Below are 69,124 nucleotides of genomic sequence, written 5' to 3' on the forward strand. Positions count from 1 at the left end.
CCCATTGGTCGACTCATATTTCCCGCCCATCCGTTTTTTTCAAGCTAGCTCAACACGCCCACTGACTCTGACATCATCAGCCAGATGAGCCATACTCTGAGTGGCTGCAGAGGAATTTCTCATGCTTTGGATTGGGCTATATTATTTTTGGAATGAAACTCAGAAATATTAAAAAAACAACCTACGCCCCTCAGAAAGTTAGTTCTCCAGTCCTCTAAGATTCTCAGATTCTATGTTTCCAGTTTTAAGTCTACAGCAAGAAAAGGCTGCTTCATCAAAAGCTGCCTGGAATATTTTCTGTCTTGTTTTTGCAACTTTTATCAGGGTTAGGATTCCATTCACCTAGGAGAATCTAGGTTGTTACCCCAATTCCCAAGTAAGTGTGTGTTTTTGCTGTAGTTTGCATATCATTGTGTGAGTGCCTTTTCTTGTGAATAAATGTACAATTAATTTCATTAACTTGTTTTGCTCAATGCATGATCCTGGTAAAAAAGGTGTAAATTGCCTGGTCTCCCGTGACATTCAGTAGTGCTGTCAGTGAGCAGCTCACTGAGACTCAGATGGATCAGCTGAACAGTATTCTGAAACCCTTTGAGACCATATTTACAGGGAGACCAGGGAGAACTCACTTAGCTACACATGTAGCTAAGCACCCTCTCTATCCAGCTTTAAGACCCACCTTAAGACACATTTGCTAAAGAAGCATATGAATAGCACTTAGGATAATCCTGGACACATGATACATAAAGCTTGGCCCCCTGCAGATGCACTTACCAAAATTCCCTCCTACTGTCTCTGTACGTTCTTCCTACCTACCAATTAGATTGTAAGATCCTCGGAGCAGGGACTCCTCTTCCTTAATGTTTCTTTATGTCTGAAGCACTTATTCCCATGACATGTTATTTATATTATTTGTTATTTATATGATTACCACGTGTATTACTACTGTGAAGCGCTATGTACATTTATGGCGCTATATAAATAAAGACATACAATAAATACATGTGGTAGATACAGGGAGCCAAACCCCCCTAAGACAGACAGCCTACAGAGTCTCCCTGGAAGTGCAGCAGGACATAAAGAGGGAGATAGACGACATGCTGGAGCTGGAGGTAATTTAAAAAGTCCCAAGCCCTTGGGTTGCCCCAGTAGTCCCAGTACTCAAAAAGGATGAGACCAACCAGATTCTGAGTTGACTATAGGAGACTAAACCTAATGACTGTGCATGACACGTACCCCATGCCCAGGATAGATGAGCTGTTAGACTAGCTGGCAGGTGCCAGCTACTTGACGATTATGGACTTGAGCAGAGGTACTGGCAAATCCCCCTAACCCAAGAGGCTCGAGAATGGTCTGCATTTATCACCCCCTCTTGATTTATATGTGTAACGGATTTTCTGGCCTAGCCTGACCCACCCAATCTCACATTGGCCCATGTGGTCTAACCAGTCCCCATTACAGTGTAGTGTCTGGTGGTGCACCTGTTGGCAACAGGACTCCTGAGTCTCCCGCATGATGTTGTGTGGGGATTGCCAACCCAGACAGACAGCTGAGGTGGTGTGCTGAGTCCTACCTATATCCAGTGCAGCGCCTCCACCTCATCAGGATCCCAGCTTGAGCTTGTGGATGGTCCTAGTGAGGAACTCCTCTGTGGTGCTCCTCTCTGTGCAATGATTCCACACTTACACACAAGAGTGTCTTTAATCAGGAACATCTTTATTGAATACGGTGGGCCAGCTGCCCGTCACAATGGGTATCCTTAGCCCTCCATTGTTCACCGTACTTCCCTTTAAAAGGTATATCTTCCCTTAATAGGTGGGTTCCCTATCCCCGTAGGGATATCTTTACTGTGACCAGGTCCCTGGTCACAGTTCCATACACTGTCCTCCACAGCTTACTCTTTTATAACTCAGCAACCTCAGGACTAACTTTTTGCACCGTGCTGTGCCTTATGTATCCTCTGGGGGCTGGCACAACTCTGACATCATTAACCATGGATTCAGAGCATGTGACCACTCCCATCCATACATAGGGCACTTCACCAGGGTGTGAGGGCAAACCTCCATAATTACTGCTGGCATGCCCATAACTTACCAGGCCTTACTGTCAGCAGGAGAGATGACTGCAGCCATTTTACAGCATGGTTACATTCTCCCCATGGTGAATCCCACCGTCCCCAGCTGGGACCTAAATTTGAAGTACCTTTCTTCAGGAAGCACTGTAAAATGAAAAACACACACATAATTATTCAAACATTACAGTTGCATGACATAACATCTTGCGCCAAGACCACCCCGACCAGCAGCCACGAACTCGCGCAATAACTACCCTGTTCTTCCTAATAGTAGTGCCTAGGGTCAGGTTTCTTAACCTCCCGACCCCCCATATCCAGGACAGTTATACTGTAGTTACGCGGCAACCCCCTCTCAGGCTGGTATACTACTTTGTGTTTGTACACATTCTGCCCAATGCTCCATACTCTCATTAGGTGGTCTATTCTTTTTTCCGCCCGGCTACCTGTAATATCACCCCTTTGTTGACCATGTATTCTTCAATGGTCTCCCTTAACCACCTAGCCCTATTCTCCTCAATTTCCACCATAATAGGTTCAGGGATGTATGGGTACTCTAGGCCGTGAGACAGTTTGTACTTGGCTGCAATAACCCTCTCGGCCCGGCTGATCCGGATCAACTCAGCGTTCCCTGCCCTTCCTGGCTACACCCATGATAGGGGTTCGTCTGGATCCACAGGGTCAGACAATATCTCTGGCCCCATAGGTTCTATCTCATTCTGGCATATTAGTCTCCACCTTTCCAGCATCTCCTCTTTCCTCTGAGCAGGTGTAAACTCCCCTACCGCCCACCAATAGTCCACCACGTCCTCTCTTTGCAGCAGGAACCGCGTGCGGTCCATCCACCCTACATATCCCTCAAATAAGGGGGCCCACCATCGGTTCTCCTGAAGTCCTTCGGGTCCCCACTCTAGCGAATCCCCTTTTTCAGTATCCCCCCATGAAGATACCCCCGAGGTTCCTATAGAATGGGCAGGATTTGACCACCTCTCCTGTTTGGAGCTCTCCTTCAGCTGAACTATGGCCACTTTAGGCACCCACCTGGATTCCGAGACCTTCCCCAATTGCCCTCCACCCCTTGACCCGCCATCAGATGCATAGCTGCCTAGTCTCTCCCCAGTCCGTTCCTCACTAATTCCCTGGGACCCTTCTGACACCCCCAAACTGGACGCGGACCCACAGGAAAAGGTGATTGGGACAGGGGCATTAGCTAGGGCATGGGGTTGGGCATAGGGACGGGCAACGGGTATACACGGGGTTCCGACCCGCTCTCTACCCTCGGATAGTCCTGAACCACTGTGTGGCCGATCCGCTGGGGAAGTCTCACCCTTCTCCGCTTTCCTCGCCGCCTGCCAGCTCTTGACCTTCACAGGTGATCGGGCACCGCCACGCGATCGCCGAAGCGTAGAGGATCTCCTTCCAGTCGCTCCGCTATCCCCACCGGAAGTGTCGTCAGCACCGGAACCGGATACGCCGCCATCTTGTGATGGATCCCCATGCGGGATCTCTTCCTCCACGATGACGTCCGGAAGTTCCGCCGCCTGCACGTGCGCCGCCTGGCATGGCCTTTCCTCCACAACAGCCTTTATTGGAGCTAGGTAAGCATTTGGACTTGCCTTACCACTCTGCTGGTTGGGCGTGGACCGCCCGTCGCCGCTGGACCCGCCGGCCCCCGAGTGGGAAGGGCTCCGCCTCTCCACCTTCCGCTCTACGGGCGACATCCGACTTCTCTCACCGCTGGTCTCGGTAAGTGGCGTCTTCCTTCCGTTCCCTCCACAGGTTATCGCCACGGGCCAGATCACAGCCCCATACCGCTCTCCTGGATCCTCACGGAAGGGATCCGCCAGCTCTTTGTTCGGGGTCACCAATCGTGGTGATCGCCGTTTGGCCTCCCGGTCGATACACTGACCGACCGATGTCTCCTGCTTGTCCTCAGACAGAACAACACGTCCCGATCCCCATTCTCCGGGATCTGGGCCCTCCCGCCATAGAGCACCGGGAAGTTCGGCGGTCGGCACAGCCGTCTTCACCGCAGGTTCCATAGCTTGAATCGGCACAAATGTGGGCATAGGCCATAGATACTGCGTACCACACTGTGGACAGTGCCCCGCTGTATTTACAGTGCCGCCTGGTATTCTGCATTGAAGGCAGAGGCCTACCACAGTCTCAGTCCCAGCCACCCGAATTACCAGCACGCCTCCTGGTATCGAGTATGGCTGGGTGGTCATCATGCCCATCACCTCTTGGGGTTGATCCATTCTTTTTGTGGGAGTCACCCGCTGCAACGGTCTGCTCGCTAAGCTGGCTCCTCGTGACTGATCAGCATGGGCTGAGTTGGCAACCACTCCTTGTCCCAGCTCCACCCTCATCTGACATAGTTGGAAACCGCCCCCAATTGTAGCAATTATGGGCGGGTTCCACAACGGGATAGGATGTCCTTTAATTAAGGCCGCACCTCTTTCAGTCCTAGAGGGCGCGGCCACAGCTTTCGCGCCCTTAGCCCCAACAGGGTGGGGTTCTTCCTTTGGCGCCAATTCCAGCCGTTTCCTTGCAGCTGCCTTGCTTGCAAAGTATCCTTCCTTTCTGCTTACTGCACCAGCCACAGGAACTACTTTTGGTAACATCACCGCCGGTTCACCAGCTCCTTGCTCCGCTGTATTCATACTCACGGGGCATAGTTGGAAACCACTCCCCCTGGTTGAGATCAGGGGAGGGTCCCACAGGCTAATCGGTTGGCTCAGCACTGGGGCTGAGTGAGTCACTGTCCATGAGGGCGCAGCCGCAGCTTTCGCGTCATACCCCCCATCAGGGCGGGGTGTTCCTGTTGCCGCCACTCCTGGCCAACTTTCTGCAAGTTTTGCAATTGCAGAATTCTCTTCAGCAAACCCACGCGGTCTCCCAGGGAAGCGGAAGCCGCCATCTTGCGTTGCACTGTCAGTCTTTTCAATGATTGAGGTAGCGTTCATCTGTTTGTATGCCGACTGACAGTCACTCTCATAATATTCTCCACAAGTCACTGCAATGTCCTCCTCATTGTCCTCAGGGGCCATACCCCTAGGTTCTAGGCAGGACCAAAATGGCGCGGCTACAGCCTTAGCACCACTCCACAGCAGGCTCGTGAAAGTCATTTCTGTAGCTTGCTCTCCCACATCACATGCGCTCCCTCCGTCTGCCTCCGTCCGCCATTTTGGACACTACGCACCGCGCGGATTCTCCATTCTTGCGGTCGCCATAGATGTATTATTTTCGTTATTATTGTACATGGCGCTCCTCTCTGCGGGGCAGCTACCCACTGGCACAATAAAGATTTCTCTGATGCACCACCTTGTGTACCTAATGTAGGCTGGGCTCGTGTTGCACTACCTCAGGCTAGGCTCACTCTCTCTGTGTCTGCTGTGTCTCCTTCCTCCCAGTCTGTGCTCCCTTCGGTAAGTGGTCTGGAATGGGCTAGAGTACTCTGGAGCTTCCATGCAGTACTTGACGTCTACCTACTGTTGGCTAGCCTAGCGTAGACCCTCTCCGGTACCCCTGACTCGTTACCAGGCTGTCCTTCCACGCTTCTTACCACTAGCACTGCCTCAAGGAGACCTGTTAAGCTATAGCCCCTCTCCAAACCTCCAACTCCTTTCAGGCCCCTAGGTCGTCCCTGCGAGCTGACTATTCTCCATCAGCCCCTGACTACTCCTAGGTCCGTCCCAACGCAGCACAAAGTGGCAGAAGACACTCTCCCTGTTTCCAAGTGACCTAGCAAAAGCCTGTCCTGTTGACAGGTCATCTCAGCAGTGCCTCCAAATGTAACGGATTTTCTGGCCTAGCCTGACCCACCCAATCTCACATTGGCCCATGTGGTCTAACCAGTCCCCATTACAGTGTAGTGTCTGGTGGTGCACCTGTTGGCAACAGGACTCCTGAGTCTCCCGCATGATGTTGTGTGGGGATTGCCAACCCAGACAGGCAGCTGAGGTAGTGTGCTGAGTCCTACCTATATCCAGTGCAGCGCCTCCACCTCATCAGGATCCCAGCTTGAGCTTGTGGATGGTCCTAGTGAGGAACTCCTCTGTGGTGCTCCTCTCTGTGCAATGATTCCACACTTACACACAAGAGTGTCTTTAATCAGGAACATCTTTATTGAATACGGTGGGCCAGCTGCCCGTCACAATGGGTATCCTTAGCCCTCCATTGTTCACCGTACTTCCCTTTAAAAGGTATATCTTCCCTTAGTAGGTGGGTTCCCTATCCCCGTAGGGATATCTTTACTGTGACCAGGTCCCTGGTCACAGTTCCATACACTGTCCTTCCACAGCTTACTCTTTTATAACTCAGCAACCTCAGGACTAACTTTTTGCACTGTGCTGTGCCTTATGTATCCTCTGGGGGCTGGCACAACTCTGACATCACTAAACATGGATTCAGAGCATGTGACCACTCCCATCCATACATAGGGCACTTCACCAGGGTGTGAGGGCAAACCTCCATAATTACTGCTGGCATGCCCATAACTTACCAGGCCTTACTGTCAGCAGGAGAGATGACTGCAGCCATTTTACAGCATGGTTACATATGAATTTCAGGTCACACCCGTTGGGATGAAAAATGCCCCTGCCACCTTGCAGCCACTCGTGAATCACCTGTTGGAGGGTCTAGAAGGAAGTGCTGTAGCTTATCTTGATGATATTGCAGTATTTAGTCATTCCTGGGAGTAGCATCTCACACACTTGGCAGAGGTAATCAAGCACATAAAAGATGTAGGGCTGACCATAAAACCAGCAAAGTGCCAGATGGGTATGATTAACGTACAGTTCCTAGGGCAACAGGTATGGGGTGGAACCATGCGTCCAGAGCCTGGCAAGATAGACTCCATAACTGCTTGGCCCACCTCTAAGAAATAGGTGATGCATAAAGTTTGTTCCTCACTCTAGTACCCAGGCAAAACCTCTGACTGACCTAACCAAAGGGAAACTACCCCTAATGGTGACATGGACTCCTGACTGTGAGGAAGCTTCACTGCCCTGAAAACCTCCATTGCTAACTCCCCTGTGCTACAGGCCCCTGACTTCACTAGGAGATTTGTAGTCCTTAACCACATTGATAGCTAGGGAGAGGGGCACCCAGTTGTGTACCTGAGCAGGAAACTACTGCCTTAGGAAGTAGCCTATGCCACAGTAGAAAAGGAATGTCTTGCCATAGTGTGGGCCCTGCAGAATCTGCAATCCTACCTGTACGGACATAGTTTAACAGTAATCACCGACCACAACCCCCTGAGTTTGTTAACAGAGTGCCTGAGGAGAATGTGAAGTTACTGAGATGGAGCCTTGCTCTCCAACACGACACTTTCACGGTCCAGCACAGTAGAGATAAAGAACATGGTAATGCTGATGGCATGTCATGCCAAGGTGAAGGTGATAGTCATGTCAGTGTGGAGAATGGCTTGTAGGTCACCCCCCTTCCCTCATTTTGAGGAGGTGTCATGATAATATCATGAGATATTATGTATTTTAATCAATCTGGTGCTTCAGGGGTTAATGTAGCTACAGTTTTATTTTAAAAAAATTTGATTTTAAAAATGCTATACTGTATGTTGGGTTTACGACGGTCAAGACTTTTCCAGGGTCTGTGCTGATATATATATATATATGACCAGCAATGCACAACACCGTCCAAATCTTCAAAATAGATGCTCATCCCATATAGTTACCATATTCTACATTCACCAGATTGGCAGCTGGCAAAAAGAGACAGCACACTAGGTAGTCTAAACATAATATGTATTAAAACATAAGCACCACAGTCATATATATATATATATATATATATATATATATATATATATATATATATAAATGTAACGGGTATTCCACCCCACCCAATCTCATATGTAGTGTGGGTGAGTAGAACATGCGGTGTTACCGGTGTGGTGCGTATACCTGTCAGGCTCACAGGAGGTCTGAGCCTCCGCTAATGAGAGCCTGGGGTGACTCCTCTGGATCGGATCTTCTTCACATTGCAGCGCCTCCACCTATGTAGGATTCTATGGAAATGTAGAATGACCCTACATAGGTACCCAATCAGAAACCACACACACAGTGATTATAATAACTAAGGGTTTTACTATGAACATAGAGAATATCATAATCATTTACATAACCTCATAACCTGTGTCCCTCTCACGAGGAGACACTACCCGTGACGTCTCGCAGGACGTTTCCCAACACTAGGTGATCCCACCCAGTGTCCCGTGAAACCCCCACACCCAAGGTCCCGTACTCCTACGGAGATAGTCAATGGGTGACTGCGCAGTCACTAAAACCTTTAGGCCTGTTGGTGCACATATAATACAGAGGTACCTTCCGAGCACTCCGATGCTCGGGACTGCAACTGTCTTCTAAAAGGGTCAGACGTCCGTCTGATCCTATCCAGGTACTTCTGCCGTGGACCCCAACGAGGGTCCCACCGCTTCACGGGAACACAACAGTCTCTTGGTACAGCAACCGAACCACAGGAACAGCCACGCCGCTATCCCTGTCTATCCTTCACTAATCCTAGCGTGACAGGAACCCTAACCTAGGGCCTGTCCCTGATGAACCGCAACCTGGGATGGCTTGGGGAAAACTCCTAGGGCCTGTGGAACATTAACCTGCCCCCCTTCCCCTAGCTACCCAGTCTCAACTGTAACTGCTAATCCTAACAGCCTAACGCACCTGCAGCCAACACTCAGCTCACACTGTCAGCCTGCAGGGATCCACACACACTTCACACACACTGCACGCACTGCGCCCAGCACATGCAGCGACACACACACAGACAGCTGCAATCACACACAGCCACCTGGATCCCGTAGCAATCCACTACTAGCACACTGTGCCTATTTGCCAGTGCCCACAGCCCTCTCCGCTGTGGCACTGCCAAACCTGCACCTTACACACACTAAGGGTGACCTCCCTATCTAGGGCCGTCCCTTATCAGTTACCCACTAACCTGGTGGGGAGTTGGGGCCTACCTGGAGGGTGTGGGTACCTATCAGGATGCAGGAGCTGCACTCACTCCCCGCATCCTTCCTTCCCCTTCAGCTCCTCTGCTCCAACTGACGTGACTCATGCAAAGCCCGGGAAAATGTATCTCTTTCCTCCAGGGCAGTCCTGCAGCCCTATTGGCTCCTATAAAGCACCTGGTGCCTGCCTCGCTATGCCTCATGGGAATTGTAGTCCCGAGGCCCCTACAATAACATTGAGGCCGCGTGCGTGCCTTCCCTCTGCCTACACAAACCTGTAATGGCCGCCGCAACCTCTCACTAACTTCCCCTACTCTCGCGCGACTCTCCTGCGCCTTCCCTGCCCTCACGCAACTGCTCCCTGGCGCTAGGGTTCTCCCTGCGCATGCGCGAGCTAACTGGACCTCTCCTGCCCTCGCGCGATCACTGCGCATGCGCGAGTCTCTCCGTAATGGCGGCGCCCTATCCGCCCGGCTCCGGGAGCGCCGGGAGCCCTGAGATGCGCGTGCGGCCTTGGCAACCGGCCGCACGCGTCCCCGGCAACCCCCGGGCCGGGACCTGACCGCCCTCTCCCCTGACACTGCCGAACGGAGCCGCCATTGGACGCGGCGGCCCCCGCTATCGGCAGTCAGGTGAGGGGGGTGCGGTAGCGCTGGGGAGACCTGGCTACACATATATATATATATATATATATATATATATATTCCTAATATCTACATGAGAAGGAAAGTGCTAGGATTTGATTATTGCTACGTGAGGGGATGGTGTGAGGCTCGTCTCTCTGGGAAGGGAGGTATTGTAAGTATACTGTAGTTGTTGTTGTTTCTGTAGTATTTGTCTTTTGTTGTTTGATTTCTCTTGGTGCTGTCAAGACATTGATGTCACTCACAGAATAAATGCAGTTCCGAATGTGCAAAGCTGCCCTAGTTAAGTACATGAATGTTTGCACAAAGACAAGCTAGTTTTGTGTTTATTGTTTGTAAAATAAGAATCTTTTGCAGCTCTTTTATGTTCAGCAATGGCTTTGTGAAAAGCACCAATCTTTACAAATGTTACTGTGAAATTCCATGAAAACACGACATTAAGGGCAAATATTAATTGCCAAGTAGGATAGTGGCACTTTGCAATTTGTTGTGATTTTTTCCATGACGTGGGTTGTAATTGTGCCATTGTTAGCCACATTTGCTATTGTTTCACATATATATATTCCGAACTACAGACAAAAGTGTTATTTAGTTTGATATGCTTTAATGTTTTTAATAAAAAATATGTCACAACAGCAGTTAATCACACGTATTCAAAGGACAAAATTAGTTATGGTTGCTTAATTAATGTATTCATTTAACAATAAACTGAGAAAAGTACATTTATCCATGTAAAAATCAATGTGACAAAAAACAGATGCCAATGTGAACAAAATAACATATATTGTTGAATCTAATTCTAATAATTTCTATTAGGGGTATGAATTAGTACAATACCAAAAGTAGAAAACGTAAGCAAGATGAACCACCCTACTGATGTTATTAATGAAATATCTTAACATCATTTTGAGTGAGATCATTTTAAGAATGGTATATTCTTTTCGATGTTGCCAACCATGTACAAAGAGAGCACCTTACAGTAGAAGCAAGTAGTCTAAGGCTAAGGCCCCGCTCCCAGAGTCAGCGCACCCGCACTGCAGACAGGCGGTGCGCTGACATACACAGACCGCGATATGCGGTCTGTAGGGAGCGGGAGCCGGAGCGGGAGGTGGGCGGGAGTGGGAGGCTTGACAGGGAGGGGGGGCGTGGCTTGAGCGGAGGGACCCGCTACTCTCCCCCCCCCCTCCCTCCACGGACTCGGGCTGGAGCTGCTGAGGGTAAGTTTAAACACACACACGCAGGCACTCATACATACACACACACACACACACACAGGCAGGCACTCACGCACTCATACACACACACGCGCGCACACACAGGCAGGCACTCACGCACTCATACACACACCCACACAGACAGAGGCAGGCACTCACGCACTCAGGCACACACATACACACACAGACAGGCACGCACGCACTCAGACACACAGACAGGCACTCACCTGCTTTCACTCCACACTCCTCCCCGCTCCCCGAAGCCTCTCCTCCTCCCGAAGCCTCCCCTCCCCATTGGCTCACAGCCACACCACGTGACGCGTCAACGCTAGGAAACACCATTCTCTTGTGTCTCCTAGCGGCTGACACGCCACAGCGTGTAGTCAGCTGTGCCGCCAGGGGGTACCGGGACCGGCTCGCAAGGATTCCCCTGCTGGTGGGGAACTCGCGACATGGCAGCCCGCGCCAACGAGCGCAGCGGGACCGAGGCCTAAGGGTGAGTCACCAGTCAGCACTGTGGCACGTGCGCCCGACGGGGGGCGGCGCGTGCACAGCACTGCACCGCGATCTGCGGTCTGTGGGAGAAGGGAGCGTTTGCGATGGGTGGGGGAGTGGCAATGGGTTTGCAGGGGCATGGCCATGAACTCACTCGGCTGGTTCGCCCTCATTGGCAGAACCGCCGGCGGGGGCGTGGTCACGCCTCCGTCGCAAACGATGAGTTTAAATTTCCCTGCCTGCCTGAAAACCTGTCGCACACCGCTGGGGAAAGGTGTTCGACAGGGTACTAACTGGGACCGGCCTGACTGTGGGGGCGGACCTTGAATGCACAGCACACGCCTGGGACTGGGGCCGCCCCCTAAGGCTGCGGCCACGCTGCCGCTGATAGCACTCATGCTTGAGAGTGGTAATGTCACCAACTCTCCAAACATGAGCGCAGGGTGTCCTGCATAATTTTGCAAGCACGAGTGGGGGGTGGGGGGGTTTTGGGGGCATGGATCAGGGCTATATTTCTGTGTGTAATGTGTGTGTTTGTGTGTGTGGCTCTGTGTGTGGCTGTGTTCTGTGTGCATTGACTGCTGAGCGTGCTTCAAAGTCAATTTTGTTTGTCTCCCCAAGCACCAAGCGTGGCCGTACCAAATGATTTTAATTGCAGTGAGCGCACCAAGTGCGCTCAGCGGCAGCGGGGACATGGAACTGAAAAAAGAGCAGCAGGCGCTCAAGTAAACTAGAGGAAAGGAAAGTCTGTGCCTGTAACGCGAAGCTCACCACAAACGAGGCACGACCGCGGGGCTGAGGTAGGGAGGACTTTAAAATACACCTTGTATTATATGTTCACACTTTACTGTTTATTTATTGTTTATTATTAAAATGTTATTATTTTGACTTTCTATGTATGTATATTATATGTGTCAATTTCTAGCCTTGGTCTATTTGACCATTATGTGGAGATATTGAGAATCTCAGGACTATTAGTCCATCAATTTAGCGAGTGCTATATATAGGACCTTTTCAGGTTCCTTCTTGGAACCTACCTTGTTAAAATGATACAGTAGTATCCTATTGCACCCTGTAATATAATTAGATATTATATCACCCATCTTGTATTAGGCTGAGCGGTAAAGTCACTTTTATTGTCAACTACAGTACCTGGTAGTAATGAAATTGTTATTTACAGTAAGTTGATTACAATTGTATCATGCACTCCTTATGAAGACAGTGAAAAGGTATTTTTATAGTGCACACATGATGGAGAGATGGGTGCAGTCAATGCATCGTTATCATGTATTCATGTAATCCTCAAGGACTGACAGCTCTTGCCTTAAGTAATGTGTCCAAATCATTCTGCTGTGTTACTGAACCACATTGGTGGTTCTTGTCTCCTCATAGATTAGTATTTCTTTTTTTCACCCTTTAATCCACTGCTATTAAAATATTCAAGAATAAAGGATATATGTTACAGTAAAACAAACTAGCACTTCTTTATTTGAGGCAGAACCCCACTTATTGCACAGACATAGGAATTTGGAACAAACTAATTATTATATATTTTGAAATACTCTGCAGACCCCATGCCTGGCTTTAGAAGGAGAATATAACACTTAGGGGCAAAATACCCCAACATTATGCCAAAGGAACTGACCAGGGCGGTGGCCATTTGCAATAAGGATTGATTCCCATGAGTGATCTCCACATAGACAGGGACAAATACAATCCAAATTAGCAAATATGCCAACATGGAAAATGTGATATCTCTGGCTAGATTGTACTGACCTGGGGGTGCCTGGGCCACACAGTTTAACATAAAAGACATAAGGGCAAGTATTCCATTGTACCCAAACATGAGAACAAAGCTAAGAATATCGGATATTTCACACTGTAGATATTTATGAAGGTAAGTGACCTCCTCATTTGAGGACAGTGGTGTGGTGCTATGTATGTACCAAATACAAAATGAACACTGAATTAGAATGCTGAAAATGACAGAGGCCCAAGTACCTTTGGTTTTAAGCCACTGGATATATTTTGCGGGCATTCCTTTAAAATCTGTGACCAACATAACTTGAATGGCCTTTACTGAGAATGTAGACAGGCAGCAGGTGAAACCAATAGCCAGGAATGGCTGCTGCATTTGGCACACAATATTATTGGGTTTTCCAATGAAGAGGGCCATGCTGAAACTAATTGCCAGCAATGAAAGAAGAGCAAAGAAACTCATGTTGCCGCCAGAGGCCTGGACAATGGGAGTGTTCCTGTTCTTCAAAAAGAGAATGCAAGTACCCAGGATAAGGCAGAAGAGGCCAAATGTGAATGAAAGCAGGAATATTACTGGGGTATCACTCCACTGCAGGTACAGGAAGGTGGGGTTGCTACAGATGGTGCTCCTAGGATTGGACCATTGACCTTCTGGGCATGGATAACACTGGAAGTCATCTGAAAGAGAGGATGTGAAGAAATATTTGGGGGGCCTATTCAGATAGATTCAATAGGTGACTTAACGCGTGTTAAGTGCACTTTACAACCCATTGTGCATGTGTACAGTAGTTATTCACAAAGCTATGATAACATGTCAAAACCGCTCGTAAACACCTTTTTAACAAGAGTTATCAGTATTCCACTGACAAGCTGTGCTGTAGTTCAAAAAATGCCCAAACTCTCATTTGTTGTCAGTGACTGCTATTCAGGTGGCTCCGAGATGCAAATCGTGGGATAAACATGCATTTGAGGGCGTGAGATATTTGCATCTGAGTATGGTTTATTTTTACTACATAGGATTGAAGTCGGGGGTCTCCGGAACTGACCCGCATTAATATCAGCTCCGGAGACCCCCTGCTTCAATCCTATGTAATACAAATAAAATTACCGGCAACCTTCATTATCTTAGTTGCTAACCGCTAAGGTAATGAAGGGGTTAAATAGCAGTACCCGGGTTGTTGGTGGTAGAAGGGGTGGGTGAAGGCTGTTGTTGCCCCAGGGTGAGTGGTTAGGCCTCCCGGGAGAGTTGCGGGAGGGGTTAACCCCTTCATTACCTAAGCGGTTAGCCACTAAAGGTAATGATGCTCTGTTTTTATTTTAATTTTAATAACATAGGATTGAAGCAGGGGGTCTCCGGACCTTAATCACATTAACTTCAGGTCCGGGAGCCTCCTGTTTCTCGAAATACAGGCCCCAGTGCCGGTATCTCCTGCAAGTTTAAATGTCCCGGTCACATGGGCCGTGACGCGGGACATTTAAACTTGCAGGAGATACGGGCGTCTGATACAGAGGCCTGTACCTTGGGAAGCAGGAGGCTCCAGGACCTGGAATTAATACGGTTTAGGTCCAGAGACCCCCTGCTTCAATCCTTTGTCATTAAAATTCAAATAAAAACAGCCTGATCGCCCGTGAGTGGTGTGCAGGGAGGTGCGGTTTCCCTCTGCACAGCTCTTCCAGACTGATGAAGAGAAATCACATGGGCAAATTACCTGAAAAGCAACTAGAAACTCTTGTGGTAATGTAATTTTTGAAACAAATGGTATTTAACAAGCAATATATCTTACTGAATACCGTTTTTACACAAGTTTCATACCGTACGGTAGGAACATACAGTACCAACACATACAAAACAGCAAAAACAAGAAGATTGGCACAAGAAAAGGGACGCAGAATGTAATCCTACAATTACTATACATAAGCTAAGTCAGTCCTCCATAACTCTTCTTGCTTCATATAACATGACAAAAATTGCATGTAAAAATCAGAACCAGCTACATTGATACATAAACTATTTTATTAGTGATTGTAAAATTGAAGATTTGTAAAATTTGCATCTAAACTCCCTTAGGCCATGCGCATAGAGCCAGCGACGTCGCCCAAAAACAAATGCATTGCCACGTGTGCTTATAGTAAGCACGATGGCGACAATGCGACGGAGCGACGTCGCATTGCGAATTTTGGAAGCTGGCAATATTTGATTTTTCAAGGGCTGTCGCCTCATATGACAGCCCCTGAACCAATCAAATGCCAGTAAGCCCGCGCCGCCGCAAAGTGAAATATAACTTTCGCTAGCGGCGACAGCGACGGGTGACAATCTGTAGTATATTTTCTTCTTCTTTATCCCCGTGGCACTTTGACTGGCACATACAGTATACAGCTTTTGAGTCTTATTAGTTTAGTTAAAAAAAAATATTTGTTTTAGTTAAAATATGTTATAGTTATTTTCGAAGATGTAACTTTGCTGTGGCATACTGTAAATATATATTCTTTCAAAATACTTCCATGGCGATTCATGTTTGCTGTTAAGTAATTCGTTCTCCCCAACAACCAACCCACACCAGGTTTTAGCAATAACCAATGCATTTACTTGTGTGTGAATCTACTTAATTTGTATATCAATATGATAAGCATTGGTAATCTCAACAAACTATTTGGCTCTTGGCCTGAAATGAGTGTGAGAATTACTGCTGCAAAACTATGACTCTGATGTTGGAGTTCTGAGTTAGGCCAAGTCCATAGTACAGGTGTGCGTACGCAACACAACGCTTGGCCTTGCACGTGCCTGTCGCCCGAGCGATCGGTGGACTTCAGATCGCTCGCGATGGGAGGCATGGCCATGACATCATGAGGATGGTTCTCCCTCTCAGCCACATGACGTGGCTGTCGCTCGGCAACCGTGCCAAAACGCCAAATCTTGTCTTCTGGAAATGCTACCGCACCATTGCGATTGATCTCGTGCGCACTATGGGTGCCTCATAGGAGAGCCGTCTCTTGTTCGCACCACGCGCGGTCGCGATCACTATGGATGAGGCCTTACATGCTCAAAGACCTTATTAAATTCTTTACCTGTAAGAGAATGAAACATTCCTTCTTGACAGTCAATACAATCAAAGCAGCACGAATGAGTTCCTTTCACTCTCTTAATTTGTCCTGGCAAACAGTCTTTGGAGCATTGGGACTCAGGCACCTTGGGAAGATATAAAACACTGCCAAAAATACTGTTCTGTATTACAGACGTTAGATATACCTGTGATACATATTATTAATACTCATGTAACACAATTCGATGTAATGTACTCTTCTGAAAAAATTAGCTTGCTCACAAATGTCAGACAGACAAGTTTTACTCTGTCATAGAGAATATTACAGAATATCTCACCTATCTTTATGACAGTTTCTTGTTTGTAATATATATATGAGTTCAGTGGAGTTGCGTTCATGGTCACAGATTCAGCCTTTTTTATGATTTTAACCGTTGTATTGTTAACAGAGACTGGACAAAAGGCTGAGCTATTTGTCTTGCATTTTCCACCCAGCTAAGGAGATCAATCAGCAAAAATGCAGTCCATGCAAAATAGGCAAAATAAATGACTCCTCCAGAGCAGGTCAAACAAAGTGAGCAATATTAATATCGTTCTATGATCTAACAGCTGTAATATTCAGAAAAGGCTCTTGATCTTTTTCTTGCATATTGTATTGCATTGTATCTTAATTCATTGGTATACAGTACACTCATAGTACAAAGACAACAACTTCTTATAACGAACCTTGTTCATTTGTGTTCTCCAGTCAATGAGTGAGCTATTAATTCCCATTTCATTGTTGTAGCATCCAATTCTTGTAAACCCCATCTCGGCTAGGCTGTGGGTCACAATGTCGTATCCAGTACTGGGGTTTCCATATTTGTCAAAGTTATACGTAGTATTAAAAATGGTAAAATTCAGTTTCTTCATCTCTTCCGATAACTGCCATAAAGAGACAAATGTATTGTGTGTAGTTCTTTATGGTACAGGCATACACTCACATTGCAAAATAAAAGGGAGACAATTACCAGAGGTAAAGCTAAACATTAGCTAAGACCATAGTACTGTGTACAGAGAAAAGCGCTTTGATTCATGCCAAGTGTTCTCAAACTCAATGGGAGACCATATCTATATTGTTGCTCCATTTCTATAGCTATTACCTTTAATACTACCAAAGTAAAGAAGTTGTGTGATGCAGTAAACACATATTGTGGGTTAGTCCTTTTGCCTTAGGTCGATTAATTGACACTCAAATGCTGTAATGGGGGCATATTCTGTCATAATCGTTTAAATATAATGATTGAAACAAGTTGTTTTCTAACCCAATGCACAACCAAATGTAATTCTGATATAAATATTTGCAATACAGATGTAACCAGATTCACTGTCCACGGAGCTGTGTGAAGAGCAGCAAAGCACCACGGCTTCAGGGCAGTAAAAGCTGTGGCGGTTTCTTCCGAACGGTATCCCCCACTGAGATATTTCCCTCTCACGGATAACGCAGCAGTCAGGATTCTGTGGCTTCCCCCGACAGCGGGAGCAGATAATAGTCTGGTTAGAACTGTAGATGAGAGAGAGAGAGATCCAATGTCCCAAAGGGGACTGAAATGTCGATCTCCATGTAACTAAACTCCTCTTATTGAAGAAGTTCAAGTGTGCTGGATCTATTTTTCTTTTATGATAAATATATATATATATATTTATCATCATATATATAGATCACTGTCACCGGAAGAGGAGATCAGTGTATCTCAAAAGCTCGTACAAATAAAAGCATTTCGTTAGCCACAGAATGGTATTGTCTATTCATTTTTGATTATTAAAGCTCAGCTAACACGGTACCGGTACATATATATATATATATATATATATATATATATATATATATATATATATATATATATATATATATATATATATATATATATATATATATTCATTCTTCAGTGCCTATGACAATATTATACTTTTAAGATTAATGGGGGAAAAATCATCATTTGTTTATACAAAGACACTCTAGTGACCATAAGATAGCCAGGACTTACTTTCCAAGCGAAGATATTGGACTGTTTCTTATTACATTTTACAGCGCTACAGTTAAGTAGGTTGTGCAAAGCATACGCTACTGCATATGCTGATTTGTACACACTGTGTGCATGCAACTCCGTGAGTGGATTTAACATAACAGTCATTTTGTCAGCTTCAAAATCAATGCCATCATAATCATTACTCCTGGTTGCCAAAGGGTTGGTAGGCAGGGATTGGAGTGCGTACATTTCAGAGATCACGTTTCTTAGATATTGATCAAATCCTAACACAGTTTGTGCCCTGTGATTGAAGCCTATCACTGTTCCAATGCGCTCTATGCCAGGCATGGCTATAATACTTGCTGAAAGGACCCAGGATGCACTCCCTATCCACACCCTTGTCATGTTGCGCCTGATGACCTCCATAAAAAAAGCAATGGACTGAGAAAGTGAAGCAAAGACAAGTACCACCTTAACATCAGTCTGCTCAATTCTGTCCAAGGTATCTTCAATCACAATACTTGTTTGAGAGCTTGAAAGGTACAAAGGAATGAGACCTACATAAGCAATGCAGATCCCATTGGAGATGGCTGAAGAAGAGAACTGCTGTATGGCTGTTTCACCATAGTCATCCTCACTGGCCACAATTGCTATCCAGTTCCATTTGAAGTAAGCAATCAGAGATACCATTCCATTCACTTGTTTTTTGTCACTGGGGACCGTCCGGAAGAAGGCTGGGAAGATGTTCCTGTCACTGAACTTGTCAGAGGTGATAGAATAGCTAATCTGAAACATAAACCCACAGAAGAGGTAGGGACATTAAAGAGTCATAGGAAACAGAACCAGATTCTCCTGGCAGAAATACGCTGCCATAACATGCCGTTCACTAATGAGAAAGCCTAGGAAAGCACTAATAGAGATAGTGTTTAGAGAGTGTATATAGGTAACAAAACACAATGCATCTGAAGTGAACAAATGCAGTTATATACAGAATACATTAGTATACAGAAGTCTATTTTCAACCTCATCTACTATGAAACTATGTAACATTATAACATAATTCAGTAAAGAAACTACTTTCAAGTGCTATGTTTTAATAGTTTTGTCCGAAGTGTACAGGGTGAAATTCTAATTTGGTGAAGAGCATTGGGAATTTCAATAATGTACTGTGTACTTTTTTCCCCTTCCATTCTCATTTAAATAAAAGCATATACTGTATTGGGAATTACTGTGGGTCTTATATGTCAGCCCAATCACTTCCTAATCCTCTCCAACAACTCCACAGCCATGTGTTCTATCCTATTTTCATTTCCATCAGTCACATAGTAGCATAGTAGATGAGGTTGAAAAAAGACATTTGTCCATCAAGTTCAACCTATGTTAAATTTAGACAACAAGGCTCTTATTGTACTTTTGCGCGCTTTATAGAGAGTAAAGTACATTTTTGGACACATTTTGCTATAACAGATTTTTGTGTGTGTTAAGTGCTTAGTTTTTCTTAATAAACAGGGTTCATGTGATGTCATGTTGCCATGGCAATGCCACATCATGTGACACAGTGACATCGCATTGCCCAGGCAGCGCAACACTGCAGGCACCCAGACTCCCCCAAATCTACCTCTCTGCCGATCTGCAGGGCCCGCACTCTCTCCTCTTCCGCCTCCTGGCCGCGTCGAGATCCAACTTCCGACCAGAGGGGGGAGCTGGAGGAGGGCGGGCCCTACATAAAATGATAGAATTACATCATTGATCTTTAACTACTATCTGAAAATGACCCTGGCTCTCTGCTTGTTTTATAACCAGTCCCTAGCAATGTACCTGTGGGATGAGGAAGGTGCTAAACAGCTTCATGGAGGCTGTGGCAATCTCGGTGGATGAAGGTCCGATCACTGCCAGTACTCGGGTTCTATATTCTGTTAGGTTGCAAGTCACTTCCACATCTTGTGTCCCATTCCTGGTTATAAAGAGCATGGCGGGATGTAGAATGACCATGGAATTCAGGCAGGTGTCATAGATTTCATACCCTAGATTCTCTCCAGGAAGCAGAGTGGTGCTGTTGTTGATCTCTTCTAATGTGAATTTCATTGCCAGCGCCTGAAGAAAACCTGTAGGGTTTAAACTGAGGTATTTGATGTCTTAGCAGAGGTGAACATATCAGAATGGTGCAGCCCATGCTGACACTAATTCAGGGGTCCTGCTCCAGTCCTCAAGACCCCCAATGTCAGGTTTGAAGGATATCCCTGCTTTATCACAGGTGGCTCAGTCGAAGAGCCTGCTTCAGCACTGGTTTCAACAGATCCACTGATTGAGCCACCTGTGTTGAAGAAGGCATATCCTGAAAACCTGATCTGCTGGGGTTCTTGAGGACTGCAGTTGAGAGCCCCTGCACTAATTGATTTAGGGGTGTGATCGTCCTAAAATATGTGGAACATTCCCAGTCCCAGGACACCTGCATACCAACCAAAAATATTTCCACTGCAGAGACTAAATACTTTTGTGCTGTTAAATCCGTATAAATATAGCAGACATTATTGCACAATGCGGCATTACCGCCGGCGTGGACTTGAACGTATGTGCAATTTGCAAGGCAAACAAATGGAACGCCAATGTACCAAATTATGCCATTTTGCAAACTAATCGCGTAATTTTGCTGGTTACCTCGTGGTAAAAGATACAATACCGGCGGCTATATCTGTAGTTTGTCATTGGCCAAATTAAAATAGAGATATGCTGAGACATTATTTTGTCTCTGCAACAGTTCAACCGAGAAGATGTAATATTTGAAGGTTCTAGTTTTTGGGAGGGATTTGGGGAATAACCAATTGGATAGCATATTTATAAGTGTTTAATTGGTTGTTCCAAAAACATGGTGTGCCTAAAATGCACATGAAAGGGGTGAGAATGCTATAATGAGTTAAATACGCTGTACATTATCCCAAAGAGACCGATTGACTAGGTTGCATTGACGAAATCAACCATTTCTTTTTATTTATTTATCAAATATTTTATCAGCATGATTAGCAATGTTCAAATATGCTTACATTTACAATTTTTGCGTTTTGTTATGCTAAAATTAACATTGCTTGGACGTTTTTGAAACATTTTCATCAGATTACCGCAATATTTTGTCAATTGTGCCACTTTTTGACGGATTTGCACCAAATGACAGTATATAGAGGGCCACAGGACCTTGCACATTGACTTTTAATGCTTGTGAACTTTTCTAATTAATGTTTACGTTTTCGCCATAATTTTTGCTAATCTATTTTGGTGACTTTCACCTGTATCATAAACTTCAGTGACAATGTTGTATATCTCTACTCCCATTTACAATCACCAAGCCATATGGGTCTAAATCACCCAAGCAGGTCAAGGTAACCTACTTTTAGAAATAAGGATAGGAGAGTGCAAAAACTATACACTGTTTGAATTATACTTTGAGTTATCCTCTATTTTAAAAGGAAAGATTCATAAAGTTTGGGCTTTTAAATCCCACGACTTCATCAAAAAAGAGTAGTTGTTGACCCTGTTGATGTGTGACATACTAAAGGTCACTCATCTCCTTGGAAGGCTCAGCACTGCAAGTCCCATCCCCCTTTAATAACCAAAATTGTGTGCTGTTTAATGCTCCAGTCAGAACTGTCTCACCTGCTACATGTCAAGGGCTCAGGTTTCCAGCGATTTTCTAAGTCTTTAACTGTTGTGTGGACCGGAAACAGACCACCAATCATGAATTCTCCAGGCTTATGAAATATCTGGTAGGCTTCAGCGTCTAGATTTTCCGTCTTTCCCAGGATAATTCCCACTTTAAATCCCAAGAATAAACTCACAAATAATGTAAAATGAGGAATCATGGCTCTGATAGTGGAACTGCACAGCACCAGAAAGTAAAAAAAAACAAGAAAGGTCCAGGTTAAAACAAAAAAACCCTGGCCGTGAAACTTCAGGGTTTAAGAAGACACAGTCAGAGTCATCAGGATGTAATTAATAGAAAGAGCGACATACACAGAAATGACATTCCAAAAAAACAGCATCTGTAGTTATTCAGTAAGTATTTTCTGTCACTGGCCCTAACATTTGAATAATTGGAGTTCAGTATCTTAAAACAGGCAGTCAGGATGTGCAGTCAAATAGTAAGGTTTCCAATGCACTTCATTTGCAGGATACCTAGAAGGAGAATTAACTTTGTGGGTATGACTGCTAACGAAAATTATGCATTTTGGGAAAGCAAGTTTGCTAATTTTGCATCTAGAATTTCTATCCCTTTACTTTTATCGCTGAAGGTTTTTTTTTTAAATTCTGAATATAATATGTGAAAATCGTATTTATTCGTTTACTGCTTCACTGGACTACCCCTACATTTCTATACATATTACTTTTCAATGTCAGATTGTCTCCTCTCCTTGCACTTTGCAATTGACAATTGTTTTTCATTTGGCGTTTGGTTGAAAACCATCCCTATATGAAAAAAATCTCTAAAGCGTGTGTGTGTTCTGTCAATGGATACATTGCTTTGGAAGCTGCAGTTGAGTGGTAATGCTGGTTTTGGCTCTTTATTTTACATTATGGTTTTAAACACTTAAAAATTAAACAAAGTCATGCATTTCTGACTTTTTTGCTACACTCGGGATAAAAACAAAACAAGAAAGATGAGAGATTATTCGCTTATTTCCTAAAATGCAACAATGGCATAGGTGCTATAGATATGTGGCTTATAAACAATATATTGTATTATATTCTATTACTTGCTGATCTTTGAACCCCACAAGTCAACATCATTTATTTCATCAAATACAGCTCCACTCACATCAAAGTGCAGTAGCAATGCGCTAGAGTTTAGGTACTCCATTAAACAGTTCTTTAGACACTATTTTACATTTATTTCAGATACTATTTACTGAGTACGGAAACAACATTGAAATATCAAAGGGCAAATAACCATAATTCCTTATGAGATTACTTTTATATTTTAAATAAATATCATATATATTAACCGCCAAATAGTCTAAGTAAAAGTTTGTTGTGCCTGGTCATTTTGAGCCAAGTGGATGCTCTTCGACTATATCCCATACTTTTGCGAAGTTACAGAACTTTGCAAGATAGCTGCATACACTACTTTTTTGTTGCATGTCTAAGGCCCAGGACATAGTGAAATCAGCGTCGCTGAGGCGGGCTGAGCCGCGCTGAACAGATGCACAAAGCCCCTGCATCTGTAATCAGCGCGGCTATAGTTTCTCCCTCCGCATGCGTGCTGATGCGTGCGGAGGAGGAGAAACTTCCCCGAGAGCGGCAAGTTTGAAATTTGCAGCTCGGGGAAGCGGAGGAGCGGTCACGTGACCGCTCCCATCCAATGGGGCTGCAGCCGGTCCGCCATTGTTCACTACAGAGCAACCAGACCAGACAGAGGCAGCACCAAGGTGTGTGTGTGTAGGGGGTGGGGGGAGCGGGTGATGTGCCCCCTTCTGCCCGATCCCTGTGGCTGTCAGCCTGCGGGAGATGGAGGGGGCTTGCGCTGCCGGGGGGGGGGGAGCAGGTGATGTGTCCCCCTTCTGCCCCGATCCTTGTGCCTGCCTCCCTGCCCGTGCGGGAGATGCAGGGGGGTTGCGCTGCCCCCGGGGGGTTGGGGGGGGGAGCGGGTGTGTATGTGTCCCGATCCCTGTGCCTGCCTCCCTGCCCGCGTGGGAGATGCAGGAGGGTTGCGCTGCCCCCATGGGGGCGGAAGGGGGGAGCGGGTGATGTGTCCCCCTTCTGCCCCGATCACCGTAGCTGCATCCCTGCCCACGTTGGAGATGGAGGGGGATTGCGCGGCTGCCGGGGGGGCGGGGGTGGGGGAGGAAGGGGTTGTGTCCCGGAGCAGTGGTGGCAGCAAGGTGGTGTGTGTATGTGTGAGTGATTGTGTGTGTGTGTGTGTGTGTGTGTGTGTGTGTGTGTGTGTGTGTGTGTGTGTGTGTGTGTGTGTGTGTGTGTGTGTGTGTGTGTGTGTGTGTGTGTGTGTGTGTGTGTGTGTGTGTGTGTGTGTGTGTGTGTGATGTATGTGTGTGAGTGAATATATTTATCAAAGTTGCACAAGGTTAATAAATAATTTATTCTCACATGTCTTTTTTTTTTCATTTTTAAAATATTATATAATATATACACACACACACACATATATACACACACAGGTTCCCCAGTGACACACAAACACACAGACCACTTCAAAGTGACACACACAGTTACCCAATGACACACACACACACACACACACTGACAGCTACCAAGTGACACACACACACAGTGATACCCGCCTCCCAAGCGCGCTTGCTGTCTCCTCTGCCAGGACAGCAAAAAGCTCCTGGTAGAGCGAGCGGCAGCAAGCAGGAGCGAGCAGCAGCACCAAAGTGTTTACTATGTCCCAGGCCTTAGGAGTAATTTTATGAAGACAATAGGGTTTGTGACTGAAAGTCTGTTTAGCAGAGCATGTGAGTGGCAAAGAAAGATAAACATTTTAAAAGATAAGTGGTATCAAGTTTAACTTCTGACTGAGCTATGAATACAAGTGCCTATGATAGATATCCACCCATCCTGTGCAATACTAAGATACTGTACAAGTACAAAACTCAGCCAGAAAATAACTACATCACATACAAATTATAGTTGTCAGGTTTCAAGATTTATTTTTACTTGCAAATCCATTTCTCTAATCCATAGTGGAAACCCTTAGTTATATGAGTGCACTGCTGTTAAGCCTGTTTGCATGAGCTATTTTGCATGGCTCTGTTAGGTAAATTACATTAAAACAGGCCTTGATAAATATATAGAGGAGGTGTGTGATACAGTCAGAGACATGAGTTAAAAGGGAAAAGGAAGGTACGATGTTTCAGTTCTGTGTTTTTTACCAAGTGTTTACAACTACAAGTAGCAGAAAGAGCATTGCCGTTTAGAAAATGTAATTGAAAAATGCCTGGAACCTTATTTTTCAGGTCACCTGTTCTAATTCACATGCTAAGATTATCAGTAGAATGCAGTTACTGTACTGTGTATGTGAGCAGTTTCCTCTGCAGTGCTGTATATTCAAAGTTCTTTGTTTTAGGGTTACATTGAGTCCTTACATCAAAACACACTGTCTTCATCTCCTTCTCTGTCACAAATATGATGCAAGTACAAAAGATCTTCCCAGCTACAGCCTCATAGTTACAGCACATAAGATTTGCAACCACTACAGCTTCACAATACAGAATCAGTGACCATACTCAAACGGATGAGTCCCAGAGGTTGATACAGCTGTATTTGAGTAGGTTCGGTGATTCTCTATTTTCCTTGTCACCGGCTTAGTGGCTTATTGATTAAATTGCGATAGTGCCAATCGGAGCATTATCACTCACAAACTACCATTCAGGTCAATAGGTTATTATGTGGGATAGCCTCCAATCGGCACTATCATAGTTTAATGAATAACTCCTTAGCTGTTGAAGCTGTTTAATTGTTTCAGTCTCAGTGGTCCAGCGGCATCAGAGTGACTTCAGTAGCGATGACATGGTCGCGGCCAGCCCCCATGATGATTTAAAAGGAAGTGGAGTACCCTCCACATCCGTTTTGATCGCATTCAGCTCTCCAATGAAGCACTGAACACGACCTATCCTACAAAAGAGCAAAATAGGCATGACATACCTGATACATACATACATACATACATACATACATACCTGGACATATCTGGTACATCACAAGGGCCTTGAGTACTGTAAAGGTTAATACAGCAGGTAAAAGCTCTAGGAAACCCATATCAGAAAGTAAATAGGAAGCTAAAAATGTCACACCTACTATGCGCTTATTTGCATGTCATTATCCACAACCGTGTCTGCAGTTTAACCATTGACAATGGGGTGAGCGAAGCATGTTTGAAGACCTGTCGAAGAGATGCAAACACACTCTCGGTTATTCTGTGTTTAATCAACAGCTATTTATAAAGAACAGTATCTCTTTTTTATTGTACTCAAAAACGAAGAGCGCCTCCTCAATAAAATGTTACCTTTATTATGATTTCTAATATTAGGAAATAATAATAATAATAAATAACCCTTGCTAGAGGATACATCTAAGATAGACCTCTTCACTAGAATCTTAAATAATTGGATCTGATTGCCCCTATCCAAAAAGTGATATAACTGTGAGTGTGAGATTATTTAAATAAAAAAACTGGATTGTGACTTTATGATTGATCAATACCCAAATCATTTAAAGAGGTGGTCCTTTAGTGCTTATATGTGATCTTTTTGTGCTTACTACAATATTTATTTTAACTAAAGCAACCCCCCCAGGCACGGGCGGGGGGGGTCTCATAACCAGGGGGGGGGGGCTTCTCCTCGCTGGCCCTCCCCACCCTCCCTCCCACAGGGGAGGAGGCAACCGGGGACCTTCTTAAGGCCAGGCTGGCGGGCAGCATGGGCTCTCGGCGCCAGATGATTTTGACCCCTCACCGGCTATGTGAGTTACTTACGCTTCTTCTCCTGGGGGCCTCACCACTCCCAATTCTGGGTGGTTCTGGGCAGAGGCCCCCTACATTATACCCACTAGTCCCCGTGGCGGCGGCTGCCTGGCGGGGAGGGCTGGGGCAGAAGGGGTCTGGTGGGCAGGTTCTCCTGCTTCCGGTGGCGGTTCGAAGGCCGGGCGGGGCCCGCTCGGAAAGGCATACGGGGTCTGGTGGGCAGGTTCCCCCGCTACTTGTGGGAGTGGCGCCCTTTGTGTAGTTGCGGCCTCCGGCGTGCCACCCCGGTCCCTACGTGGCGCTCCCGCTTATTAGCGCGGATGGGCGGCCGCGTAGGTGTTGACGAAGGGGAGAGAGCAGGCGTGTTTCTCGATCTGCACTCGTCCGCAGCGGGTCTCTAATAACCACCATTCTCCCCCCCCCCTCTCTGCCGTTCGAGGCGGCCGTTTGAGTGGGGGGGGGAGGGGGATGGGTATAGAGGTATTTGTATAGAATGTGATCAAAATGTGTATTTAGGGTGATATAGAGGTATTTATGCGTATAGTGTGAGCTATATGTGTATTTGTGTGCATAGAGCAAGCATGTCAAACGCAAATGCTAACAAGGGCCAAATAAACAAGGTTTAAGTCTAGGATGGCCGCAAAAAAAAAAAACTTAAATTTTCATAGAAACGTAGGTTTATTCCGAAAAGTAGTGTGTGTGAAGCCAGATGTGAATGACTTCTGAACCCATTAACCAGTGTCAGGATGCCCCTCTTGATTTCCAAAGCAGCAATCCCGCCTGGAATCTTACCTGATCCGTAGTCCCTCAAGGTGCTATACTGGAGGGGAGGTGTTTCCTACCTGTCTTCCGATGTCCCCCGTGAGAAACTTGAGTCAGATCTGGAAGAAAGCAGAATAGGTTATTTCGGTGTAGGTATAGGGCAGTTAAGATAAAAACGAGAGAGAGAGACAGAGAGAGAGAGACAGAGAGAGAGAGAGAGAGAGAGAGAGAGAGAGAGAGAGACAGAGAGAGAGAGACAGAGAGAGAGAGACAGAGAGAGAGAGACAGAGAGAGAGACAGAGAGAGAGCGACAGAGAGACAGAGAGAGACAGAGAGAGAGAGAGACAGAGACAGAGAGACAGAGACAGAGAGAGACAGAGACAGAGAGAGACAGAGAGACAGACAGACAGAGAGACAGACAGAGAGACAGACAGACAGAGAGACAGACAGAGAGACAGAGAGACAGACAGAGAGAGAGAGACAGAGAGAGAGACAGAGAGAGAGACAGAGAGAGAGAGAGAGGCGCAGAGAGAGAGAGAGAGGCGCAGAGAGAGATAGGCGCAGAGAGAGAGAGATAGGCGCAGAGAGAGAGAGAGAGAGAGGCGCAGAGAGAGAGAGAGAGGCGCAGAGAGAGAGAGAGGCGCAGAGAGAGAGAGAGAGAGACAGAGACAGAGACAGAGAGAGAGACAGAGAGAGAGAGAGAGAGAGAGAGGGACAGAGAGAGAGAGAGGGACAGAGAGAGAGAGAGAGGGACAGAGAGAGAGAGAGAGAGAGAGGGACAGAGAGAGAGAGAGAAGGACAGAGAGAGAGAGAGGGACAGAGAGAGAGAGAGAGAGAGGGACAGAGAGAGAGAGAGAGGCGCAGAGAGAGAGAGAAAGAGAGGGACAGAGGCACAGGGACAGGGGCACAGGGACAGGGGCACAGGGACAGAGGCACAGGGACAGAGGCTCTCCCTGACACTCTCCCTGACACACTCTCTCTCCCTGACACTCTCCCTCTCCCTGACACTCTCTCCCTCTCCCTGACACTCTCTCCCTCTCCCTGACACTCTCTCCCTCCCTCTCCCTGACACTCTCTCTCTTCCTCTCCCTGACACTCTCTCTCTCCCTCTCCCTGACACTCTCTCCCTCTCCCTGACACTCTCTCCCTCTCCCTGACACTCTCTCCCCCTGACACACTCTCTCTCCCTCTCCCTGATACTCTCCCTCTCCCTGACACTCTCCCTCTCCCTGACACTCTCCCTGACACTCTCTCTCTCCCTCTCCCTCCCCCTGACACACTCTCTCTCCCTGACTCTCTCTCTCTCCCTGCACTCTCCCTCTCCCTGACACTCTCTCTCCCTCTCCCTGACACTCTCCCTCTCCCTGACACTCTCTCCCTCTGCCTGACACTCTCTCCCTCTGCCTGACACTCTCTCTCTCTCCCTCTCCCTGACACTCTCTCTCTCCCTCTCCCTGACACTCTCTCTCTCCCTCTCCCTGACACTCTCTCTCCCTCTGCCTGACACTCTCTCCCTGACACTCTCTCTCTCCCTCTCCCTGACACACTCTCTCTCCCTCTCCCTGACACTCTCTCTCTCTCTCTCTCTCTCTCTCTCTCTCTCTCTCTCAGACACACACACACTCAGACACACACACACACACTCATATACACACACACACACACACACAGACACACACACACTCAGACACACACAAACACTCATATACACACACACACCCCTCCCCCAGGTTTACCAGGCTTCAAGGAGAATGCAGTATCTCCGCCGGGGTTTTGACTCCGCCCCCGTGTCCTCCCACACACGGCACGAGTGCAGATTGACTGCACCCGGCCACCGTACGTCTCCAGCCCCTGCAGGCCAGATTTTACTTCCGCCCGTGCTACTCGCTTCCCCCACACCCGCGCTCGCTTCTCCCGCGGCCAAACTTTTAACCGCCACCCACGCGCTCGCCGACACACACGACCGCCACGCTGGTTGTGAGCGGGCCGCAAAAATATCTGTTGTGGGCCGCATGCGGCCCGCGGGCCGCATGTTTGACATGCCTGGCATAGAGGGTATGTGTATGGCCTCGTCCAGGGTGGTGCTGAGCGGGTGCTCACGCTGGACACGTTGCGACAATGCACGTGGCCTATGTGGGCGGGTGGGCGCGCCTGCTCGGCACTCAGTTGCTTGCCGAGCACGCAAAATTGATTTTGCAATGAGGGCGAATCAGCTCCGTGACACGCGCACACCTAGCCGGCCAGGAAAAGCACGGCCGAGCAGGGTGCAGCCTGTTCCCACCCTGGACGAGGCCTATATAAAGCGATCTATTTGTGTATATTTGGTGATATATGGATGTGTGTAGTTACATTTATAGAGGGTGATGTGTGTGTGTGTGTGTGTGTGTGTTCATTTGTTAAAGGATGATGTATGTGCGTACATGTGTGGGTGGATAGTTATCAAAAGATATCTAAGGAGGTTTATCTCTGTGTATATATGCATGGGCGCTTGTGCAGACATATATATTTATAATTTTGTGTATTTGGGTGGGTATATATAGTTAGATAAACATGGTTATATATGTGCACGCTATCTCACTCCGCACATCGTTTATAAAGTATTTTGTTAGAAAATGTGGTCATAGACATACATACTTATGGGTGTGGGTGGTTATATATTATGGGTGCATGTAGGTGGGGATATAGGTATACTATGGGTAGCCTATATTTGCCACGCTATCACAATCTGCAACGTTATATTGTATTTTGATTGAAGAGTGTGTGTGTGTGTGTGTGTGTGTGTGTGTGTGTGTGTGTGTGTGTGTGTGTGTGTGTGTGTGTGTGTGTGTGTGTGTGTGTGTGTGTGTGTATATGTGTATGTATGTGTATATGTATGTATGGGCCGAGCAGAACTGAATGTACGAGCTCCAAGCAAGGAGGTAGACAGTGCTCTGATGTTAACAGTTGCATGTCTCATTTATTTCAGTGGTAATCTTCATTTTCCCCTCGTGGATTCATGGCAGCAGTGGTGGCCTGCATAGTTGCTCTAGCTTAGCGTGCCATTTAGACCAGACTTGGCAAGCGCAAAAAAAAACCCACTCATCTCAGCATCGTCAGATAGTTCAGGGCCTAGGCACGCGAGCATCTCGCGAGTCCAGCGAGCATCTCCCCGCAGCAGCATGGCATCAATAGCCGAGCAGTTTAGCCTTCTTCAAGCAGAGGCGAAAAGCCATGACGAGGCGTGCTTGGACCGGCGACTGCGTGAATTGTTCCCTAGCGGGCCATTGCGTGGAGCCGGACAAGGCCGGGGCGTCCCCGCAGCGCCGCGCGCTAGGCAGGCATCAGGCGCTACGGGCGCTCCCCACGGGATGGGGGCACGGCCGCATATGGTGCGCCAGAACAACGCAACAGGCAGGCGTCAGGAACCGCGCGCAGGGCGGCAGCCTTCGGCCACGGTGCCGCAAGGCAGGGTGGCAGGTCGATGGGGAGGCTTCTGGCCACTGTGGCGCAGGACGGCCCCTCCGGGGCAGGGCGGCGACCGCCGTCCACAGTATTGTATTGTATGTCTTTATTTATATAGCGCCATTAATGTATATAGCGCTTCACAGTAGTAATACATGTGGTAATCGAATAAATAACAGATAATATAAATAACAGATCATGGGAATAAGAGCTTCAGACATAAAAGTAACATTAAGGAAGAGGAGTCCCTGCCCCGAGGAGCTTACAATCTAATTGGTAGGTAGGGAGAACGTACAGAGACAGTAGGAGGGAGTTCTGGTAAGTGCGTCTGCAGGGGGCCAAGCTTTATGTATCATGTGTTCAGAATGTGACGCAGGACAGGGCGTCACAGCACACCAAATGGCCGCCCGCTGCTGTTGCAGGCGGTGTAGCTGCAAGGATATTGCCGGCAGGGTCGAGAAGACCAGGACTGCCTGGGCGGGCGGCGCCTAGGTTTCACCCAATGGACGGATGAAACTGCCGCTTGCAACATCTGCAAGTGGTGTGCATTCCAGACGGAGGGCAAGGAATCCGGCGTGGTTTGACTACGCAGAACAGGCAACGGGTGAGGTGCGACCCAGTTCGCTGCCCCGGTCACATCCCACCAGGATGCCAAGGATGGGTAAGGAACCCACAGCGTTAAAGAGGAGACGGTTGCGCGCTAGGGTAAGCGCGTTTAAGAGTTGGATGGCGTCTCGGGAGGAACGCATGACTCGCAGGTGCGCAGATGCAGTGACAGGGGGGGGGAATCCCAGGTGGCGCAGCGAGCGTAGGGCAGGCGGCGCCAGGGCCAACCCTGGCCCTAAATCTAACGGTCATAGCGCAGCAGGAAAGGCAAATTTCACGGCAGCATTGATAGGCATGCTGAAGGCTTTGGAGCCTCAGGCGTCAGTCTCATTCGGCGCAGGGACAACGGCAGGCGCAGCGTTAGAACTTGCAACAGCATGGGGGTTGCACATCAATGAAGGGGCGGCCGCACCGGACCCCGCTCCAGCAGCCACCAGACTGACCCCGATGTCTCTTAATCCAACTTCAACCATGGCCGGGGTCAGTGGTACTGGAGATTCCATCTCTGTACCGACAGCCATCAGCCTGACCTCGGTGCCTTTGAATTCTTCAGCCACGCCTGGGGTCATGGACATGGTAGCTGCCCCAACTGCCCCGACCCCGGTGACTCTTAACACGGCCGGGGTCGTCGACACTGCATTGGCACCAGGGGGGGCGATCCTGGATGGGGCATTTTCGGGTGCGCAATTTTGTATTGCCAACAGGCTAGGCATGCACTTGACTAAGGAGGAGAGGGAGAGTATTTGGGCAGGGGATTTTGTGGAAATCCTATCCCTACTACCCGATTACAGGGAGGCGTTGGCACGATCTTACAAAACAGGGGACGCTAGGAAAGAGGACGTCGAGAAGCGTCATGTCCCGCGCACATACGCCAATTGGGCCCGCGCTTTCAGAATCTTGGCGGGAGTCATCGGGGAGAAGTCCCCCCACTTATGTTCGGCTCTGTTTAAATACGAGGATATGATTGGGGATGCCTACCAGAGGCACAGTGGTATGGGCTGGTGGTTTTATGATGTGAGATTTAGACAGACGATGGCGGCGCACAAGGGTAAAATAACATGGGATATGAAAGAGATAGACCTCTGGATTGATTTGATTGGCATATCAGACAAGTCGGCGCCCTTTCAGAGAGGGGCGGGGGTGGAAACGCTGCCACAAGCGCAGGCAAACAGGGAGACGGGGTGTGCTGGGCCTTTAATGATGACCGGTGCACATACATTAATTGCCGCTTCAAGCACCAATGCGCCACTTGCGGAAGGACACATCCTCAGGTGTAATGCTTTAAGAGCGGGCGACGCGATTCCAGGAGGGGTGGGCGGAGGGCTGGACAACAGGGTGCCTTCCCCAATAATCGTCCAAAGTCTGAGCCCGTGGCTGGAAAGCTACCCAAATAGGGACGCGGCCCGGCTTCTCCTCGCCGGGTTTTCCGAGGGGTTCAGGATCCTGTTTGTACACCAAACAGGATAAGGGGTAGAAATCGGCTAGAGTTTACAGAGAGGTAGCGAGGGAAAAGGTGGGTAGGGAGGTGGAGCAGGGGAGGATGGCTGGTCCATTCGCCTACACCCCTCTCCCCCACTTGAGGATCTCACCGCTGGGGGTGGTTCCCAAAAAGGACCAGGGGGCGTTCAGGCTTATCCAGCACCTTTCCTACCCTGAGGGCACATCCGTGAACGACGGCAGTGATCACGATTTGTGCTCCGTTGGTTACGCAAGCTTTGATCAGGCAGCGCGCTAGTCTGTTGGATGGGTAGAGGCATTGCTGGCAAAGGTGGATATTAAGATAGTCTGCGCTAATAAAAAAGCTGTGTGTGATGTGCACACGCATAGTAAGTGAAACTTCTTTGTGTGTTGTCAGCAACATATAAAGTAACAATAATATTATTACTGCTTAGACTTAGAGCATGAGTAAATTTGATTGGCGGGGTAATGTTTATTTGGCGGTGTTCGGCGCATCACTGAGGTGTGTGTGTCAGAGTGTGCGTGTGTGTGTCAGTCAGTGTGTGTGTGTGTGTGTGTGTGTGTGTGTGTGTGTGCGTGTGTGTCAGTCAGTGTGTATGTATGTATGTGTGTCAGTCAGTGTGTATGTATGTATGTGTGTCAGTCAGTGTGTATGTATGTATGTGTGTCAGTCAGTGTGTATGTATGTATGTGTGTCAGTCAGTGTGTATGTATGTATGTGTGTCAGTCAGTGTGTATGTATGTATGTGTGTCAGTCAGTGTATATGTATGTATGTATGTGTGTCAGTCAGTGTGTATGTATGTATGTGTGTCAGTCAGTGTGTATGTATGTATGTATGTGTGTGTGTGTGTGTGTGTCAGTGTGTGTGTGTGTGTGTGTGTGTGTGTGTGTGTGTGTGTGTGTGTGTGTGTGTGTGTGTGTGTGTGTGTGTGTGTGTGTGTGTGTGTGTGTGTGTGTGTGTGTGTGTGTGTGTGTGTATGTGTGTCAGTCAGTGTGTGTGTGTGTCAGTCAGTGTGTCAGTCAGTGTGTGAGTCAGTGTGTGAGTCAGTGTGTGAGTCAGTGTGTGTGTGTGTGTATGTGTGTCAGTCAGTGTGTGTGTGTGTGTGTGTGTGTGTGTGTGTGTGTGTGTGTGTGTGTGTGTGTGTGTGTGTGTGTGTGTGTGTGTGTGTGTGTGTGTCAGTGTGTGTGTGTCAGAGTCAGTGTGTGTGTCAGAGTCAGTGTGTATGTCAGAGTCAGTGTGTGTGTCAGTCAGTGTGTGTGTCAGTCAGTGTGTGTGTGTGTGTGTGTGTGTGTGTGTGTGTGTGTCTGTCAGTGTATGTGTCTCTCTTTCTGTGTCCTGCCCCCTCTCTCCTGACTCCCCCCACCCCAGGCGGAGCTGCTGACCCGCGGCGGCTCTGTCGTGAGTCTCTTTTCCCCCCCACCACCCCCAGGGAGACGTGGCCGCACCGGCGTATGTGAGGGGCAGATACCGTGCTTAAGAGGGCCCCCCCTCCGGCAGTGCTGCGTGGGAAGCGGCGCACTCAAACCCCCCGCTTCCCGCGTTAACGGAGCAGGAGCCGTGAGAGGGGAGAGGGCACGTTAACGTGTCTGTGCACGCATGCGTGGCATATGCTGACAGCGCAGCGACCATTAGCGATATCTTCTCGGTTACCCTCCATGATCCCGGGGCTCCTCTCCTCCTCCGGCCCTGGCGGCGCTCAGTCAGCGGGACACAGGGAAGGGAAAGCGGAGGTAGAGAAGAGGGAGGAGAGAGGCTGAGCAGCGGCTCCTCCTCTCACAGCCGGAGGACTTGCGGGGCTTCCGCCAACTTACTGTACTACACCCACAGCACCGGAAGCTCTGCGCCAGCCATCTTGGTATACCCATGGCAGCGGACGTGTGGGGGTACCGGCGGCCGTTAGAAGCGGCGCCGGTGGCTGCCGCCGCCGCATGTCACAGCGGGTGTGTGGGTGGAGGCGTGGGGGAGGGGGAGCCGCGACGTCACATCACTTCCGTTTCATTTTTCGTCTCCATCTTTCCAGTTTTGCCCCATCAGAATAGGCGGGGGCTTACAGGCTAGGGATGCGGCGCTCGGCTCAGATTCTTTGCAGCTCCTCATTCGGCGATCCAAAACAGATCAAGCAGGTAGAGGTGCAGTGGTCCCGCTGCTAAGTGTGCCAGGGAGTTGGATTTGCCCGGTTGGGGCGCTTTGGGATTATTTAGAGTTGAGGCCTGCCAGCGAGGGGCCATTACTCGTGCATAGGGTCCTTCTCCAGGTACCAGTTCTCGCTGGTGTTCCAGGTATGCCTTGAGCGCTTGGGGTTGGAAGCGGCCCAATTCGGGGCTCACTCGTTTAGGATCAGGGCAGCTATGGAGGTGGCACGGGCGGAGCTGGCGGGGAGGTGATCCAGAGGATTGGGTGTTGGGAGTCTGACAGGTACCGGTCCTACGTCAGGCCCGCGGCAGGCACAGAACGGGTCTTGCTGCTATGATTATCTCCTCCTCTACCCACAGAGGCAACAGAGGTTTGGATCATCGGTGACTCCTTCATACACTGGGTGGAGAAATGGGCGGTGTAGCGGCCTTGCGGAATGAACCTCGGTTTGCGCAAGCACGCTAGAGTATTTTGGTGGGGGGGGGGGGGGACTAGGATGGTGCCAGCTGCTACCACGGCTCTTGGTGCTGACTAGGGATAGGCCACCGCAGATCCTGCTCATTCACGCGGGGGGAACGACGTGGCGGCAGTGTGGTCGGTTGACTTATTAGAGGCCATTAAAAGGGAAGTTGCGTAGATGTTCGCTCGCTGGCCGGCAGTGCAGTTTGTTTGGTCGGATATTGTCTACAGGAAGTCCTGGCGGGTTGCCACACGCGGTGGACAGGGCGTGGAAAAAGGTGAATAGGGCAGTAGGCAAGCTTGTGGCGCAGTGCAGGGATTGGGGGATCAGACACCCAGATTTTGATGCTAGCGCAGGGGGGTTATTGAGGGTGGATGGGGTCCACATGTCCGAAGTCGGGATAGACCTTTTTAATATCGGATTGCAGGAGGGATTTGAGAGGGTCCTGGGGTGGTTGGCGGCACGGCCCTAGTTTAAGGGGGATTAAATAGGGCCATCGGTGGCGGCTCGTGGGGGGGTAGGGGCTTGTTCTTGCCAGACTGTGCTGGGCTGTTTGAGCCTGGGGGGAGCACGAGTGGACGAGGTCATATATTCATGACGTCGAGAACCCGCTCATGCAGGGGACACGAGGACAATGACTCGGGGCTGGCTGACCCTCCTCCTCCTGTCAAAGGAGCACTCTGGCAGGGAGTGGCATTTACCCCTCGTAATTTTATGTATAAATAAATAGCCGCGGCCATTTTACCTCCAGTTTCCCGTCTCCTGTCTTTATTTGAGGTATATGTGGGACAAGCGGGAGGAGAGGGGAACCGCCTGGCAACCTCCCTGGTCAAGTGAAAATCCAATCCTAAAAATAGTGTGCAGGTAACTTCTAAATAATATAAACAGTGATCCCTGTGATACATCAAGATCTAGAACTATATCCCTGTGATATGACATTTTTTTTACTTCGTGAAATAGTGTGTGTGCGTGTGTGTGTGTGTGCGTGTGTGTGTGTCCAGCACGCACATTTTAACTGAAACTTCTGTCTTGTCACTGTAAAACGTCAGTTATGTCTTGAACCAATGTGATATTTTTTTCTCAACTCCAATAAAAATTTAAAAAAAAAAAATCCTAATTTTGCAGAGATTTTGATTATACTTTTATATGGTTGTGAATACAGTAATTTATTACCTGCAGTCTCCTTTCTCCTAAGGTAAATGATATTGCTTGTTAGCTGATATTCTACTTTCTTTCAGTTTTAACCAGTTTATAACTCCAAGTTAATAGTTTGTTAGATTTACTTGAACTCTTCATTCAAATCTGAAACTCAGGATCGATCCTTCCCAATCGTCCATCATTCCAGTGGGATATATTTAAAATCCATTTGTTATTTACAAAGGTTTGGTGTTATGTTCTTATCTCTGTTGGCATGTTCAACTTAGAAAGGTAGTGTACTGTACATAAACCCTCATTGATACCCCCTGGGTATAGCGTGTTCAGGATGTGTGTCCCTGTTTCCCCTTGAATACAGAAATGCTACCAATGCTGTTAACCAGTTGGCTCGCAGGGGCTGAGCCTCTGCCACAGAGAGCCTGGGGGGATGTGTTACCACTATTTGAGGCAGTGCCTCCACCTGGGAGGGATCCCCACTGAGTGGGATTTGCCCCTCACAGGAACCCAACACAATAATATGCACACTTGATCTAAAATAACAAGTACCTTTACTTACATAACACTGTAGACATATATGCATAACCATAACATACCCTTTCTCCCTAAGAGTACAACTAGCCAAAGCCTCTCGCAGGACGCAACCTTCCACCGTGTCTCCACACTGTGTCCAATGTCCCAAACCCCAATGTGTGGTGACCGTGCGGCCCACTATATGAGAATGGTATAGGTCAGAGAGAAAACACGAGGGTTAGGGAGTGATCACAAAACCACACCAATTGAATAAAGTAATGGGTCAATTATTATGGTAATCAAAGATGTGGGTGCAAACTGTGAACTGAAAAGTGAATCAGAAAAAAAGGGGGGGGGAGAACACAAAATGGATGTGGGTGCAAACTGTGAACTGAAAAGTGAATCAGAAAAAAGGGGGGGGGAGAACACAAATGGATATAGTGAAGAATTCACTATAATGCACTCCTACAAGGTATAAAATTTAACTTTTAATAAATTTACTTAAAACATATATTACCAAAACGTCGTGTGATGTGAATTTAAAAATAAATTAAATTGGCAATAACAAGCATCCGTGTCAGTGACTATATGTTTGAATAATCCCAATTAAACAACTCAATGTTGTTGAGATTAAAGGACAGAGGATGCTATTAGTCAGGGTGTAAACCCCTCTGGAGCACCTATGAGACCAAGAGGTAAGTATGTAGAAATCTATATAAATAGCCTGCTCAGTGAGTAAAATACAGCAGTCCTGCTTAACCATATGAGCCACTGGGCACTTGGAGTCATAATAAATGGTATATAACCATCCACTTATTAGGTAATGCTGCTAATAATATGAGAGTGGTGAAAAGTATTTCACAGCATAGTAAAGCTTACACTCACAGCATCAATACCAGTGAGTTGCCCAGCGAACAAGCTCCAAGTAAACACATGTCATGTACAGCAGGAAGGCAAGCTCATTGACTGTTGGTGAAAATAACCAGCTAGTAGGGTCTACATAGATAGAACCAGGAGACTAAAAAGCACTACATTAAAACAGCTCCAAGTAGGAGACTGACAACATTGCGCGTCCAACGCGTGTTTCCCTCCAGCAAAGGAGCTTCTTCAGGGACAAATTTACTGGGGGAAGGAGGACTGAGCCCTTTTATACCCAAACAGTACCTTGATTGTGAAATTGATGATTCCCAGCTGTTGCGCATGCACAGTGTGCCAGTATCCAAAATTAACCACATTAAACTTCAAACACGCTAAATAAACGAGCCAGATAAGTGGCTGCACATTCAGCCATCAGAATGTCAAGTTGGTGTGAAAAACCGAGCGTTATTGTGGCTTCTAGGGTTGCGTGGCGTTGATCGGCATAAAAAGAGTGCACTGCGCATGCGCGTGGACGTAGAGAATCCAGCTCATGCAGCCCGAACGCATTGCGCATGCGTGGACACTTAGAAGAACATTGCCATATTAAAGTCGACGTATTGGGCATGCGCCAGAACTTAGAGACTAATGCCCGATACCAATTCAAATGCGCATGCGTGCAGACTCAGGATTTGCTGCCAATAGTATCCAACCATGTTGCGCAAGTATGAGGAGTTAGAAAGTATTACCAGCATTAGCCGACCCCATTGCGCATGCGTGGGCACTTAGAGATTTTGTCCTATGTGCCTTCAAGCGCATTGGTCATGCGCTAGAACTTGGACACTGATCCCAAGTTGCCCAATCAACCGCGCATGCGTGAGGACTTGAGGATTTACTACTACAATGATCCAGGTGTATTGCGCATGCGTGCGGACTTAGAAAATTCATAGCTAATTGCTGTAGAAGTCCGTGCGTGTTGCGCATGCGTCAGGATTTAGAAAATAATCCCAACATTGTCTGTCCATATCGCGCATGCGTAGGCACTTAGAAATATTTATCTTATACACTGTCAAAATGTTATTCCACATGTGTAGTGGCACTCTAGTTATTCACCCCCTCTGCCAATGCACATTGCACATGCATAAGCTTGGAATGAATGTACTGCACAGACACACTTTATTCGAGCAAATACCCGGTATGTACCTGGCAGATACCTGGAATGCGCCGCTCCTCACCTCTGACAAGCCCCGTTGCGTTTGCCTTCCCAGCCTGGGTTCATGCCTGGCTGATGGGCGGCTGATCTGTTAAATGATAATGATTAGGATTTAATAGGCTGCAATGCTTCGCGTGTCTACCAGATGGCATAAATTCATGAATTGTAATGCAGTATATATATATATACTGTGCAGTATTGCAGCCAGCGGGAATAAAATGCTTCAATCCCTGCCGGAAAATAACTCAATGCACTCGGGCAGAAAACAGTCACAAACCTCAATACACCCGGGTATACCCGAATTCGTGGGACTAGCCGAGCTCGAATAAAGTGTGTCGCCAGTGTAAGTAGAACGCTGAAGTGTGTCAATGATCACTATCAGCCTATACCCTGAAAGTCAACAGATGCAAAGGGTATTATTAAACACATAACAGGTACTGATCTAGATAGGGGTGGGCAAGGGTCTGCAAAACCTTTTTAAACTAGTTGGTATAAAGAGTAATTGCACATATTAGATTGTATGTAATCCCCCATAATGATATATTGCTCAATGTGTCATGATTGAATGTAGTGATAAAAAATTAAAAACCTGATAACTGTATATGTGTAAGGTATTTATAATCTGTACAAATTTAATTCTACACACATACACATCGTACACAACGTCTAAACCCAAAACCTGGGTTTAGAACTCTGGTATTATAGTCATTGATATAAGTGATAATACTGTAATATCTTTCAATACCAAATGCTGGAAACCAACACAGAAGACATAGAAAATGATAAGGCTGCTCATAAGAGTAACGCATAAATAAACCGTATAATCACATCATAAAGGGTGGGATGGTCTGGCCAAAAGAGCCCTCTCAGATCAAATAAAGGGTGTAAAAGTGAACCCCTCATTGAGTCCATTCGGGCTCCTGGTTTTTAATTTAAATATCCATTCAGCTTCGATACGAAGCAAGGATTGGTCAATATTACCCCCTCTCATGGGACATTTCAGCTGGTAGATGCCCATGAACTTGATGACATTAGTATCGCCATTATGGTGTTGTGTAACATGTCTAGCAACAGACGTTTCCGCGGAATGTTTAATGGAATTTATGTGTTCTAGAACACATCTACGTAGTTGTCTTGTCGATTTTCCAACGTATCTCTTACCACAATTACATGTGATAAGATAGATAACGTTGGGAGTCCGACAGTTGATGAAACTGTCCACACAAAATTGTGATGTATTGTTATGATTGGTGAATACTTTGCCAACGTTGATATGTCTGCATGCTTTACACCCTTGGCAGCGGTACATGCCCTTCACAGGGCTCAACCAAGTGGTGGGTCTAGGACGCTGAAAGTGGCTATTCACTAGTGAGTCCCGTAGGTTCTTAGACCGTCTGCTGGTAATCATGGGTCTGGGGCCTATGACCTGCGCCAAGTCATCATCGGCCTCTAAGAGATGCCAGTGTCTGGCAAATATCTTTTTGATAGCCCACCATCTCTTGTTAAAGGTGCCAATGACTCTGATTGTTTTGTCCTTAGATTTTACCTTGTTGCTGGACAGAAGAGAACACCTATCGCTATGTAGTGCCCGATGGTAAGCCTTATTCAATGTTTTGATGTGGTAGCCACAATTGAGGAACCTAGATCGAAGTTCTTTGGATTGTACAGTAAATTCTTCGATCGTAGAACAATTCCTCCGGAGTCGGAGATACTGCCCTATTGGGATGCCACTTATAAGGCTGCTAGGATGCTGGCTCTGAGCTAATAACAGACTGTTAGTCGCTGTGCTTTTCCTATAGACCTTTGTTTGGATGTTTCGGTCACAGTCAATATAGATATTCAGATCTAGTAATGTTATTGAGATGGTACTTAGCACAGTCGTGAGCCTCAAATTAAGAGTATTAGTATTCAGCTTTTCCACAAATTCGTGGAGAAGTTGAGTGGAGCCTTCCCATAGGAGAAAAATGTCATCTATGTACCTGATCCACATAGAGATGTGGTCAATGTACACAGAAAAATCCTCATTAAAAACGTGGATACGCTCCCACCAGCCCAGGTACAAGTTGGCATATGTAGGGGCACAGGCTGTGCCCATGGCGGTACCCTGGGTCTGGTGGTAATACAGCCCATCAAAAACAAAGTAATTATGTGTTAGAACATAATTCAATAGATCCAAAACAAATGAGTTGTGTCTGTTAAACCTACAGTCCCTGGTCGACAAAAAGTATTGGACAGCAGTGAGACCATTCTTATGAACGATGGAAGTATATAGTGATTCAACATCTAAGCTCACAAGAATGGTCTCAGGTGTAACATGGATCCCATCAAGTCTCTTAAGTGTGTCTTTCGTATCCTGAACATACGATGGGAGACTAATGACGAAATCCCTTAGGACCTTATCTAGGTAAATGCTGCTGCCCTCGGACAAACAATTGTTGCCCGAAACTATTGGACGACCTGGAGGGGACTGTAACCTTTTATGTACCTTAGGTAGAGTATAGAATGTCGCCACAGTTGGTGACTTGGGGTACATAAAATCAAACTCACTTCGGATAATCATACCAGTATCAAGGACATTCTGTAAGATGTCTAGCAGTTCTGATTTGTATTGTGATGTTGGACTGTGGTCAAGGGTCTCATAGCAGTCTTTATCGCTAAGAAGCCTCATGTTTTCACTAACATAGGCTTCAGAGTCTTGAATCACGATATTTCCACCTTTATCAGATGGTTTAATGGTGTAGGCTTTGTCAGACATCAGGTCTCTTAGACCAATTCTTTCGTCAGATGTAAGATTGTTGACAGACTTATAATGTTTTGGCTCAGCTTCTAGGTCCCTAGTCACACAGGCGACAAATAATTCAACAGCTGGACAGGTGGTAATTGGTGGGGTAAAATGACTCCTGGGTTTCAGGTGTGTGAATGGACCTGTAATATCACTGTCAGGTGAGATATTCTGGTCAAAAAGCTGACAGAGATCCGCAACATCTTGTCTTTCCTGTACATTCAAACCATCAGTGAGTTCGTTTGGGTTGGCGGCTGCAGGTTCCTCTGACGAAGCTTACTGCGAAACGCGTTGTTCCCTGCCGGAGCCCATTGAGAGAGGGACCCAGCCAACCGCAGGACATCCGGTGTAGATCCTCCCTTCCGGTTCCACTGCCGGACGCGTCAGTGAGAACACCAACGGAGGAAGAGATTTCGCCGGATTAAACCTTGCGTCTGATGCTGGGCAAGAAGATTTGCTTTTTAGTGTGAGTGTGTTCATTATTTACTTTGTATTTTCACTGTGTATATTTATGCTTGTTTTCATGTTTCATGTTCCATGTTTCATGTTTTAAACTGTTACCATTAAAGACCTGTTTATTTTGCTAATTCTGGTTTTGTATACTTTGGTCTATGGGGACGGGGAAAGAGCCACTCACACACCACACCCACTGGGGATTGTTTGCTGAGAAGTACCTACATCACCTAAGCAGGCTGACATCACCCACTGAGGGAACGAACTCACATTAGGCCGTGTGAGTTTTTGTTTATTGTCACTCCACTATAGGAGTTTACATTTACCAACCACAGTCAGCATTGAGGGTGAAGTCTCACACAAGCCCGTGTGAGTCATTGAAACTAATTGCTCACGTTTCATTTATTATATATCTAGTGGCAATCCACTATCACCCCACCCTTTAATCCCCCTCCTCCTCCCCTCCCCCCCCCCTCGTTCCCCACACATGTGGATGCATGCACTAATACTGTGTTTTATTATCTTTTATTCCATCTTTTATTCAACTCCACTCTGTTCCATCAACACCGTGAGGTCCATGAGTTTGCGCTGACCATCTCCATACTTCTATTGCAACGCTAAGAAGGACTCGGGGTTCCCTTCTTCAAGGTCAAGCAGCAGCCAAAAATCAACAACAAGGGCCAGTATACATTTTTTATACTCTTTTACACGACAACACAATTTTTTACATCTTTTAATTATTTAATATATCTTAGGCGTTGAAACATCTTCTAGCCGCACATTCCAGGGAGCGCCCCAGTTCAAACATCCACCTATTGCAGAGGCTACTGGCCTCTCTGCACAGACACCTCTTACCCCTTCCTGGACCTGACTGACAGCGTGCTCCCCTGTGCAACCTACTACCATTTCCTGAGAAGATCCTCGCACTCTATTGGTTCCCTGGCATCAGGTGGTCATCCCTAATACTCCTGGGACTTGTTGTCCCTTGCTAGAGCCTCCTCCTGATTGGCTGCCCTTCACACGCTTTAGCCTGCACATGCGCAAATTGCCTGGGGGGGTTGCCGCAACTGACTCCACTACGCATGTGCAATCTCCAAAATGGCGGCGCCCTACGTTCGGGCCTCCGGAGTACCGGAACGCTCCCTGCACTAGCTCCTAACTTCCAAACAAGCTGTCGGCGACTCGGGCACACCGCAATTCTCGGGCGCTCAGGGGGGGTGGGGAACCGGGAGCCTGGCTACATCCTCCCCCAGGTGGAAATTCCAACGCCCCCGCTTGGGAACAATGTAACATAACCATATAACTACATAAATAAGTTATATAATAAAAATGCAGTATTATACATACAACTTATCACATATCAGCTCAATATAAGATTGTACATTTCACTGAACATCACAATGAGGGACTTCATTTTACTGCGAGCCCACTACTGGGCCTCATAATGGGGTGCCCCAAACTGATCATATGTCATCGTCATTGGAGGCTGACTTTGGCTCTGGCTTAGCTGTTCTTCAGCCACTCCCTCAGGAGAGTAACTATCATAGTCCTGAGGCTCGGCCTCTTCCCTTGAGGGGAGTAATGTCTGAACAGTCTCTGTAAGGCATAAAACACAGACTTTGTGGATCCAGGTGTTGACTCTGGAGCATCCTAATAGGTGCTTGTTTACTGGGACCTTTACCCGTTGCTCCTCCGGGAGATGCCCGTTGAGTTCGAGGGCCCCTTTTGAGAGGGTCCCTCCTTAGGGTCTTCAGAGGTGCTATCAGTCTTTGATCAACCTCTGGTGAGTTCAGTTCACCATCCAGGGAAGTAACCTGTATTTCAGGCTCGTCTTCTCCCACTTGCGGAATGGGGGGTAAATGATTTCTGGGCCATACCTTTACCCGGCCTTCAGAATCTTTGATGCGATAGCCCGGGAGGCCAGGCACTTGTGACTCCACTTTGTAGACACCCTTCCGCCAACGGTCGGCTAACTTATGCTTTCCGGTACTCCCAATTTGCGGAGGAGTACGGCGTCTCCAGGGCGGATATCCATGTGTTTGACCTTGTGGTCATAACGCTTTTTGTTACCAGCATTCAGTTTTTCAGTAGACTTTTGGCCTGTTATGCTTGTTGCAGGCTTTCTTGAAGTCTCCTTAGGTATTGGAAGTGATTGGTATTGTGTATTCCATCGGTGGATACTCTTAGACGTATATCCACTGGCAGCCATTCTTCTCGCCCAAACATAAGGAAATAGGGAGAAAAGCCAGTGGACTCATGGCGAGGACAATTGTACGCATGTACCAGAGTTTCCACATGTCGACTCCACTCCGTCTTCTGCCCCCCCAGTTAATGTGGGGTGGTTCGGGACTTGGTGATTTCCAGAATTTTCAGCAATTCCCACATTGGGCTGCTCTCAAAGTCCCGGCCCTGGTCGGAATGCAGCCTATTGGGAAGACCATAATGCATAAAGTACTTCTCCCAGAGGATCTTGGCTACCGTAATGACCTTCTGGTCTTTAGTTGGGAGAGTTTGAGCGTATCGTGTGTAATAACAAATCTACGTAAGTACCAGCACTCACTGTCTAATAGCTAAATGATGAAAACAGTTGTAATGCAGAATAAACATTTAATAATAAAATGAACCAGAAATAAATCAAATGTGTTTGCAGAAACCAGTATCACAAATGGGCATGTCACAAAGTGAGGGGTGGGGGGGGGGGAGAAGGAAAAGGGGAAAAAACATGAAACACAAGGAATATACACAAAAAAAACGGAGAACGGAAAGTATGCTAGGGGGGCGACGTTTCGAGGGACTACCTCTTCATCTGGCCCATTCCCCCTGGTCCAAAAGGACCGAGAGGTACTTCCCTAAGCCTCCCTTCCCCTATACCTGGTCAAATCAGACACCCCTGAAAATAGCTAGTAAACATATAGTGTAAGCTAAATACAGCTAAACAGCTAATAGCAGGGCAGCAAGAATCCACTAATGGTACAGTTAAAGCTGAACACAGCTTGCAAGAAAGCAGCTTGCAAATGAGCACCAAGAGTCCACACAGTCAGTGAAAGGTTAATGAGAAAAATAAATGAAGTGGTCAAACCCTCAGTGGCTCTGCTCCTTCAGCTGCTCGTGTGGAGCTGCCCTGCTATTACCAGGTATAGGGGAAGGGAGGCTTAGGGAAGTACCTCTCGGTCCTCTGGTTTCTGCAAACACATTTGATTTATTTCTGGTTCATTTTATTATTAAATGTTTATTCTGCATTACAACTGTTTTCATCATTTAGCTATTAGACAGTGAGTGCTGGTACTTACGTAGATTTGTTAGTACTATACAGGGGAATAAGGGTCCCCTTTTGTTCCGTGCACCCTGCAATTGCATATATTTAACACCATCAGAGTGCTGTCTATCGTCCCCTTTTACCCTTGTATCGTGTGTAATGGTCCGTGATGACCAACACGGTGCATATCTCTCGTGCATCGGGCTCAATACACAGGAAATCCATGCACAACAAGTCCATGGGGCCTGAACTGTTCAGATGGCCCATGGGGTCTGCTCGTGTCGGAAGGGTCTTGCGTTGAATGCACCTGATACATCGTAGACAATGGCGTTCTACCGCCTCGCACATTTTTGGCCAAAAAACCTGTCTTGCACGAGTCAGAATGTCTTGTCAATATTAAGATGTCCATGTTCATCGTGTAGCGCCCTCAGAACCATATATTGCAGATTACGGGATAGGGCCAGTTGTCGTCTGGGTGATTGTGGTATCTCACCACTCTATAAAGCAGTCCAGTATTTATCTCTAACTTGTCAGCTTCCCTCATAAAGACGGCGACCACATGCTAGGGGTGCGCTTTAGCAGAGCAGGCTGTTTTTTCTGAATAGCATAGCGTATGACATCTGCTACGGGGTCGCAACTCTGATATTGAACCATGTCTCTCCAGGATATAATCTTATCTGGGGTAATGTGCATTCCACTGGGATCACAGTATGTGGCGAGGATAGCTTTGGACTGACACCCTAGAGAATCTGCAACTCTTAATTATTGACTCGGTCGTCAATAAGGGCAGTGGTACAGCACATAGCTTGCAACCCATGTCCCGGAATTTTTCCCATTGGTCGTCCTCCGGTGTGGCGCTTAGTCCAGGCCTTCTAGACAGGGCGTCGGCTCCAACATTCAGGGGGCCTGGTTTATATTTCAGAGTGAAATTGTAATTAGACAGCGCGGCCAGCCATCGATGTCCAGGTGCATCCAGCTTGGCTGAAGTCAGAATGTAAGTGAGGGGATTATTGTCCGTCCTTACTTCAAAGGCGACTCCCTAGAGATAATCATGGAGTTTATACACGACTGCCCATTTTAAAGCCAGGAACTCTAACTTATGCATCGGATAGTTATGTTCACTGGGAGTCAGGCTACGGCTGACATAGGTTACGGGCCGAAGCCCTTCTGGATGTTTCTGGTGCAGCACTGCACCCAGCCCATTGAGACTAGCAACCACATGTAGGGCTGCTCTGGGTCAGCGTAAGCAAGAACTGGTGCTGCCATCAGGCTTCTCTTCAGGTCCAGGAAGGCCTGCTTACATTCAGGTATCCACTTATCACCAAACGACTGTCGGCCGATGTGGCTTTCCGGCCTGTATCCTCGGGGTATATTTTCAAGAGATTATTGAGAGGCTTGGCCCTGCGAGAGTACCCCTCCACGAAACGACGGTAATACCCACAGAAACCGAGGAACGAGTGCCGTTCCATAACATTGTTTCGGCGAGGCCAATTCACAACAGCCTCTACTTTGGCCGGGTCTGTAGCTATTCCCTCAGCTGACACTGTCCCACGTAGGTCACTGAGGTAAGACAGAACCGACGTTTGTCAAGTGACAGTTTCGGTCCTTTTTCAAGACGGTCCAGCACTTTCAGTAGCCGCGTTTCATGCACTGCCAATGTTTTCCCAAACACGATAATATCATATAGGTACACTAGACACTCTCGAGGGTTCATGTCTCCTATCGTCTTTTCCATTAGGCGTTGAAAGGTGGCTGGTGCTCCACAGATGCCCTGAGGCATATGTGTGAATTGATAGAAGCATAGGGGGCAGACGAAGGCTGTCTTTACTCATCTTCCATACTCATAGGTACTTGGTAGTACCCAGAACTTAAGTCTAGGACATTGAAATACTGGCTCCCATTTAAGGCATTAAGGATCTCTTCTATACGGGGAAGAGTATACTGGTCTGGGATTGTACGATTATTCAGAGTTCGATAATCGACGCACAGTCTCACTGACACATTGTTCTTCCTCACTACCACAATGGGAGAGGCATAGGGACTTCGTGATTCAGTCACAATTCCCGCTTCTTCCATCTCGTGTATGACATTCCGTACGTCATCGACATACCTAGGGGCGATGCGGCAAGATCGCTCGCGGAATGGGGTCATATCACTCGGGTGGATGGTGTGTTAAGCACTGCGACGGCAACCTACATCCATCTCGCTTGTGGAGAACACCGCCCGTCATTCCTCCAGCCTGGCTGTCAGACGGTCTTTCCACTCGGCCGGTAGAATTGACGGTCCGAAGTCCAACTCCGCGGTTAGTTAGTGGATGGCAGCAGTGTTGACATGGAACTGACCTTCCACAGTGCTGACGGGATTTATTTGGACCAGTTTTTGTACTGAATAGATAGCCATGGTGAATGGAGAGAGATTCTGAACATACACATTGGTATTGCGGGGAATCGGGGATGTCCAGTCCCTTAATACCTGAACTATCTTGTATACTCTCTGGGTATCTTCCTCTGGAGTGCTTTCCAAAGAGAATAGATGATCGGCTTCGTCCCAATCCGTATTGGAACACCAGGGGGCCATTTGCTGCACTCCCATAGTTGGAATTTGTCAGCCCAGGTCGGCCGCAGAAGAGTAATCCATGGCTGTCCAGCATCGGCGTACTGTTGTCCTCCTCCACCTGAATGAGCTGAAGCTGTAGACTGGACATAGGCAATTCATTGGTCTCTTGTAAGTAGGCCCAAATGACAGCACGTACTATATCTGCATTGGTCCCCAAGATCGGATATTTAGGCAGTTCCTGAGGCTGAGGACACACTAGTGCCTCTACTTCCATGGGGTGAGATTTCCCTGTATTCAATTGCATGATTTCCAGGCACAGTCACAATTCCATCAATGGGTAATCTTCACTACTCGGCTCCTTTACCTTAATATGTTCTGCCGACTTCAACGGCCGCTTCTGAAGTTACAGTCATGTCGGTACAGTCATGTGAAAAAGAAAGTACACCCTCTTTGAATTCCATGGTTTTACATATGAGGACATAACAATCATCTGTTCCTTAGCAGGACTTAAAAATAGGTAAATACAACCTCAGATGAACAACAACATATGACATATTACACTGTCATGATTTAACAAAAATAAAGCCAAAATGGAGAAGCCATGTGTGAAAAACTAAGTACACCTTATGACTCAATAGCTTGTAGAACCACCTTTAGCAGCAATAACTTGAAGTAATCGTTTTCTGTATGACTTTATCATTTTCTCACATTGTTTTGGCCCACTCTTCTATACAACGTTGCTTCAGTTCATTGAGGTTTGCAGGCATTTGTTTATGCACAGCTCTCTTAAGTTCCAGCCACAGCATTTCAATCGGGTTGAGGTCTGGACTTTGACTGGACCATTGCAACGCGAGGTCCAAGTTCTCGTTTTTGAGCATAGCGGTCGCGGCTAGGAACTGAAGCCGAAAAGAGGACCAGGAAGTCCGGGTATATATCTTGGTCAGGGTAAGCCTACCGAAGCAGGCGCCCTGCACCTAGTAGACCCTAGATTTCACCCCCAGTAAGTGTGCTTTTATCTGTATTTTGTGTATACTTTTTTGTTGTACGGCGATTTACCCGAATAAACTGAATTTTGTTTTTACTACCTTATTTTGCCTAGCGAATGATCCCGGTATAAAAATAAATGCCAAAAGTCCTGGTCTCCCGTGACAGTACAAAGCGACGTATGCAAACGTAACAGGTGCATGCGTCTGAATATGCTGTATGTATATGGTGCATGTATCTGGCGTGCGCCTGTGTGTGGTGTGTGGGCTGCCTGATTCTTGTGCTGGTTGGTTTGGCTTGCCCCCAGGCCAAAATGTAACAGCCGTATATATGGTGTGGTGGGTTTGGGTTTTGAGCTTACAGGGGCTGTATGTGTTTGTACATCACGTCCCTGAAATTGCACTAATACTTCTGTAGAATGGATTTGTAAGTGTGTAGATGCCATCATTAACTAATACTCGCTGACTAGTGATAAGCAAAGCTGGAAAAATCCTCGAATGGTGCCAGAAAATGGCCTAAATTGTTAAAAAAAAAAATCACATTTTATTGCCTCTTTTTTTTTTTCAAGTGGCAAAATAGCAGCTTTACTACTTGAAATCCCTATTTTTACAAGTTCGATCAAATTTTGAAATTGGAAGTAATGGAAAATACAATGTCTGTTGATTCCTCTGCGTTAATCAAATTTGCCACTAACTTTTATATTGAAGCAAGCTTCTTACCCAAATAGAAATAGGTGACATTCGCCATGTTAGAATTAAGCGTGTGTAAATTTTGCACATCTGAGTGACACATTGGCTGGCTGTTGGATTGATAAGATTAACCCTTCCGCTGCCAGAGGGGCACCAAAGTGCCACCGCCCCATGGCAAATCCCAATGATGTGACCGTTCTTCAGTGATTCACGTGATTGCGGAGTCACTTAATCCGGTAATGGAAGAGGAGACGTCTTCCTGTTCCTTTCCCCTGAGTGTCAGATCACGTTCTGCGCTCCATAGGATATCCCCTGAAAAACGTGCAGAATGACGTAGTCACTACATCGGGAATCCCTGGAATGCCAGACCCACATGACATAGTGGCTACATCGTGAGGCACCCAAAGGGTTAATTAGTGCTTTATATATTTTTGCCCATTTTCTAAAACCTGGATATAGATTTTTTTTTCTCCTATAAGATTTACTATGTTTGAAGTTTTATCCTATTGATTTTGTATATGTTATCATTGCAGGCATAACACCGCTTTTCGTTAAATAATTGTAATGTTAATACTCTCATAACATTGGGCCTGAAATTTTTTATTTAAAAAAAAACAGTTCACATACCTTCTGATTGGGGTTCCCTGCAGCTCTGTTTGTTAATAAATCAGGATGCAAATTTCAATACGATCACTAATTAATATTGGTGACCACTAAAACGTTCAGGAATGCCTACGACTTTGGGATAAGCTTTCAGTAGAGAGAAGGGATATACAACATTGATGGCATATACGCAAAGGCCCCAGGACACATTTTAATAATGCAAAACCTTTACTTGAGCAACACTCTTATTTGACGTATCCCATGTGTAACAATTTGCATGTTGTCCGATTCCATATGCTCAGAAAACTAAAGCCATAGAAAAATGGCGATGTCGGTTCATTGATTGTATAAGTGACTGCTAATGTATGTCATTGGTATTTGTATATTTCAAAACCGTTTAGAAAATGCGGGGTCGCTGCTTTTAGGGCTACATACTGCACTATCTGATTCATTCTGCAGATTCCATCCTGCTCCTCACTTTTTCCTCCATTGTAATGGTATATGTTGCAGAAAATAAGGTGAGATGTCAACACTCAATTGGTGCAAGAATCTCTAAGTTCATGCAGTTAAATATTTGAGAACTGGAAGAATCTCTCTTGGGGCATGATCACTGTAATAGCCTATACCAGTGGTGCGCAAACTGGGGGGCGCGACCCCCAGGGGGTGCGCGCAGTTTACACAGGCCCTGCGCGCTTGCCGAACGCACTTAAATTAAGTGCCGCGGGAGCTGCAAGACCTCCGTAAACCTTTAGTTATCTTGGCTCCACACGCGTCGCCATGGCAACGTGACGTCATGACGGCGGAGCCGGGGTGAGGGGGGGCGCGGGGGTGAAGTGACCGCCGGCAGGGGGGGCGCAGGGAATAAAGCTTGCGCCCACCCTGGCCTATACAACGGAGAAAGGTTACGTCCCAAACTTTAAATGAACAAGTTTTGCTTTATAGATTTTCTTCTCCAGTAAAACAATGGCAAAACATACATTGGAAAACAGTAGCTGAAAATTTGCATTGCCATATCCATATATAGCCCCATCCATATATAGCCCCCTCCTGTGAGCTACTATTGTAGTTAAGGGCCTTAAGGGTTAACTCTGCAGGCTCATGCAGAGTAACGCCCCTCTCAATCACATGGTATTGAGGGACTTAGCAGGAAAGAAGCCACTCCCACTGTACGCATGGTAACCAGTGACATCACCATCACGGTATATATATATATACTGAGACTGAAGATTTTAGAACGTTGGTTTCTGGGAGTGACAGTTGGAGAAGCCTCACACAGTTGGTAATGTAAATAAGTTCCCATGTATAATTAATGTATAGGGATAATGTCCTGCCCGGGTTTGTTGTTTTGAAGTTAGGGAAAGTGTACTATACAGTTGGCGTCCATAGCAATGGAAGTACAGAAGCTTACAGGTTCCTACAGAGGAAGCCCATGTCTTAGTGCGGTTATCCAAGTGGTAGCTCCGTGATCTAATCAGAGTGGCCCTGCTGAGGCCCCCCTTTGTCTCGGTGCCTACGAGATGCACAAGGAACCTGTCACTGGAATGGTGATCCCATAGGTCATGATACTACGGGTGACCTAAGATGGGGCCCAATTGATACAAAGAGTTACGGATTTGGTCTAAACAATCCGCGGAACTCCACGAAACAGATTTTGACTGATTCTCTCATCTCTACTGTTTAGTAACGGACAAGCTTTATACCCTGAGAAAGCAAGTTAGCGCTTATATGAAGATGGTACATTTATTGTCTATTTTTACATGCCGGCTTTTAGTTCTGCAAAGGTAAAATAGCTATTATCTGACCATAGAGGATGGCACAAAAAGGCTTGTGATTCAGAAAGTTAACACCAAAAGACAATAGACAAAAGATAATGTAGGTATCGGGCAGAATAAATCACATTGTTAAAAAGCTAAAACTACTCCAAATTGCTTTACACTGCATCTGAGCACCAGAATGAGAAAGAAAGAAAATCTGTTTTAAACCATACGTTTGTGAACCAAATATATTGATAATTATAAATTTCAACTGAAATACTAGACATTAAATATAGATATATAGATGCAGAGGTATCAGTACCTCTGCAGTATCGGTATCTCGAAAGCTCGCAGGAATAAAAGCATTTCATTAGCCACAGAACGGTATCGTTTATTCTTTTTTGATATATATAGCGAATAAACAAGAACAATAGGCACTCCGTCGGGAAATTCAAGATGATGGGTGAAAATCCTATAGAGAATAAATAGGCAATACGATACCGTGTTTGAGACGAATATCAAGAGGCAGCACTCCAAAAGGTAGTCAAAAAGCTTTGTTTAATCAAGACATCATAACCAACGTTTCGGTCCTACGTGCGGGTCTTCTGGGGCTGGCCAGAGGTCAGGGGAAATTTGCAGCACCGTCTGGGCCCTCCCAGCCAGCGGGCCTGGGACACCAGCCCCAGAAGACCCCCCTGTTGGTGGCCCTGAGTACAGTAGGTTATTAAAAATGTGCATAACTGCAAGTGATTGTTCAGCAACTCAAGTGAATGGTTGTTAACATTCATGGCTTTCAAATTTTAGTAAATAAGTCCATGAAAGTTATTTACTAAAGCTATAATTATACCTTATGTCTACTTGGAGTATTTACTTTGTAGACCATTACTGGAGCATTGATGCGTGACCTACTATTAGAGGTATATATTTCAGTCCGCACGCTACCTGTTTTATTGGATACAGGTTTTTATATATATTTTTATTGTTGTTCAGTCCCTCGTCTACAGCTACCATTTTTTCGGTGGTTAATAGATGGTAAGCACACTTGACACCTTATACCAAGGTGTCTAGCAACTAACAATTGCTTAATGATAGACAGATTAATTTGTGACTGCCAACCAGTGAATTTGTGTATATATAGCGTTATTTTTGTTTTTTGTATTTTGTTCACTTATTGGCCATAGATTTTGCTTTACCAATTCTATCAATTTTTAAATTCTATACTTTAATAAATTAGTTTTATATCACTCATTCTACATTTAGACACAGAGTACTTTCAAGAGGGTTCTCTTTTTTTCATTTTTTCCAATGGAAAAAAGCTAAGAATATCTCATTGCTTGTTACTGTATCTCGCTGCTGGGAACAGTTAGAAAGCAGGTTGGCATAGATCACTCAGTCTTTTGCTTGTGGCAAAATGGCTAATCTGTAATAGAAACAAAAGTATTTAAATTGTCTTTTAAATGACAACTCGGAGGTGGTCATTAAAAAAGGTAATGTTAAAACCCACTCAAGTTGCTAAAATTCTGAAGAAACCAATTTTGTATCAAATTCCAGAAATCTTCTGAATGTTTAGTGCTTCAAATATGTCTCTCTGGGTGGAAATGCCACAATTCTAACTCAAATATGTTTTTTTGTTTTTAAATGGATGCAAATCGCATTATATCAGTATTACCAATCTCTTTCTGACCCCTTTAACAATTATCCCCATTAACTTATACAAGCCATTGCTGGGGTTTTGGTGTTTTATTCAACATTATTTTTCCCTTCTTTTTACATGCAGAACTCATGCATTCACTAGCATCACCCCTGTATTATTCTCACTTATATACACTGTATTCTATATGGCTTTGAATGGGAGTGTGAGAAATTCACCTTCGTTAAAGTGAAAAGTGCTCCACATTGATCATTTGCAATATTTGTCATGTTCTTTTCACCTGAAGGCAGTTTATCCTATTGCAATTTGTTGCAGTCCCTTCAGCTGCGAAGAGGTTATGCAATTAAGTTGCAGGTGATCGCCTTTTAATTGGATTAATTTAATGCATTTAAGAAAAGCTTACAGGGCTTATATCTGCTTCTTCAGCATTGTGTAGAATAAGCTACACAATCTTTGAAGGCCTGTTGTAAATGTATTAACCCCCCGTGCACCCAAGGGGCCCTTGCAATATGTTGTACACTACTCTGAAAATTAAAGGCTAAAGTAAATCCAAAAAGCCAGCATATATTTAAATGTAAATTAAATTTTATATGACGTGGCCATTTCAATAATTGACTCCAGTTTTGTACAGATATACAAAATATATTGCATACTACCATGGAAGGTGGAAAACCCGAGAAAACATAGGTTTTGGTGGACAACCCAATGAATTTTCCACTTGCCATATTTTGAAAGTCATAGCAGTTGTACTTCTTCATCAGAATTGAAACCTGCTATTGTTTCAGATAAGTTTATTTAACAACACAATGAGAATAATTTACATTATCAAGTAATTGTAGAAAGCAGTATTTCCCAACTCCAGTCCTCAGGGATCCCCAACATGTCAGGTCTTAAGGATATCCCTGCTCCAGCACAGGTGGCTCAGTCAAAATGACTGATCCGCTGATTGACCCACCTGTGCTGGAGCAGGGATATCCTTAAGACCTGACCTGTTGGGGTTCCCTGAGGACTGGAGTTGGGAAACACTGGTAGAAAGCAAAGAGGACACGTCCTGCACAACTTTATAGACAACAGGGGCACAATTACCCTTTCTGGTGTAAAACTGGTGCTTTGTATTGAGGAAATTTAAAGATGTCTTTAGTTTTCACTAATGGATCATTCAATATAGTGTAGTCCAAGGCAGGTATCGGCTGAAAACTCCCATTGAAGTAAATTAGACTTTCTCCTGATAACAGTCCGAAATGCCACTTCTGATTATATTGAATTACCCTTACGTCTGTAAAATATGCATCAGCTAGTGATTTGAGGAGTAATTATAGGAGCATTTAGAAATGAGCTACCAGTGGCATGTATTAAATGAGTAAAGAAATTCTGCATCACTTCTCATATTTTATACATAAAAAGTCTTGGCAAAGTTTGACTTGGCCTAAACTACACTGAGTACATATAAGACATGCTTTAACAAGTCTCTCACATTTATCACAGACATACATTTTTGAGCTGTGCTTCTAGTTTTACCAGGTTTCCTGTATTTGGACACTATGGCCTGTAAAAAATAGAGGTAATACTGGACCTGTGTGTCCGGTATTACCTGGTAAGTAGGGAGATGCAGGCACACAGACTTAATCAAAAGATATTTATTGTGCCATGAAACCAACGTTTTGGCAGTATAGTACTGCCTTTGTCACTGGGAGGGCCCTCACCTTGACAAAGGCAGTACTGACTGTGCTTTATACTACTGAGAACTACTTTGCAATTATAATTGTCATTAGTTTTGTTCTAGGATGGCTCTTTTTTAACAGTAGTAGTCTTTCTCCATATACAGTCATTGAAGTTACATTTAGAAACCACCTACGTCAATAGAACCTGGTTCGATTTAATATGTTGTCAAAGAGCTCAGGGACCTGTATGTAACTTTCTTCCCCCTCTAGATTTATGCTTTTAGAACAAAAACTGATAGATCATTAGCAAAAAAAAAAAAAAGCAGTGAGTAAATTTCTATCATTCTTAGAGAAACAAGTATTTAATCAGGTTTTCCTTTGATCTATTTTCTGATTTACATTATGTTATACAAGTTTAATAAACACAATACATATTTCCACTCTTTAAGGCCTTTAGGTAAGATTGTACTGTATGTCTCAAAGCATTATCCCCAAACATTCCTGAAATTGGGGTAGCTCTGATGTGTGCTCTGCTAAGTACAGTATAGACGATCTTATTACACTTGCGCCTATTGACAAGGATATTGGATGGATGCGTTACCCACCTGGAACAGTTACAGTATGCACCATTGGTGTATCTTGCAATGCCAGCCGGCGAGGAATGGAAACTGAACAATCTGCCAATTGTTTAATCACCTTTCAAGACAAATCCAGACACTCTCCTCATCCTCGCCACTGGACACAGGTTTAGTGAGGGTAATGGCTAACAAAAGTCAATATATGCGTCTTCATGCTTCTTGTTGCGTTCTGCCTGCGTTTATTATCAACACATTGGTCTGTCACTTTGGATCTCACCGGTGGCATAAAAATGTTCAAAAGACAATTTGACAGTTTGTGTTTTTATTTAGAATATTCCTATTAGAGCTCTCTTTCTATCAATAATGTGTTACATTTCTGCCCAGAGGACATTAAATCCATGCTATGCATTAGCTATGCAAATTCTCTTGTGTATAAAACCTTTAATTTGCATGCATCCAAGCAACTGGAAAGGAAGTGTTTGAACGCTACTAAACATATCGGCAAAATGTAATCTACTTTCAGTAGCTTTGCTTTTTAGAGTGAAATGAACTTGTGACATCTCTTACTCAGATTATAGCCAGTGGTGAGAGTGTTGTGGTACTGGGGTATAGAGTACCACCACCTTTTTATGTACAACCTCAGAGCGGAATGGGACATTTGGTCACAGCCGTGTCACCGCAACCAAATGACTGCTGGTGTTCGGCCACAGACGGACCCTCCACCACAGCCGATGAGCTGCTGGAATCCCCGCTGCAGGACGCTTCTAAGGTAATTTTTTACTGGGTTGGTTGGGGGTTCATTTAAAGGGTTTTAGCGGTTAGGGTAGGGGGTTAATGTAAGGGGTTTTAGCGGATTGGATATGGGGTTAATTTAAGGGATTTTAGTGGTTAGTGTAGGAGGCTAACGTTAGGGGTTTTACTGGTTAGGGTAAGGGCTTAGGGGACGGTTTTTAGGTTAAGGTTATTAGGGTAGGGGTTGTGTTAGTATCTGGATTTTAAGGTAACGTTAGTGTAAGAGATGTGTGCAGAAGTATGCAAATGGAGACAGTTTAGGGTGAAATTAACATCTGGCTTTATTGAGACCTGTCACTTTAAACAGCACAGCAAACAAAAATATAAAAATAACAACAAAGACCTATCCCTTTGGGCTAACTTAATTCCCCCAGTTCCTCTCTTACAAGACTGGGAGGATAAGCCCCTTTTCAGCCTACACTGGCGACACACTTTATTCGAGCTCGGCTAGTCCCACGAATTCGGGTATACCCGGGTGTATTGAGGTTTGTGACTGTTTTCTGCCCGAGTGCATTGAGGTATTTTCCAGGCAGGGATTGAAGCATTTTATTCCCGCTGGCTGCAATACTGCACAGTATATATATATATACTGCATTACAATTCATGAATTTATGCCATCTGGTAGACACGCGAAGCATTGCAGCCTATTAAATCCTAATCATTATCATTTAACAGATCAGCCGCCCGTCAGCCAGGCATGAACCCAGGCTGGGAAGGCAAACGCAACGGGGCTTGTCAGAGGTGAGGAGCGGCGCATTCCAGGTATCTGCCAGGTACATACTGGGTATTTGCTCGAATAAAGTGTGTCGTGCAGTACCACCCCAACGTCTAAGCGGTAACTTAAAGCAGGTGGCCCTTCAGGTTGGTGTCCAGGTGTCTTGATGTGCTTGAGGGTCCAGCCTCTGTCAGGTTCCTGGGTCCTCTGCATCCAGGAAAAGAGGTCTGGTCCCCTTGTGTCTTGCTGTCAAAGCCCATCCTTCCACTCTCACTCTAGATATCTCTGCGGCTCGAATGAGAGTGGATGGAGTACGAGAACCCTCAGTCCCGCTGAGATTGGAGCCCTTTCTCTAGTAATGTCTCCTCAAGAAGGTGCTTGAGCTCAGCACTCTTCAGTCGCTTGAGGAGGACTTTTCCCAAGCACAGTCTTTCTTTGGACTCCTTGGTCATGAGTTTTCCCCTGCGTCGGGCGATCCTTTCTTCCCTGAGGGTGACCACCTGCATCGGGTTCTGTATCCATAATCACGGATTGTTCAAGCTGGGCAGAGTTTTTATCCATACCGTGTCATCTCAGTTTGGTAGTTACCTAGTGTTGTACCTGTATAGGTGTGAACACCGAAACAGTTCTGCCTCAATCTAGCCAAAGACTGAATCTAGCGGCTATTTCATTGTGAGGAAACTGGCTTGGGCCATGGGGCCCCAGTAGCATGACTGTATTGGTATTGCGCTTCTCAGTCGTAATTTGGTTCTTCTTTCCTGAATTGTGTGGAAAGCCGATCGTATTACTGAGATGGCATTGGGGGTACACTTAGAGCAATGCAGAGCTTGCTTGGTTAGGAGGTAGGATTGATATCCCGACTTAACCAGTCTAGCAGCTTGTCTCACGTCCCGGTAGCGTCTTTGTTGCTGGTACTTCCTAACATTTGACTGTAGTAGAATCACACATTCCTTCAAGTATTGAAACTTCGTATTGTATCATGGTCATTTTCAGAATGTATCCTGAATATTCAATTTTGCTCAAAAGGGAAATTAATGTGGATTTAGAAATGTGCACATTTTTAAAGAAATAAGGGTGTATTTTTCCTAAAGAATAAGCATATTGTCAATTAATTTCCTATAGAAAACCTACTGCAGATAAAAAAAAACAGCTTTTACCTTCTTGTTTCATAGGGCCAGGTCTTGCTGCAGTGCAGCACATCGCTCTTACAGTTTGCATGCACTTTTACCTTTTACAAGTAGAACTCGTAAAACATTCATGATGGACGACAGCTGATGGCCGAGACACAGCGACTCAAACTAAAAAGACAGGTAGCAGCCGCTGAGTATGGCAAATAGATGGCTTTAGTTGGTCAATTTTAGAGATGCGCAAAACTGTACAAAGTGTGCTTGCAAAATGTTAGACTTGCAAAATGTGTCTTAGATGCTGAAGGAATTTGGTGGGGAGATACTTTGTTAATGAGCTTATTTTATTATGCAAATAAGCTAATTTAAATATGCAAATGGGCTTATTTCTCAAGTATCTCAGGTGTGCTCACAAGTATCTCTGCATGTGTATAGATGAGTGTTTGGGAGATATACACAGTAAGTCAGTAGGCATTCCCAGAAAAATATCACAACAAAATAAGCCAATTTCACAGGATTTGTGAACTTAGGCACAAAAATGGGAACATTTTGAGTCCATTTACTAATAAGTAATGCTTTGAAAACAGCAAATAATATTATTTTTAAAAATATAATTTTTAACATACCTATTGAGCTTGTGTTTTAGTTTGATACCACATTTGTGGGTATGTTTCATAGTATATTCTATTGAACTATCAGCAGAAAAATGGCTCATGTCATAGTATAAAGCAGGGGAGTTCAACTCCAGTCATCAACCCCCCCACCCCCCGATAGGTCAGGTTTTCAGGATAACCCAGCTTCAGCACAGGTGGTTTAATCGGAGGCTCAGTTTTTGACTGAGCCTCGGATTGAGCCACCTGTGCTGAAGCTGGGACTAATTGAGTCACCTGTGCTAAAATAAGGCTATCCTGAAAACCTGACCTGTTGGGGAGGCTTGAGGACTGGAGTTGAGCACGCCTGGAATGAAGGATATTGGAATAGCGCAGTAGTCTGATAAAAAGCCATGTTAACTCGGGTATACCCATACCTGTACAGTATATTAGCTTTCACGAGCAAGGTATACATTTGTCATCAAATAAACTACTTTGCTAAGATTCAGCAATTGTTTTATAGGCATTCTAGAGTTCTCTCAGCTACATAGGTAATGAGATCAATGTGACAGTGCAGCGTCAAATAACCTCATGACACGAGACACCGTGTGACATCACTTTGGTGACGTCTGTGGCGTCATTTGACGCTGCGAATCGGAAGGAGGAGGGCAGCAGAAAGGAGGCGGCCGGCATATGTAAGTGCCCTTAGTCACCTTGCCAATTCTATTGCCCTTGTCCATGTCCCATCTACTTCGGGTTCTGACATAGCCACCCTGGGGCACTGGGTAAATGGGAAGGCCCCAAGCCACTTACTGGTCATTGGAATTGGGCGGGTTTGATTCAGGACGCTGGGACTTTGGGTAATGTTGTTCATATTGTGCCTGTTGCCCGGGTAAAACCCTATGTGCCTCCAGTGTCTGACAGAGTTGCCAGAAATCGCCAAAAGTCATTACTCTACAGTATGTTCCCCACCCACTTAAGGGAGAAATTGAGTTTGAAATGGGTTCCACTGATGAGGAGAGGAGATATAGTTCTGATGATGAGGAAAGATCAGACGTGGAAAATTGGGATACTGATAGTTCCATAGACAATTGGGATTGTGAAGTATCAGATGAGAATTGGTATAATGAAGAAAGGGTGCATTACATCTCCAGGAGATGCATTAAGGAAGTGTATGGGCATGACCCTCTCAGACCACTAGCATCCATGCCTCAAGTATGGGCTGATTGTGGGTGTTCAGTACGCCACCCAGAGTGTTATTGTACTTCTGCTCTAAACCCAGTGGACCATGCTGTGCGCAGGCCACCCTAAGAGGGTAGTAAAGAACCTGACCACAGGTGTCATTATCAGTGAAAGGGATTCTTCATGTTGGGAGAAATCTCAGTTCTGTTTTGTTTCACCATCCAAGGTGGGTGGGTGTATAACCTGCAAATGTATGACACTGTATTTTAATAAAATGTCATTTTGTGTTTTGCACAGGTTGTTCACCTGCAGGATGGCCCAGTAAATTTGGTCCAAGTGGGGACCATTGGATTCCACCAGAGGGAGAGTGTAGCCCTGATAGGTTTTGGGCTATTATTCTATCCTCCACCTGGCAGTAATGCCTAGTAAGGGTAGGTTTGCCAGAAGTAATCATGGTTTTTCCCGACTCATTGCAGTGCAATGAGTCAGAGACGGTAGTGTCATCAGGCTTTGTGTCCAATTAGAGGCATAGGGGTGGTGCTTACTGGATCTGTACTTAATGCATTGTACTTCCTGATTTATACTGGACACCTAACAAGCTCCTATTGAACCTTCAAAATAACCACAACATATATATAAGCATATGAGTGTCACAGAGGAGTGCTACGGAGCATGGCAATATATATTTAAAACCAGAGACAGAACATAAAACACAGTTTTTGCACATCCATTGAAACTCATACACGGTACAGTGCCTAAATATATATGTATAAATATCTATTAAGTAAAATGGTCTTTTAGTTTGACATTTTTGGCCAAAATTGTTGTAAGCCCCTGAGCCAACTTCACGGCAGACCACAATTCAGGGGTCCCTAACGCTAATATAAATTCTTAGTAACCTGTATAATAACAGGAAGAATGATTTATAGTAAATCTGTCAATATTAGTTGCAAAGTTCTAAGTCTGATTGAAGCCTTTATTAACCTGTACATTACCAGGAAAAGCACTCTGTATTAGAGTTGTCACAACCATCCTGCAAGCAAACAAGTTCCCCTGTGTGGAAGATGCTATGGAGTGAGCCCTTAACCATTTAAATGTGGTAGGGGGTGAGCTTCAATTAAGTAGGAGGTTGCCACCCTCCAAACAGCCAAGACTAGCTGAAACACAATTGTAAAATATACTGGACACCTAACAAGCTCCTATTGAACCCCCAAAATAACCACAACATATATATAAGCATATGAGTGTCACAGAGGAGTGCTACTGAGCATGGCAATATATATTTAAAACCAGAGACAGAACATAAAACACAGACAAAGCTCAGTTTTAGCACATCCAATGAAACTCATACACGGTACAGTGCCTAAATATATATGTATAAATATCTATTAAGTAAAATGGTCTTTTAGTTTGACATTTTTGGCCAAAATTGTTGTAAGCCCCTGAGCCAACTTCACGGCAGACCACAATTCAGGGGTCCCTAACGCTAATATAAATTCTTAGTAACCTGTATAATAACAGGAAGAATGATTTATAGTAAATCTGTCAATATTAGTTGCAAAGTTCTAAGTCTGATTGAAGCCTTTATTAACCTGTACATTACCAGGAAAAGCACTCTGTATTAGAGTTGTCACAACCATCCTGCAAGCAAACAAGTTCCCCTGTGTGGAAGATGCTATGGAGTGAGCCCTTAACCATTTAAATGTGGTAGGGGGTGAGCTTCAATTAAGTAGGAGGTTGCCACCCTCCAAACAGCCAAGACTAGCTGAAACACAATTGTAAAATATACTGGACACCTAACAAGCTCCTATTGAACCCCCAAAATAACCACAACATATATATAAGCATATGAGTGTCACAGAGGAGTGCTACTGAGCATGGCAATATATATTTAAAACCAGAGACAGAACATAAAACACAGACAAAGCTCAGTTTTAGCACATCCAATGAAACTCATACACGGTACAGTGCCTAAATATATATGTATAAATATCTATTAAGTAAAATGGTCTTTTAGTTTGACATTTTTGGCCAAAATTGTTGTAAGCCCCTGAGCCAACTTCACGGCAGACCACAATTCAGGGGTCCCTAACGCTAATATAAATTCTTAGTAACCTGTATAATAACAGGAAGAATGATTTATAGTAAATCTGTCAATATTAGTTGCAAAGTTCTAAGTCTGATTGAAGCCTTTATTAACCTGTACATTACCAGGAAAAGCACTCTGTATTAGAGTTGTCACAACCATCCTGCAAGCAAACAAGTTCCCCTGTGTGGAAGATGCTATGGAGTGAGCCCTTAACCATTTAAATGTGGGAGGGGGTGAGCTTCAATTAAGTAGGAGGTTGCCACCCCTCTCAAACAGCCAAGACTAGCTGAAACACAATTGTAAAATATACTGGACACCTAACAAGCTCCTATTGAACCCCCAGCATAACATCTTCCACACAGGGGAACTTGTTTGCTTGCAGGATGGTTGTGACAACTCTAATACAGAGTGCTTTTCCTGGTAATGTACAGGTTAATAAAGGCTTCAATCAGACTTAGAACTTTGCAACTAATATTGACAGATTTACTATAAATCATTCTTCCTGTTATTATACAGGTTACTAAGAATTTATATTATCGTTAGGGACCCCTGAATTGTGGTCTGCCGTGAAGTTGGCTCAGGGGCTTACAACAATTTTGGCCAAAAATGTCAAACTAAAAGACCATTTTACTTAATAGATATTTATACATATATATTTAGGCACTGTACCGTGTATGAGTTTCATTGGATGTGCAAAAACTGAGCTTTGTCTGTGTTTTATGTTCTGTCTCTGGTTTTAAATACTTCCTGATTTAGCCAGTCTGCTTCTACCCAGCTAAGCTGTCAGGGCTCTGGCAATTTGAGGCCCCCCCTAAAGGGAGTGGTGGGAAACCCATACCTCTTATCCCACAAGGGGATAAGGGAAGAGCAAGGACCACTCTCAGTGCCATTTGGCTGGGAGTGGATCCAGGGACATCCTGAGGGTGGATACCCTAACAACTGCTATCAATCTGTGGCTGCTGAATACAGAAAGACACAAATAAAGAATCCTGAGTTTTATTATACCTCCTGCCTGAGAGTGAAGTCTATTAGGAGGAGGGGGAAGATATTCTTCTGCAGAGACTTCTCCCCATATGCCTGGGGGCTGCATGAGATGGAGGCGCTGCACCTGTGAGTACTATTCGGGCAAGACCCCAGAAGCCTGTCCTGTTATTCCCCTATACCACCATGCGGGAGACCCAGAGCCCCCTGTTACCAGCAGGTATGCACCTCACTAAGCCATGTAACCGGAGTGAGTTTCCCAAAGAGAGGCCCTATGTGAGATTGGGGGGTGGGGGGGAGAACAGGGGGGGGGGAGAACAGGATTACAACACCCAATATTTTATATTCATTTATTTGACATTAAAATGTATTTTTAACTAATTCGTTTATCATTCTCCGTGATTGAGTGCTCGAAACTAGGTCTCCTGTTCTTGTGTATTTGTGTAGCATTACATAGTGAGCACTACGCTGTGGTATCTTTTGTGTGTCCTTCTTTTGTGATTCTGGGAGAGGAAATAGCAAATCAGATAAAGTAGTGGTAATACTTCAAATTCAAATAGTTTCAATTCATACAGTAGATTTCTAGATTTAAAAAGTACTAGTGATGCCTACTTGCAAGGGCCCAAATAGTTGACACTTGGGGTTTCAGATTAAAAAAAAAAATGATGTTTTTTTCTGTGTCATATATTTTGTATTTTCTTTACAGGAAAAGAAACAGCATTCAGCAGCATATACCTACAATCAGCGAAACATAAAGAAGATAGACTAAACCTGAGCTTTTTTCACATCACACTTCGACCATAATGACATTTCCGTGGCAAAATAAACTGCATTATATTACTGCAATCTCGTGTGTTTCCTCTTATTAATACGTTTCACTCAACACAACACAAATGAACGAAAATAGAGAAGAAGACCTATAGATTTACTGTACACAGACCACAACTCTTTGTCATGATGCTTTAGATTTATTGGCTATGCACTTCTTTAACCCAGGCTGTGCTGAAAAGCTGTGCAATACGACAGGCATAAGCTTATAGGGGTCTATGTTAAATGTATTTGAAGCGAAAGGTGCACTGTGAGTGCTCATTTGCAAGTCATTTCCCAGAATCCTTAGCTGCAGTGGAAGCATGGTATGCTAAGAGATAATGGGGAAAAGCATGATTGCAGACCTATCTGAGACATGTGAATGTGCTCACAAGTGGTATTTTTATTTACTCCTGATACTTTGAAAGCGTTGTATTTGTAGAATAAACACGTTCACCAATTACAAACCAAAACAAGTATTTGCTAAGCGAAATACCAAGAGGTTTGTGTACAGTTCTTATTAATAGTCATCGTTTCGTTTCATCGGAATAACACCTCACAAATCCAGTCACACAGAAAAATCGCAGTTACCCTGCACATCTAGCACATTTCCAGGGCTTCAACATTCTGAGGAATTAAAACATATAGAGGATTCATGTGAAATATAAATTAACTTGTCTAATTTGGCTATTTCCCAAATTTTTGTCTGCCAATTATTTAATATAGAGGAGGACCTGGGAATTTCAACTTCCTGGCTATCAATGTTTTAGCAGCTATTTCAAGTTAACCCACTAACTTTTTGATATTTTTAGAAAAGTGACATTCAATCTGGTCACCAGTTGATTAGTAATTTCTCTGGGGTCATATCAATTTAATCCCAAAGAAAATATTTGTACCATATTTTGTATTTCTTTGGCTATATTCTTTCCCAAGAGCTCTTTATTTCGGGGCATAGCCACCAGTGATTAAATAAATCCAACATGTCAGGGATCTGTGGGTAACATTTAGACATAAACACCAGTGTCCTATACATTCTATAGATAGAGAACTTACTAAAATCGAACCACACATACTCCCAGTCTTCCCATTCTAGCGCCTAAATCTTCATGACATTTATCACACCATGCTCTAACATCAGCCCACTGCATGCTATTTAACTCTGTATATATTCTAGATACTCCCCTTTGTACGTGTAAATAATAAAATATAACTCATTGTAAGAAATGTGTCAAATGCATCTCTATTTCTTGCACCCAATGCAGTATCGCTAACTGAGAAGTAATGGTACAAAAGAACCCACATCAAGTTTATCTGACAGTTGTTGTATGGAAAGATAAGTCTCCCATTGTGCAGTTTCTGAAATGTGTGTGTCACGTACGGCGCACATGTGAGCATGTGCCCTGCATACGGGATAAGAGTTAATACACCTCTCTCTAGCTCGCCCACTTTCACCTTCGCAAACGTCCCTCAAATGAACAATATCTCCCCTCAATCCGTCCCAATATACAAACACACAACTGAGCACGTGACTTAGATATGCAATAAGGGTTAACACACACCACTACTCTAGCCAACTCACCTTTCTCCTGCGCAAGGTATTTTCAATGAGTTAATATTAACCCTTTACTCCATTGCAATCGTATATATATATACACTTCCACCACCCAAGAAATATGCAAAATATGTAATTAATATATATTTGTCGGGGTCTCAGGTCCCTGTTTATTATAGAAAAAACTATGCACATGTGTCTGAAAATGTCAATTATGCTCTACAGAGCATGCAATAGGTGTCAGAGCCCCAAAGCATTACCTATTAAAGAATTGTTTAATACATATAAAAATACAGTGCTCGAGATTACAGGAAAAAGATTATTGCAAGAACATACCGTTACAATAAATGCAGAACAGTTTCTTAAAATAACAGGATAAAACAGAAATCCCTTTACAGTACGTTATCACATGTCATAGGTTTTCCCCCAGAGAGGTCACTGGCGTAGACAAATGAAAATTCACATGTTTGATCCCAACCACATCTCTGTTGAATTCTGATTTCATAACTCCAGGGCAAGACCTATAAACCATTTTTCTCCCATTGAAAACCACATAAGCCCACCCCTGTCGTAAATCAGCTGCTAGATTGACAGTGTTACAACTTAGAAAAAGCCCTGTTCTAACAAAAAAAAACGTTTAAAATCCTGACTCAATATATAAACACTCATAACTTAATATCCCCATTGCTTAGGCCTCGTTCAGGGTGCAGGCTTCGGAGGGAGGGCGTGCTGCCGTGCCAGCTGCCGTGGGACACAAAGTATTCAAATTGAATACTGGTTGTCAGGGTAGCAGCTGCCCTGTCTCCGAAGCCCGGAGTTGAAGCTGGCTACAGTTTCACTAAACGAAAAAATCATTTTTTGAAGCTGCAGCAGCGTCACTGGGACCTCGGCAGCCAATGAAATCATTCTCGAGAATGATTTCATGACTGCAGCCTCGATCCCTAAGCTGCTGTCTGTAGCCCCGCCTCCTCCCCGCCTCCTGACAACGTCTGCTGGGGATGAACACACATCGCCCAGCAGACTGCCGCCCTCCCTCCCTCCTGCCCTCCCTCCAACTCCTGTCTCTGGCACCCTGAACGAGGCCTTAGATAGACGTCATCTTCACGACTGCATCCGTGCTCTCCACACGCATAAAATGTGACAGCCTAACGTCTATTTACGCAGGAGAAACAGTTATCTGTCCTTGGCACCTCTTACCCATGTAGTGTGTGGTATGATTTGTCTTATTGCCCCAATACCCCAATAATACCTGTTATTATGCAGAATAGATGACGTCACACGATATTCTTATTTTTAGTAAAGTCCTCCAACTAAGCGGTGACCTGTTTCTCACTTCTCTCTGGGATGCACAAGTGATCATTCAAGAATGTTTTGTTTTCTTTGAGGCTGACAGCCTAGTATTTGGCGGTGTCTAAATGACGCATATGTCACCTTTAGTGAGCCATCAGTGATAACCCCCCAAAATTAAGCACTCTGAAGGTCTGCACAGACCCAGAAAGGGTCTTGACCTGTCATAAACCCAATTCATTGTATTTTAAGACAAACGGTAACCCCATTAACCCGTGAAGCAGCAGATTGATTACAATACATAAGATCTCATGATATTATCATGACAATGTGGATAGATTTGCTTTTGAAAGTCATTACGTTAATACATTCTGGTCCAGCATAAGGCTTTAGGTCAGGGCTGTCAAACTCACGTGCGGCCCACAAGGTGTCGCAAGGCGGACCGCGAGCTGACGGGTGAGAGCCGGGACAGGAGTCCTGGGACTGCGGAGGCCCGGCGAGTGATGGAAGTTGCTGCCAGGCTATCTCCTCCCTTGCTGGTGTGCGCCTTCTTCACCTCCTCCACAGCTGTTGTGCGCCTTCTCCTCCCCCACCGGTGCATGCAGCACCGGAGGCTCCCCCAAGGTAAGGTGTGGGGATATTGTGGGGGAGGGGGATATTGTGTGCAGGGACGCTGATGGGGGAGAGCCGGAACAGGTTTCCCGGGCTCCCTGCAGTGGGCCTCTCTCTTTCCCTCCTTCCCTGCAGCAGACCCGGCCTCCGGTATAAGCCCCACCCCCACGCATTTAGTCAGCGCAGCAGCAGAGGCTTCCCGCCAAAATAAGGGGGTTGGTTTGTGTGTGTATGTTTTAGGGGGCGGTTATTGTGTTATGGGGGGGATTGAGAGGGAGACAGAGGTGAGGGAGAGAGAGAGGTGGGGGAGAGAGGTGAGGGAATAAGAGGGAGAGAGGTTCGGGCATGAGGGAGAAGTGGGAGCGTGAGAGGTTGGGGCAGGAGAGATAGAGGTGGGGGCATGAGAGGTGGCGGGCTAGAGGTGGGATGGAGAGAGGTGGGGGCAAGAGAGGGAGAGAGAGGTGGGGGCAAAAGAGCGGGGGCAAGAGAGGGGGGGGGGAGAGATAGAAGGTGGGGACGAGAGATGGGGATGGAAGGGATGGGAGGTCTCACAAGGCCCAGTAGAAAACTATGGACCTGATTGTGTGTATTGTGGGGGAGGGGGTATTGTGTGTATGTGTCTGTATTGTGGGGGAGGGGGGTATTGTATGCATGTGTGTATCTATTGTGGGACAGGGAGTATTGTCGGGGAGGTGGTATTGTCTGTGTGTGTGTGTGTGTGTGTGTGTCTGTGTTTAACAGTGTAATGGGTCTTTAATTGGCACAGGCTTGCAGATTTCCCATCAGTGTTATTATAGCCTGTGTCATATTAAGGAGAATCAGGGTCTTTAGGATAAAAATACAAATATAGAAATATAACCCGGCGCATGTGTACATAAATTATGTGAATAACCAATATGAATATATAAACCATAAAAGGATATAAGTGACTAATATGAGTAAAGTCCTTTCTTCCAGACTTGTGTGTTTGACGAATGGGGGATGGACTCAGTTCTCAAAGCACATAGAGAAGATGTTCCTCTTCACAGCAAATACTGTCCTATAGATTGAGACATAAATCGGGGAAAAACATTGCGCATTATTGTTTTTCAGCAATGAAGCCCTCACAAATGAAACTCAAATAAATGTTTTTCCCCGATGGGGA

At 45.6% G+C, this 69,124-nt stretch overlaps 1 protein-coding gene across 1 annotated transcript; it reads right to left on the minus strand.

The window, feature by feature from the left end:
- Positions 1 to 12,949: 12,949 nt before the first annotated feature.
- On the minus strand, positions 12,950 to 22,676 carry LOC142498112 (taste receptor type 1 member 3-like). Its single transcript, XM_075606616.1, has 7 exons — positions 22,597 to 22,676; positions 21,869 to 22,090; positions 20,039 to 20,339; positions 18,239 to 19,006; positions 16,938 to 17,135; positions 16,237 to 16,357; positions 12,950 to 13,848 (listed from the first exon to the last, which is right to left on the minus strand). Exons 1-7 carry the CDS (start codon positions 22,674 to 22,676, stop codon positions 12,950 to 12,952), a joined length of 2,589 nt encoding a protein of 862 aa, XP_075462731.1.
- Positions 22,677 to 69,124: the final 46,448 nt, after the last annotated feature.

This window comes from Ascaphus truei, chromosome 6 (assembly GCF_040206685.1).
Source record: "Ascaphus truei isolate aAscTru1 chromosome 6, aAscTru1.hap1, whole genome shotgun sequence".
NCBI classification, from domain to species: Eukaryota; Metazoa; Chordata; class Amphibia; order Anura; family Ascaphidae; genus Ascaphus; species Ascaphus truei.

Coding starts and splice junctions, on each gene's coding strand:
- LOC142498112 (XM_075606616.1), bottom strand. CDS start 22,676: ATGGTTTTCAACCAAACGCCAAATGAAAAACAATTGTCAATTGCAAAG. Junction 20,340..21,868: donor GAGCCCTTGACATGTAGCAG/GTGAGACAGTTC, acceptor CAAATACCTCAG/TTTAAACCCTACAGGTTTTC. Junction 19,007..20,038: donor GCACCTTCCTCATCCCACAG/GTACATTGCTAG, acceptor TTTATGTTTCAG/ATTAGCTATTCTATCACCTC.